The sequence below is a fragment of the Saccopteryx leptura genome, chromosome 4 (genome assembly GCF_036850995.1).
Source record: "Saccopteryx leptura isolate mSacLep1 chromosome 4, mSacLep1_pri_phased_curated, whole genome shotgun sequence".
Classification (NCBI taxonomy): domain Eukaryota; kingdom Metazoa; phylum Chordata; class Mammalia; order Chiroptera; family Emballonuridae; genus Saccopteryx; species Saccopteryx leptura.
In genome coordinates this window covers 182,344,775-182,416,863 of record NC_089506.1, presented here as the reverse complement: position 1 = coordinate 182,416,863, position 72,089 = coordinate 182,344,775, and the positions used below count along the sequence as shown (strand labels likewise).

The 72,089-nt window shown below is 41.9% G+C and overlaps 1 long non-coding RNA gene across 1 annotated transcript; it reads right to left on the bottom strand.

Annotated features, from left to right (window-relative positions):
- Nucleotides 1-39,349: 39,349 nt before the first annotated feature.
- On the bottom strand, nt 39,350-71,627 carry LOC136402461 (uncharacterized). Its single transcript, XR_010750975.1, has 4 exons — nt 71,436-71,627; nt 44,992-45,387; nt 43,875-43,950; nt 39,350-39,602 (listed from the first exon to the last, which is right to left on the bottom strand). It is a non-coding gene; the product is annotated as an uncharacterized lncRNA (long non-coding RNA).
- Nucleotides 71,628-72,089: the final 462 nt, after the last annotated feature.

The following is a 72,089-nucleotide window of genomic DNA, read 5'->3' as shown; positions in this document are numbered from 1 at the left end:
TCCCCTTCAATTTTAAATGATAGCCTTGCTGGATAAAGTAGTCTTTTTTTGTAGGCTCTTGTTCTGCATTACTTTGAATATTTCTTGCCATTCCCTTCTGGCCTCAAGTGTTTCTGTTGAGAAGTTGAATGTCATCCTTATGGGGGTTTCTTTGTAGGTGATAGTCTTTTTCTCTAGCAGCTTTTAATATTTTCTCTTTATCTCTGAGCTTTGGTGTTTTAATTATAATGTGTCTTGTAGATTTCTTTGGGTTTGTCTTTAATGGAATTCTATGTGCTTCTTGAACATGTGTGACTTTTTCCTGCATCAGTTTAGGGAAGTTTTCAGCTATGATTTTATTGAACAAAGTCTCTATCCCTTGTTCTTTCTCTTCTTCTTCAGGAACCCCTGTGATACAAATATTATTTCTCTTCATGTTGTCACAGAGCTCTCTCAGAGTTTCCTCATACTTTTTGAGTCTCTTCTTTTTTGCTGTTTTGCTTCCATGCCTTTGTTTATTTTGTCGTCTAAGTCGCTGATTTGATCCTTAGCTTCATCCCTCTTGCTTTTAATTCCTTTCATTGTGGCCTTCATTTCTGATATTGTATTTGTCATTTCTGACTGATTCTTTTTTATTATTTCAATGTCCTTTTTTGTACCTGCTATCTTTTTATTTAGATGTTTGTTATGTCCATCTGTTGTTGTTCTAAGACCTTTGAGCATCCTAACAATCATTATTTTAAACTCTGCATCTAGTAATTTGGTTATATCTGACTTGTTCAAGTTCTTTTCTGGGGTTTCTCTTGATTCATTTGGGTTGCATTTCTCTGCCTTCCCATTCTGCTTGTGTATAAGAAGTGTTTGGCCACTGGAGTCCAGTGGGTGTGGCCTCTGTGTTCCCTAGGTGTGGTCTGTCTGCAGGCCCGCCACCCCCTCTGCTGCTGCCTTGGGCGTTCGGGTATGGGTCTTGCCGGTGCTGGCCTGCTGTGGCATTTGCTGTGGTTTTCACCTCTCTTCCATGGGAGGGGCTGTGTTCACGTGCCTGGTCTACAAGCCTTGGCCAGCCTTGGCCTTCGCCCCACCCCCACAGGTGGGGCTGCACTCTGCACTAGGCTCACAAGCCTCTGCACTGCAGGCCAGGCTGTGCACTTATTCTCAGCCAAGGGTCTCCGCCTGTTCCCCGGCTTTCACCCTGCCCCTGCAGACAGAGCTGTGCTAGCACACCTGCTGCACACCCTGGCCCTGTGCGCTGGGCAGGGCCGTGTTCTGGCATTCAGCCGCTGGTCTCTGCAGTTCCCCGGCTTTCGCCTTTCTCCTGTGGGCGGGATTGCAGACTGGGCCGCTCTTGCTCACCACCTGCAGCTGGGTTAGACTGCTTTCTTGTGCCCCTTCTGCTCTTGCTGGGTGAGACTGAGCTCATGCCAGGCCTCAGTTGTGGCTGGCCCACCTTACACCCCCACTGACGGGACTGCCCTTCCACGTCCCACCACCATCTGCCCTCCAGCAGGCCCTCAGCTGTGTTGATGTTGGACACTGCAGCTCAGACCTTAGCACTCATTACTTTATTCCTGAAGTCTCCCTCCTTCTAAGTGACTCTGCTCTGAATGCTGTGGGAGAGCTTGTTTGGCTGGTGTTCTGCTTCCCTTTGCTGGTATTGCTGGTTCCAGGGAAAATATTCACTTCAGATTTGGAAGGTGACTCAGCCCAGGGCTTAGGGTGGCTGTCCCTCAAAGAGTTTCTCCCTGTGCCTCCTAGATTACACTCTCTTCCTGCTACTTGGGTCCTCTCAACTCTCCCAGACTCCCAGAGTCCCAGGTTAGTGGTTGTGAAAGAGGTTTTCTGCACAGTCCCTTTAAGAAGAATCCTGGGTCTGAGAAATCTGTCTCTCACAAACAGTATCCTGACTTGTTTCTCAGCTAAACACTGTCCATATGCTTCTTCTAGGCTCTGGTGCTGCAGGCTGGGGCTGTGTTCCTGGGGACCAGGACTCTCCCCTCTCCACTAAACTTACTTCCTGCCATGCAAGTCCCTACGGTCTGCCCTTCACTCCCGGGAGCTGGGCAGCCCTCTCCATGTTTTCGCTTTTTCTACCAGTCCCGGTGTGGCTTCTTCAGTGTTCCTTGGTTAAAGAGTCCTCTTGGTTTAGTCCAGAGGTGGTTTTTCCAGATGATGGTTCTTAAAATTAAGTTGTAATACACTTTGGTTCTGGGAGGTAGAAGTTGGTACATCTGCCTACTCCATCGCCATCTTGCTGCTCCCCAGAAATAGACTTTAATGTTATTTTTTTAAGTCATGTGTTATCATTTCATTTGCGTTTAATATTATTGACCCTTGATGATTGGGCACAAACTTCAAGAGTTATCCTAAGGGTGACTGTGCTAGATTTCCTGTACAAAAAATGCCTGTGCAGAGGAAAAAAATTTTTTTTCATGAAATTCCAGCTATGATATATATACTTCAGAGGGACTGTATATAAACTTAGAGAACTCTTTGAAAGAAGAGCTAAGTAAAGAAATTTAGCAAAATTTATCATGAGGATAAATTATACCCTGCCTAGTTCTGCAGAAACACTGGGCTAAAGAAAGTAATGTGAATACCAATGACCTAAATGGGTCTGTTAGAGTCAGGGAAAGTAAATAAAAATTAAATAGTAACTACTTATTAATGGTTTATGCTTTTATCATATGTTATTTTTTCCAACTTATGAAACTGCTTTAATTCAGCTTTACTTCTTCACTATTCATGCATGTGTGGAATCAATAAGTCTAGTTTAACCCAGTAAAACATACTTCTGACTCTCATTTACTACAGGCATAAAGATGTTTCTCACATGTACAAATTATATTGAGCCTATGAAAACATAGCTCCATAAGTTTTGATTATGACCTACTTTGGAAAGATCTTAACGACATTGGAAATAGAATGTGAAGTAAACTTTGTATAAAGAACAAGTTCAAAGGTGCATCAGAAGCTGTTCCCCCTGGATACTGGTGTGTTGAGAAGTCAGATTAATTAATTACTAATTACATAATATAGTTACTTGTTTATAAACTACCTGCTGCAGGCATGCTATGCTACTTGTCACTCACCTGTGGCAGTGTTGAGAATATTTCAGATTTGGCAGCTACCTCATTCTTCATATCCAATTCTGTGCATTTCTCTGAAGATACTCAGGCAGAGAGCAAAGGAAGTTTCTCCAGAATATTTCATAGCTCTATGAAGTAGGAAATCTGACTAGCCCTCCCTTTGTGATATGTAGATCTTTGGTGTTGGGCTCATGAACATTATAGGATAAATTTTCCATGCAGACAGAGAGGATGGACCCTAGGGAAATTTCAGGGTTCTGATGTCCTTCATATAGCATTCCTGTATGATGGCAAAGATTGAATGGGTTAATGATCTGCAACTAGTAACTAGCTATTTTAATTATTATTATTGGCAAGAGAGGCAATAATCAAATGACTCCTATGGGAATGAATTATAATGTTAGCAATAAGCCTTCAAGTGAATTATACTAATTAATTTCTGTAGGTCAGCATTATCTGTCACCTCTATCATAAAAGATAGGGAAGCCTCAATCCAGAGAAACAAAGTTGAATTTCAAAAGCTTTTTTGAGGGGGCATCCTGGGACTGTGATTTGTAACTTTGAATTCCAAATGAGATGTTAAATTTGGAGAATCAGGACAATACCCAAGGGGTTAATTCTCTTTCTTCTTTGTGGAGGTCATGCATTAGGCAGATGAGAAGCAGAGTACTTGGAGGACCCAGTGGAGATGCTCTTATTGGTGTTTTGGCAGTTCTTGTGCTACAAATAAACAAACTTCAGTCATAAAGACTCTCTACTGTGCAACCTTGAAGGAATAAAATTCACACACACCCAGTGATGCTTCAATGGCCTACTGCCAGTAGGGCCACCCTGAAAATTAAAATAAGGTTGATTTTTCTATAAGAGAAACAGCCCTGCCCCAGCAATCAGATGCACTCAGCTCTGTGAATAAGAACTAAAGTAAGTTTTTTTGTGATATATATATTTTTGCATGTACTGTCTTATGTTAGTGCAAATGAGTAAAAAAAGGAGATTGTATAGGAAAGAAAATGTGAGTTTATTCTTAAAGTGGTAAGAAGTCAACCATTCTGTCTTGCTAATCCAAGATGACCAGAGTAACAGATTTCTGCCATTTTAGAGGGCATATACGCTAACAAAATTTATTTGAACAAGGCGGAAAATTGCTAATGCTAGGAGACTTTTATGTTACATTAGTTTAAGAATTCAACTTCCAGTCATGTTGGCTCTATGACAGGTATACTTGTGACCACAAGAGCATAATGCATTTAAAATGTTGCAGACTTTCCAAACTGGAGGCGACAGTGTTTAAACTTTTTTTTTTTCACAGCTAGGGCATTTGTGAAACCATTTGCTATGAATAGCCTAAGTGTACATGTCAAAATCTTGTTCCTTGCTGCAAGGCATTCTAACTTTTGGAGTTTGGTAGCATTTTATAATTTCCTCAGTGACTATCAGCTTTATGTGGAGAATAATGCTTGATGTTACATCTTGCAATCAATCACAAGGTAATGGTATATAATTCATGGCTAAGTCAACTCTCCATTTTGATAATATGGCTCATTTGGACAGTTGGCTTGAATTTTTACATATAATATTCAGATGGAAATAGTTATTTCCTCTTATGTAAAACTTTCATCAACTCTACCTGGGACATTGATCAATTTTAGCACTTTTCCGTCTCTCTAGAACTACAATATTTTTGGACTGCTGTCAAAGCTGGCTCTGTTGCAATCCTAAGGGCTATATTCAAGGTCATGTGACTCTTTACTGCTTCAATAAAAAGCAACTTATAAATGCAAAATGCAATTCACTATTTATTCATCTCATGTATTCATGCAATGCTTATTGGCTTATTATGGTGTTTGGTTGATATGTATTCCACAGCAAAACTTCTGTTTCTGCAAAAGTGCACATTATATCATTTTTGCATCTGACACTGACTTTGTTCTAGGAAGTGTTCTAATAGCAAAGGAAAAAAGAATGCTACAACGAGGAGCTAACGAATCCTTGCAGATTTGCTTAGCTCCTTGTAAAGGCAGGGAGATTTTAGAGGACACAATGGCCTTGAATAGTGAAAAATCCCACAGTGAAAGGTGTTAAACCATATTTCACTGCTAGATCTTATCACTATACTTCCTGGTTAGCTTATTTTGCTGTCACTTTAAGTTCCTTATTAACTAGTAGAGATATGTGTCATGGTATACATGACACCCAAACAACCACACAAAAAAGCTCAACATGTTTATTCTGCTTTTTCCCATGAGAAATTGAGAATGATGATTTTAAAGTTATTTCCTTCTCTTTTCTTTGGAAGACTTTGTGTTCAAAGCTTTCAGCAGTGATGTTGCTAAATTCAAGAATTTTAGGATGGCATCTGGGAGAGTTGTACTCATGTATTCACGTAATTAAACTTCACAGATTTGAAGTTCTCATCCTAATCCAGGTTTTAGTATGATATTTGGGACAAACTAGACCTTGGTTTGAGTCAGGCTCCCCACTACTTCTGAGTTGTATGAAATTAACACGTCATTATTCTCTCCTAAACATTAGTTTCTTCGTCTATAAAATGCATATAAAAATGCTCACCTTGAAAGGCTGTTATCTGTTTGTGTGTATGTAACAGAGACTCAGTAAATGTTGGTTCCCTTCCCAGTTTCCTTTGACCTTAGAGGGGATAAAGTAACTTTTTGTTAATGTCCATTCTATTTCTGAAGTAGAGTTAGTTGTAATGATATCTGTTGAAATTATTAAGCAGTAGAAAAGTAATGATAGTATCTTTTCCAGAACTAATACCAGACCTCTCAGTGGTTAAATCAAAGAACACAGGGGCCTTGAAGTATGTTGGCTCCAAGAGACCCACTACAGGGGCTAATCCCTGATCCTTCTATTCACTAGCTGGGTCACTTCACCTTCTCCAAGCCATAATTTCCCTATCTGTAAAACAGAGGTTATAATAAGAGAAATCCTAGTAACAATATGCATAGACTTATGAAGATTAAACGAACTGATGTGGGTATCAAGTGCTTTGACTGCTTCTCCCAAAGTAGGAACAAACTTTCTGCAGTGTATCTAGAAGCTTACTTTTTGGTCAGGATCTTCTGTTGGATTAGAATCTTGAAGGTTACAAACTGAGACCCAGTGATTTAGCTGTATTGGTGAAGATGTGGCCAAGACCTAGTAACATTTATTATTGTTTTTTCACTAAGTTTATGCCACTTTATTTTGAAGACATCCTCCCAACTTTAGTACATGGTAAATACTATATCACATGTCTGAGTGGCTCTATGTAACAAATCTAAAAATTATACTTAGTATTCTATGAGTGAAGAAGGAAATTTGTTTTTTCCTCTTAATTACTTGAAGGTAAAATATAATTTTATTTACGTTAAAAAGTTGTTAGCCCTGTCCAGTGCTCAGTGGATAGAGCATTGGCCTGGCATATGGACGTCCCAGCTTCAATTCCCAGTCAGGGCACACAGCAGAAGTGATCATCTGCTTTCTCTCCCCCTCCCGCTTCTCTCCCTCTTTCCCTCCTGAAGCCAGTGGCTTGATTGGTTTGAGTGTGGCCCTGGGCACTTAGCATAGCTCTACTGGAGCACATCAGCCTTAGGCACTAAAAATAGCTCAATACTTACGCATCAGTCCCAGATAGGGTTGCCGGGTGGATCCTTTTCAGGGTGCATGTGAGAGTCTGCCTCACTATCTCCCCTAAAAAAAATTTATTGATTTTAGAAAGAGGAGGGGGAGAGAGAGAAAGAGAATTAGAGAATCATCGATTTGTTTTTCCACTTATTTTATGCAATCATTGGTTGATTCTTGTATGTGCCCTTACTGGAGATCAAACTCGCAAGTGTTGCATATCAGGATGATGCACTAACCAACTGAAATACAATATTAAATAAATCAATAGTTGCTATAATTTTGTTAGCACCTCTTGAAGATTTTGAAGGAAATCAATGTCCCACTGGGAAACTGGAGGGACACAGGGCCAGTGAATAAAAGAGCAGTGACCCGCGGGCTAATGATGGAAGGTAAACTTTGACGATATTGTAAGCATGTACAGTGTGTCCGTAAAGTCATGGTGCACTTTTGACTGGTCACAGGAAAGCAACAAAATATGATAGAAATGTGAAATCTGCACCAAATAAAAGGAAAACTCTCCCAGTTTCTTACCTATTCAGTGCAGTTCGATGTGGGCTCCATTTGTTGCCCTACACACATCCAAATGATAGTGAAGTTCTTGCCACACACAGGTAAGGACGTCTGGTGTAACAGAGTGAATAACGTCTGTGATTCTCTGTTTTAAGCGATTAATATCTTTGATACGTTCAATGTACACATGTTGCTTCACATAACCCCAAAAGTAAGACTGATGGCCTACCAGAACAGGGTTTCTCCACCAAACTGCCAGTTTCCTTCAACTGCTTATCCCACCGAGTAATGTTATTCCTATGTGGCGGTGCTTCATTATAAACGCACCGATAGTCATGTTGCACTTTGGTCACAGATTCGAATTTAGCGAGCCACAGAACACACTGAACTTTGTACTGTCCACATGTTGACTAGCATGGCTGTGGGCTGCTCCACTGTATACACGGTGTTATGTCATCATCTGCGCATGCACACATGCTGCCACATCATCCTACAGAAACTGGGAGGGTTTTTCTTTTATTTGGTGCAGATTTCACATTTCTATCGTCTTTTGTTGCTTTCCTGTGACCGGTCAAAAGTGCACCATGACTTTATGGACACACTGCATTATCTCCAAAGGTAAAGACTGCTTTGAGCTTAGAGGAGGGCTATCATAAGTTCATCTGCATAAGGGAGAGCAGTGACGTGCACTCAGATTGCGGAACAGAGAAACCCATGTTGTTCGTTGATCTTTAAACAATGGGCTGACAGAGTGCATATTTTTAACCATTTCCAGATGCGAGCAACAAAGTCACATGGGAGATTTATTTCTTGTACAACAGAAGTCAATTGGGCATGACATTAATGTATTGTTTCAAGAAAAGTCTAACTCAACTAAATCGAGATGCAGAAGGAAATTTAAAGAGAAGCAATTTCTGTTATCGGTTTTAATGAATACCATTAAGTGATAACCAAAAAGAGAGAAGAAAAAGAAAGAGTAGGGATTGCTCAGAAAACATCCTTCCCACTCTGCTCAATTATCATGACAACACAATCTTTAGCTGTGAAGTTAATTTCCTCTGTAATTACATTCTCTTTAGAGGTGCGATTGCTTAGGAACACCCTCCTGGCGAGGAAGTGGTTGATTCTAGCAGGGATGAGGAAGAAAGGGTCCCCAGCAGCATGCGGCAAGTATTTCTTTTCCCTGCTCACCCTTGGGCACTTACTCGTCCTCAGGGTGCCTCAGGAGTCCCTTCATCCCAGCGGCTGCCTCTCATCCTGAGTCTGGGCAGAGAATTCACATTAGCAAGGCTCGCTTCAGGGGTCAGATGTGAATGGCACTTGCCTTGAAGTCTTGGGGCTCTCTGAAGGCATTTAGTTTCCCTTCCTGGCCCCAGGACTGAATGAAGGTAGGTTCAACGGTCTCTAGCATTGATGTTACAGGTTTGTGGGTGAGAAGGCTGTGTACTTAATATAGAACTATTTTTCAGAACACTATTCATGCTGGACTCCTTGGGCTCCTTCCTATGCGATGGAATCTTTGCCGTCCTCATTTTGCTATGACACAAATGAATGCATTTTAACATTTCTATTACCCAAAGCCTAGTTTACAACCATTTCTCTCAGAGTCACTTGGGAGAGAAAACAAAAGCAGAACCAAAAAAGCCACAACCCAGACATGCTGTCTTTGGGTTGGTCATGAGGTCTTCACCCTAAGGACCGAGAACTAGGGCAAGGGACTAGGCCAATTTCTCAGTTTCAAACCACTGGGAAAAAATGAGGCCAAGGGATTCTGACAAACAAGTCTAAGGCATGTGTCCTAAGGTTTGCTCACACATTTCACGCCAAATCAGAGGATGTTCAGAAGGTTCCTGAGTCCAGCTCACAGAGGCTTTAATTCTATTACCTCCTCATCTAGGCATGTTATTTTTGCTCATTATCGAGATGGCATCATAATGGAGCATGCGGCAGCCAGAGTGATTAGCAAAGGGCCTCCTCCCATTCTTCAAAATGTCATCAACACACTGGTCAGGAAACAAACTCATTTTCTGTCTCTGCCATGATTTTCAGGGTTTCGGGCACTGATGATAGCTTGTCTGCTTGGTTTAAAAGAGCTCCTGATATAACAGAACCTGACACTGTTTACTTCAGCCTATTATGCCTGCTGCATTCACTGAATGCTTCACTGGAGAAGAAAAATCGAAAGAAGGCTATTCATTGTAACGCCAGCTGCTTTTTAAAAAAGGAAATCAATTTTTGCTTGAGCTCAGAATGTACTGCGCGGGTCCAGAGTCACCTACCCCTTTTGATGTCAACAACAAAAGGGATCTGCCTGAATTTTACACAACAATCACCCAACAGCTCAAAGAACACTAAAAATCCTAGATTAGTTTCATTTTAGTTTATCGTCAAATTGGTATCCACTCCTCCCAACAGTATCACAAAAATAGAAAGCCTTGGGTGACAGGGTCCTTGAATGCCATGCTCTGGGCGAACTCTGGGCTTTGCTGGTTTTGTTATAAATTACTTGGCAGGACCATTTTATGACAGAAATAATTAGTTATGTTTAGTATTTATAGCTAGTATCATGATGCCTTTCTGCACTGCTAATTAATTATTTTATGGCCAGCATGTTTCAAATGCAATTAGTTAGGTATGGCAATGATCATAATATTTTGCATATTCATGACAACATTCTGCCTATTTACAGCAAAACTTGGGTGTCAAAATCAGTTATTTTCCTTTTGTTATTAGGCAGCATAATTACAGGAAACAAGAACAATGATCTCTTGCATGTGAATAGCATTTTACAACCCAGCACCTCCATTCATGTTACCCACGCATGCACCCCTGTGGTTACTCACAGGGAAAAGGAAACTCCATATGGTGACAAGCTTTGGCTGGGTCTTTAGCCAGCTTGAAGGTCACCAGTGGAGGCTTTTGCTCTTTTTACATGTAGTTGGAGTCTCATGTGGTCCCCAGGGATAGACTGGTTGCATAAGAAGGAGATTTAGGAAAGAGAAAATTTGGGCTGGATAGAAAAACAGAGGAGTCAGTTTGCACAATGTTGTTTAGAATGAAGCCCTACACTTTTTTCTTTATTATTTTTATCATTTATTATTATTATTTTTTATCATTTTAATAGTAGGGATGGAAGTGTCTCTAAATAGAAGGATAACTTCCTTAAGTTTTTCTGCATTGGGGTGGGAGGGGGCACACAGAAACAAGATTAAGTTATGACTTAACCAGACTCCATATCTAGGGTGCGCACTACCTTATGTCGAAGTATTATTGAGTGCTTCTTAAATCCTGAGTCTAGAAATAGTACTGCCCTGTGAAGCTGGGAATGTTCTCAATTAGCTGGCGGACAAGATCAATGACATATGCTCTCTTCCAGACCTCGCCTCTTTCTCTTTGCTTTAAGCCTCCCTGACTAGCTGTAATCCTTCATTTCCTTTCCCCCATATGTGTTCTGCAAAGTGCCGAAAATACTAAATATCAAGAAAAATAGTGTCGCTGAAAACTGAGATTTAGCCATGAATTTCCTTTTATTATACGTTTGTAAGACATGACTCTGAGGGCTTGGAGAAACGGAGTGGGGTGGGGAAATGAAACATGTCCATACATCCAGTTTTTACTCCTTAAAGTCTAGATTACCAAGAAAAAAAAGACACACAATAAAACAGTCAATGTATTTAGATTTTTTAAAATGTGTGGTATATCGCCTAAGTAATAACTGCACACAAACGTGGACTCCTTGACCTCTTTAGGATTCAAATAAATGTTTCTTTCACCAAATTCTCTCCTGCTTTTCACTCAAGCCCATTTTCATGCATTAGGTTTGTTGCCGACATGAAGAGCAAACAGACTTTGAAGTTAATAATCATTATTTTCTCATTTCTTGGGATAAAGGCAAAAAAGAATCCCTTTAGCCTTCCCTGAGAAACCATTCTTTATTCCTTTAATCATCTTTGTCACTTCTCTGAACTGACTCCAGTTTCACCACATCTGCACATTATAAGCATGAGTTCTCAGTGTTCTTAAACAGACCCCCCAACTCCATTCTCAAAAACATCTGCCAGCACTTGCGGCCAAGTCTAGAATTAATCCTTCTGTTTTAACAGTTCTGGTATCGGTCACAGGCTAGTTGTTTTTGTTGCCTTTCAAAAACAAAACCAAAAAAAACCTACACACAAAAACAACTAACAGAGATCTTTTTAAGTCGAGAGGCCAACTTAAGGAATGACAACCTTCCTTTGTGACCTTGACGTTGGGCTGCTTTCCAGTTAGAGCCTTGAGAGTCCAGCCCGGCTAAGGCCCAGAGTCCAGGAATGGCAAGGCGGTTGAGAATGTTTGCCTGCCATGTGATTGGCGGAAGTGAACCCCAAGAGTTCTGTTCCATTCTAGGGTAGTCTGGGGGTCCTGAGACTCCTACCTTGAATTTAGCCCCACATGAAATATTTATTACTAAAACCTCAACTTTTATAATTTTGAGAGATTCTTCAATATCTACAAGACAAGCTGAAAGACAGAGACTATATAGAGAAGAATTATCATTAGATATAGGTGTTACATGTATGTATTCAGCAGATGCAATTAATCAACCCCCCCCCCTTTTTTTTTTCATTTTTCCAAAGCTGGAAATGGGGAGGCAGTCAGACAGACTCCCGCATGCGCCCGACGGGGATCCACCCGGCATGCCCACCAGGGGGCAACGCTCAGAGCCATCCCCAGCGCCTGGGCCATCTTTGCTCCAATGGAGCCTCGCTACTGGAGGGGAAGAGAGAGACAGAGAGGAAGGAGAGGGAGGGGCGGAGAAGCAAATGGGCACCTCTCCGGTGTGCCCTGGCCAGGAATCGAACCCGGGACTCCTGCACGCCAGGCCGAAGCTCTACCACTGAGCTAACTGGCCAGGGCCTCAATTAATCAACCCTTGATGAGTAATCATAGATTTACAGATTCTGCCCCAGTTCATACTTCTATTTCTAACTTAATATGCATAGGTCCCTACTAGGCTTTCCCACCGCCTCTTCCCCGCTTGCTCCACTCTGACTCCGTGGCTGCCCCTTTGTCTAGGAGCCTTGCGTACTCTCACTGGCACTGAGAAAAACGTAAAAGGCAACTGACCTGCAGCGGGTGGAATTATTGTATTTCCTTTTCCTGTACATATTGGTGCCAGCTCACCCTTGTCTACAGCTCCAACCGTCCTTGTAGATGTTCCCTTCCTGAGAGACACTCAAAATACAAACATATTGTCATCTTGATGAGCTATTCACATTTCTTTTGTTTGTTTATTTTTTTTTTTGTCATCAAAGAGTGGCATAGAAAGAAAAGGCTATGTGCTTTTAGTAATTGAGAGCCTAATCAATTCCACATTGTAATTGCCCTTGTCATCTGTTTACACACCTTTCATTGGTTTACAGTGGAGCTCTTAAAAGGCCGGCTTGCCCAGCCCCACAGGTTGGGCAACATCTGTCTTCCTTTCTGAGCACAGCATAAAGGTTAGGTTGAAAGAAAAACATCAATAACATTTTACAAACTGATTTTTTATTCCTTTCATTATAATTGTGAAATATTAGTGCCGGGCATCTCTTTCAGCTAAAGCAGAAAGCTTTCAAGTGCTTGATTTGTATTAAAGAAGTTGACATATTTAGATAATTTGAATGATTTTACTATATGTTTTATTAGTTTACATTAGGATAATATAGGCATGAAAAATTTGCAGACCAGTTATTGCCCTCAAAGCAACATAATTTTACATATCTGAAGCTAAGCTAAATTTTTTTAAAGGTTTCTTTATTTCAAATTCTAATTTTCACACCTCTTATATTTCTAGAAACTTCACAGGCAGCACTAATGTATTTCCATGAAGACCGACTTGTCGCAGCCTTCTATAGGGATTAGAGCTGACATCTGTGTAACAGTGCCTAAGAGGAAAAGAAAAATATTAATATAGTTTCTGCTATATGATGATCGACATTAGGATGTCATTAACAAACCACTTTCTGAAACAGAAACTGACATTGGGCATTCTGATCTTGGGCTTGACCCAGCAATATGATCTGGAACCGAGACAAGACTGCTGAGAACTATCAACGACCAATGCAAGAGGAAACCTTTTCTTACCCTTCTCTTTAAACTCTGTAGGTGAGTGATAGGAATGAAATCAGAGAAGGCGGTTTGTGGCTTTTCTGGTTTTCTTGCTTGACCTCCTGTTTTCATGTGGTACCCCTCCCCCCCCCCCAAATAGATATCACTTTTCTTGGGAAAAGATGGATAAAAACAGAAAACTCACCACATAATCTTATATTTGCTTATCAGAAGTGTGAATAAACTACATATAAAATGTAGCAAATTCGAGTGGATCAGAGAAGCTGAGGGTCCTATGTCCCTGGGTCCTCCCTGTTCTGACCAGACAGGGCCCCTGGGCACTGCTCTGCGCCTCTCTGCCCAACACTGCACATCTGTCCCCATGATAAGGGCAGGGACGAGCATTTTAACTCACAATTCGTCAGCTGATGTTCCCTGAACCCTTCAAAACTTTCTAAGCTCACAAATATCGTGTCACTTTAATAAATGCAATTGTTTTTAACTTTGCCTTTAAAATGTTAATTTAGCCATGCTCCAGTCCATGGATATGCACTAAGCATCTGTTACTTGCTCTGGTTACCACCAAGGAACACAAAGACACCAGTACCTGCCCTAGTCTTTCAAGGTGCTTGCAACCCAGCAGTGTTAGCCATATAACAACGTGATTATCCAATTTTCTCTAGATCAGTGTCCTGTTATTAAAAAGGTCGCCGTCTTTTCTCAGAAACTTGTTTAGTTGGTTTAGAGGAGAGCCATTTTTTTTTATTTCCTGTGTATATACCTTTTCCCTGTTTCTGCTTATATTGCTATTTCAATTTTGCAATCACCCTTTAAGGGCACAGAGGCTTAACAGAGGCACGATGAGCACCACCAAGGGAGATAAGGTGAAATAGTCGCTCCATTGCTGGTGCAAAGCTGAGTTACAAAAAGCCAGGATGAAAGGTGCAAGGTAAACAGCAGATACAAAGAAACTGAGGTCTCGGGATGTTCAGATCAACAGCATTTTTTTTTTTTTTTGTCCTCAAGGACTGGATGGAACTGAACATTCCAGGAGTGATTATTTGCAGGCCGTGCTAGGGATATTTGTGCAATTGCCAACACTGTGATTTTACTACAGGACGTAAACAGATGGCCCGTGGTTCAGAGAAGCCGCTGAATGCTTCAATGTGTCTGCTTCGGTCATGCGGGCGAGCGGACGTCTCTGATTCGTAGGGCAGGCCCGAGCGCCGCGATGGAGGCTCGCAGCTTAGGTTCCGCGTCTCCCGACAAAGCATCCTTTTGCTTGTGTTGCTCTGCTTAAAACAGATTTAGAATATAGGAGTCGGAAAGTGCCCTTTTTTGTTGTTTTCATTGTCCACATCACCTAAGAATGCATTTTCATAAAAGGATTGAGTAACTGTTCTTTTGTCTTCAGCCAATTGTTAGAAATAAATGTCCTGTGGGCCACAACAGCCCGACCAAACGCATGCCTCTTCTCTCTATGCACATGTAACGAAGTCATGAAATCCACGCAAGTCTATTGATACCCCTCACAGCATCTGACAGGATTCCCTCCAGTTTGGAGTAGTTTGGTCCAGAAGGGGTTTAATTGCAACAAACTGTATTTGTAAACTAGCGCTTTCCACCACATCTAACAATTTCATAAAGTAATTGTTAGCAGCAACAAACTCTGTATTTATTAATGTTAATTGTTTTCCAGCTGAAATTAATTTTCAAAGCATCCTTCTGAGTGCCATTTACATTCAAAAATAAATACAGCAGATGTGTTATTAGGCCGGCTTTGGGATACTCCAGGAGGCCTGGTGTGCCAACAAGCAAACCTCCAGAGTGATCAGCTTCACGGAACTAATGTTTTATCTAATCCACTGCTTGAATGAGACATGAACAGATTTCTGCTTTGCTATGATACCAGTAATTAGCAAAGCCTCCCTAGGTCTAGTTACATTTAGAATAGAGTAAATAACTTTGTCATGATTTTCCCATTTCTGAGATATTCCTGTGGCCTTTAAAATGGGATAAATGAATTAAACCAAGCTGTTGCATATAGTGACCACAATAAATGCTTCTCCAATAGGTGTTGGATTAAATATATATATATACACAAAAGCTCCCTATACCTAAGTCTTATACTAAATATCTGCTTGATGCTGTTTTTCAAAAGCCTCAAGAATAACCATCATGTATTTTTAACTACAGGGGACCAATGTGTAACTGATATAATTTTGTATCTTATTTTCTGGCTTCACTGAACAGAAGAGGATCTGTTAGAAGTTCTCCTGTCTTCACTTATCTTTCGTGTGTTTCCAAAAATAAAATAGACATCTTGTTAAAAGATGACAAAATGCCTGTTTATTGCAAAAGGCTTCGTTTTCACATAGAAAATGGATCTAGACATAGGTTCTCAAATTGCCAGCCCTCCTCAACGGAAGAAAGGTGACAGGGTGAATTAGTTCTCCTTCTTTTAGAAAAATGCTTTCCATATCTCATCCTCTGCCATGACTGGGCTCCACCTACCTGGGCAGACAGGTTATTCTCCATGACAGGGGAGACATCTGCAATACCTCCACACAACCAGAGTTGTCTACCTTCATAAAGTCCCAAACACGTTAAGATGTGGCTTTTCTAACTGCATCTGTTTTGATGCAAAATCTACAAATGCAAGAAAGAATTTCCCAGGACTGAATGTGCCAGAAAGCTCTTTGATCTTCTGTTTTGGAAGATGGGGTTTGAGTATTAAGAATCACTTTTTTTTTTTTTTTGTATTTTTGTATTTTTCTGAAGCTGGAAACGGGGAGAGACAGTCAGACAGACTCCCGCATGCGCCCGATGGGGATCCACCTGGCACGCCCACCAGGGGCGACGCTCTGCCCACCAGGGGGCGATGCTCTGCCCCTCCGGGGCGTCGCTCTGCTGCGACCAGAGCCACTCTAGCGCCTGGGGCAGAGGCCAAGGAGCCATCCCCAGCGCCCGGGCCATCTTTGCTCCAATGGAGCCTTGGCTGTGGGAGGGGAAGAGAGAGACAGAGAGGAGGGGGGGGGTGGAGAAGCAAACGGGCGCTTCTCCTATGTGCCCTGGCCGGGAATCGAACCCGGGTCCCCCACATGCCAGGCCGACGCTCTACCGCTGAGCCAACCAGCCAGGACCACTTCTTCTTCTTCTTCTTTTTTTTTTTTTTTTTAAATCTAGGCAAAGACCTTTTATAAGGCAAATAACGAGCATTAAGCTGAGGACTGATTTAGGATATGAGTTTACAGGCTTTGCATCCACTTTTCCTTCTGATGGGTAGTGGAACATTCTTTGCTTCAGAGATCTGTAAGTGTTGAGACTCTTCCCCAGCAAACATTCAAAGTTGCTTTTATTATTATTGTTCTGCCTAACTAATGATGTAGTGTTCATATGCCACTACTCTTGGACAAGTAAGTGTTTCTGGATACGGACGAATAATTGTTGAGTGTCTGTTGGCTCGGTAGTTGAATGTCACTCTGAGGCCTTACCTTCATGGGCTGCTTCACCTCGTGGGCAGTGGCACTCTGCTGGGGACCATAGAAAAACTGGGCAGGGGAAAGAGGCTGTTTTATGAGGCATTCCCAAGGACCTGGATTACTTACTGCCTTAATAGCATCTCTGAGGGGTTTAGCAAACAGACTATTTCAGACATAAGACTTATGTGATGGTTCCAGATCTGTAGACTTCCTAAAAAACAATTTTTGGATATGTGTGTCTTAACCTTCTTAGCTATAAAATGTGCCAATATCTGATGAGTTGTTGTAAAAGCACATATTATTATGTCTGACACATAGCTAGTATTAGATAAATGTTAGTTGAAAATGGATTACAAACCCTTCTGCACAAAACAGATTAAATGGAAAATTTTCTGTTGTAAAAGTTGCATGATATTCTTTTTACATCTCTGGCAGGTGTCTATAATGAACATCCTAAATATTGAATGTTACTATCTTTAGCCTTGAAAGGCAAGGAACAGGAAAATATGTAAAAGTCTAAATGAAGCTATGTGGTCATAGACCAAGAAGGCAGTTGAGGACACATATTTATTTTGTTCTGATTTCCTTTTGATTCAGAAAGGCAGAAGCAAGTGAGTGCATTTCTTTCTTTCCTTCTTTTTAAAAAGGAGTTTGCAGTAGCCAAAGGCATAGGCCTTTGTTTAATTTTTCAAATAATTAAAGACTGCCTAAGTTATTTATCTCTGCAGTGTCAGGGCTTCTCCAAGTGAGGTCTTCAGCTACCTGGGAGTTCCCAAGACCCTTTCAGGAGGCCTGTGAGCGCAAAGCTGTTTTTTTTTTTTTTTTTTTTTTTTTTTTGTATTTTTCTGAAGCTGGAAACGGGGAGAGACAGTCAGACAGACTCCTGCATGCGCCCGACCGGGATCCACCCGGCATGCCCACCAGGGGCGAAGCTCTGCCCACCAGGGGATGATGCTCTGCCCCTCCGGGGCGTTGCTCTGTTGAGACCAAAGCCACTCTAGCGCCTGGGGCAGAGGCCAAGGAGCCATCCCCAGCGCCCGGGCCATCCTTGCTCCAATGGAGCCTCGGCTGCGGGAGGGGAAGAGAGAGACAGAGAGGAAGGAGAGGGGGAGGGGTGGAGAAGCAGATGGGCGCCTCTCCTGTGTGCCCTGGCCGGAAATCGAACCCGGGACCTCTGCACACCAGGCCGACGCTCTACCACTGAACCAACCGGCCAGGGCCGCAAAGCTGTTTTTATAGTGAAACTAATACTTTGCCTTTTTCACTATATTGACATTTGTCCTGATGCTAGGAAAGCACTGGAAGATAAAAGTGCTATAGTACAAATCATGACAGCAGCACCCAGCTGTGCTGTTCTTCACTGCCAACTACTAATCGTTATTTATATAATAATAATAATAATAATAATCTATCTATCATCTATCCATCTATCATCTATCTATCTATCTATCTATCTATCTATCTATCTATCTATCTATCTATCTATCTATCAGGCCTGAGTTTCTCTTGAGAATGCTCTTGATGCAGCAGTACAATTATTACTTTTCTTTTAGTGTTCTGAGTCCCAGAAGTACACATAGAGCACTTTTGCTGGAGATGGAAGTACAGTGGTTGTCAGGAGGAAAAGCCCCGGCATACTGTTTGAGCTGTGAGCTGAACTGTCTGCTTTTTCCTGGAGCAGCGTTTTTACTTGAGAGGATGACTGGCAGACGAACTATAGTTTTTCCAACATGGGCTTTTGGCAGATGTTTTCTCGAAAATGAACAAAATGAGCGTGTTACTTCAGGAAAAACAACTGCCAGTGTTTGTTGCCAGTGATAAAATGTGAGCTTTCAAGAAAAATCATATTTTGAAAATGTGTATTTGCCACCATGGGCTTGACAATTCCCCGTACTTACAGGGGATTTTGATAAAATAAATGGTGATATATATATATATATATATATATATATATTTTTTTTTTTTTTTTTTTTTTTTTTTTTTTTGACAGAGACAGAGTCAGTGAGAGGGATAGATAGGGACAGAAAGACAGGAAGGGAGAGAGATGAGAAGCATCAATTTTTCGTTGTGGTACTTTAGTTGTTCATTGATTGCTTTCTCATATGTGCCTTAACCATGAGGCTACAGCTAACCAAGTAACCCCTTGCTCAAGCCAGCAACCTTGGGTCCAAGCTGGTGAGCTTTGCTCAAACCAGATGAACCCGCGCTCAAGCTGGTAACTTTGGGGTCTTGACCTGGGTCTTCCGCATCCCAGTCCGATGCTCTGTCCACTGCGCCACCGCCTGGTCAGGCTAAATGGTGGTATTAACAAATGCGATTACTTGATATTGAATAATGAAATATGTCAGCCTTTGGAAGATTTACATTACTTAAGAAACAAAAATTGCCCAGAGGATCAATGCATAATACAAAATTATGCATGAGTTAAGGATCCATTCAAAGTACAAGGTAGACCAATGGATATTAATGAAACAGTGTGAAAGTTCATTAATATAGTTTCAGATTCCTTATTGCAATTAATTTGTAAGCACTACCATTTGTTGAGTTTTGGTGTAGTATTAAAGAATTTTACAATTATCTGAAAAAGCCACCAAAATACTCCTCCCTCTTCTATCTACATAGCTGTGTGAGGCTCAGTCTTCTTCAAATACTTCAACCAAACAATCATATTGCAACAGACTGAAGCAGAAACAGATATGAGACTACATCTGTCTTCCATTAAACCAGACATGAAAGGGATTTGCAAAACTGTAAAGCAATGCCATTCTTCACACTGTTTTTGAAAATGTGTTCATTTTCACTTGAAGTATTTGTTGACTTTTAATAGATATATTACTGTTATTGTACATAATAAGTTATTTCGTTATCAATAGGGGTAAATATCGACAGGTATAACTCATGTAAGCAAAAGCTCTTGGTGTCTTCAATAATATTTTCAGTATATAGGATTCTGAGACTAAAAAGATTTAAAACTGCTATGCTACATAGTTTCCTACAAATAGTTGAAACAGTCAAAACAAATATTTGAGTTTGCTGGTATAATTTCCACTTCATGGTCTTAGCCCATGGTTGTCTGAGCCATCCTGGGCAAAGGCATTCATTCCTAGAATGCATGTGAATTGAGAAATGTCATACTCTTCTTTTTTCTTCTAAAATTTTATTTATTGATTTTAGTCAGACAGGAAGGAAGGAAGAGAGAGATAGAGAGAGAGAGAGAGAGAGAGAGAGAGAGAAACATCAATCTTTTCCTGTATATGCCCTGACCAAGGTCCAAACCTGCAACCTTGGCATATCAGGATGATGCTTTAACCCAGTGGTCCCCAACTTTTTTTGGGCCATGGACCGGTTTAATGTCAGAAAATATTTTCACGGACTGGCCTTTAGGGTGGGATGGATAAATGTGTCACGTGACCGAGACAAGCGTCAAGAGTGAGTCTTAGACGGATGTAACAGAGGGAATCTGGTCATTTTTTAAAAATAAAAGATCATTCAGACTTAAATATAAATAAAACGGAAATAATGTAAGTTATTCTTTCTCTGCGGACCAATACCAAATAGCCCACGGACCGGTACCGGTTGCGGCCCAGGGGTTAGGGACCACTGCTCTAACCAACTGAGCTATCCAGCCAGGGCAAGAAATGTTATAGTTTTATTTTGCCCCATATTCATCCTCAATTCCTTCTCATCTTTAAAGTTACAAAAAGCACATTATCATACCGGAGACACTAAGAAAGAAATATATTAAGCTCAGTTCACTCTTCTTTATCCAAATTTATTAGGTGAAGTTCTGGCATTCTGATTAATATTCCTTGAGAAATGGTGCACTGAGGAAATATGTTAAGTTTTCCCCAAGTATAATTTTTTAGTCACATATCTTATTGTGGTAATAATGTACAGTATTATCTTTATTATTGATTTGTATTACTTTTGTTATTCTTAAAATATTTCATTTTAATTTTGAATATTTAAAAAATTCATAGAAGTTTAGAAAGGAATGTAGCAAGCTCCATGAATTTCCCATTTAGATTTAACAGAGGTTAAGTTGTAACTTTTGTCTGATCTTACACCTCAAACTCTTCAAGGAGAGAAAAAAAAAGTGAAGGGAAAGGAAGTACAGATATATTTCTTTGGAATCCTCCCTACCTTTTTTTTATTCCATATTTGCTTCTGAGATTTAATCATGTTGAAACATGTAGATCTGGTGAATTTAGAAATTCTCAAGTTTCTTTTCCTGTTAGGTAAACATTTTCGATTCCTTACTGAACTATGAATGCGTATGACAGAAAAACAAGGCAAAAATATTTCTCAGAATGCTCCAAGATTTTTGATTGAAATTTTAGCAAAGCCATGGCAATCCTTGATATTCAGGTTCTCAGACACCATGTAGTTACATAAACTGGAGACTGGCTTTCTGGTTTAGTTTTGCACATATATTCTTTTTTTTTTTTTTTTTTTTTTTGTATTTTTCTGAAGCTGGAAACGGGGAGAGACAGTCAGACAGACTCCCGCATGCGCCCGACCGGGATCCACCCAGCACACCCACCAGGGGCGACGCTCTGCCCACCAGGGGGCAATGCTCTGCCCCTCCGGGGCGTCACTCTGCTGCGACCAGAGCCACTCTAGCGCCTGGGGCAGAGGCCAAGGAGCCATCCCCAGCGCCCGGGCCATCTTTGCTCCAATGGAGCCTTGGCTGTGGGAGGGGAAGACAGAGACAGAGAGAAAGGAAGGGGTGGGGGTGGAGAAGCAAATGGGCGCTTCTCCTATGTGCCCTGGCCGGGAATCAAACCTGTGTCCTCCGCACGCCAGGCCGACGCTCTACTGCTGAGCCAACCGGCCAGGGCCAGTTTTGCACATATATTCTAAAGAAGCAATTACTTACATAAATTTTTATTAGACTCAACTTAGTATTTTTATTACAGTCTTCAGCATGCATCATTATGTTTTATAGAGGAAAAGCACTTTGACTCTAATGAAATTCCAAATCATGCCTGTGTACCTGTTCCTGAGAGCAATAGGTAATATTTGGGTCATGCAGTTGGTTTAGATAACTGCTATAGACTGAATGTCTCTGTCATCTGCTAAAATTCACGTGTTGAAACCCTTACCCCCAATGGGACCGTGTTTGGAGACAGGGACAGTGAGGAGATGATAAAGGTTAAATGAGGACATAGCTGTGGGGCCCTCCTCTGAAAGGACTGGTGCCCTTATAACAAGAGGAAGAGAAATCAGAGCTCTCTCTCTCTCTGCCACATGAGAACTTAGCGAAAGGCAGCCCCTCTGCCAGCCAGGAAGAGAACTCGGACCAGGAACTGAGTCAGCTAACACTTTGTTCTTGGATTTCTAGTTTCCAGAACAGTGAGAAATAAATGTCGGTTGTTTAAGCACCCAGTCTGTGGTATTTTGTTTTGGCAGCCTAACCTGACTAATATAACGACCTACATATTTATTCTAACATTTGTAGGGGAAGTTAATTTTTTGGAGTGACAAGAACATGAGTCTTCCTGGATTTTTTTTTATTTTTATTGTGGAGATGCTGGGGATTGAACCCAGGACCTCATGCAGTTCCTGGATTTTTATATTTAGCATCTCAATCAATGAGGTGAAGAATTTTATGCCAGATTGATCTGCTATGATGGACTGGTTCTTCCTCAGAATGGAGTGGAGTTACTGGCCATGACCCAATTACCATTCACTATTCTTACACTAAGTGTTGATGAATAAGTTGATCACTGTACATGATTATCGTTACCATATTAAATGAGGAAATCAACATGCCAAGAGTCTCACAGTCAAACTTGAACTACAAATCCAGCACTCTTTTGATACACACTGACGTTCAGGTTCAAAATGTTATTGGTATGACTTGCGTTACCCTGAGGAGTGCTCTGATCTTGGGAAAGCTTTGTGCAAAGAAAGAGAACCAGAGGAGCTGAATGACATTTAATCAACCCGGAAACTTCTGAAAATTCCGAAGGTAATGTTCTGTGGAGTTACAAGCCACTTACGGGAACTAACTTCTAACAAGTGGCTTACCAAGACTGAGGAGGAAGCAAAGGTAACTTCTGACAGTGGGACGGTGGCTGGTGTAGTGTTTGTAGTTTAGAATCTATCATCAGTCAAGGTCCTTGCAGGAATGTCATTCTCAGGTTGGCTGTTTGATGGGGATTTCTAAGAGGTCCTGGACAGAATTTTGAAAAAGCAACTAAGAAAGGTGCAGCATCTCCACGAGACATTAGCATGCAGAACTATGACTGCCCCATGCCCAAGGGGCAAAGTGGAAGGAGCAGTTACAGGAACCCAGAGAGAGAACTGATGGAAGCTTTGACCTTCAGTGGAGAGTCACAGCATGTCCTGTGGCCCTCAGTCAACTCCCACCCTCCGTTCTCTGCAAGGTAGGGGAGGTGGGGCCAGTGGCTTAACCCAAACAGAAGCCCAAGCGCAAGGATCTGGACCAGTCCCTCTTAATTATGTTCTCTGCGTACCCCACATACCCCATGGTCTGGCCTGTACCAGCCTTCCTGCTGCCCCTGCACACCACTCACTATGCTCAGCCCCAGTGGCTTGGGAACATTGGCTATTCGTGCTGTTATAGATTGGGCTAAACTCTGACTATACCATGGGCGAGTATAACCAAGGAGCAGGGTGGGGGAGGGAGTCAGCTGATGGAAAATTACTGAGACAAAACATCAGGGGTCTGGGAATCCTGGCTAAACCGCCCTAGTAAGATGCTCACTGAAGACAGGCCAGAATGCTCAGACTCCAGCCGGGGGATGCCAGAGGATGAGGAACCAATCGGGACTTAGGGTGCAGGTTCTGGGAACGCTGACTTAGCCGGGTTCCTGCTGAAGTTGGATTTTACAGGGCTGTACACAGAGGGGCCTAGTAGGAGAACGCTCAGGAGCCCGATTAAGGTTTGAATCTTGGTTGGTGCTATACGCCGCCTGGCATTGTTTTCCCTCAGAAAATCATCACCTTTTTGGGGAGACCTCCTCTGTCCACCCCAGTTTGGCAGTTCAGCTCCCCATTTTTACCCCACGGGGCTCCACTCACTCCTTTCTTTTGTAACCCGTTGTATTTCCTTTACGTACCTCATGGGTTTTGGAGTTGCTACCATACTGACAAGCGGGGCCTGTCTGTTCTCTTCTCTGCTTTAGCTGCAGCTCCTGGCACAGTGCTTGACAGAGTTGAGACTCTCAAGATAGATCTGTTGAATCCACAAATGAGTGAACGAATGAGCGAGTGGGGGGTTTGGGGTGTGCAGTATGTAGAACAGCCTCAGAACCAAGGGGCTGGAACATAGCAAACAGATAAGGCAGCTGAGGTGCATGGAGTCCTATGACAGAGCATCAAGTCATGTTTTATGCTGTCTCTGCAGGATTTACTGGCCCCAGGTTGACCCTGGACAAAGTCATTGCTGAACCCAGCGTTCCCACAGTGTCGTCCTTGCTGCCTGTTAGGACATAAGCTGGAGTTTTTGGTAAGTGGCAACAAATACTTTTGTTTTCGGGGAGAATCTCAGAAACATCAGGGATAAAGTCGATTTTCTTTCTTTCTTTCTTCCTTTTTTTTTTTTTTTTTTTTGAGAAAGTTTATCAGATTAGATGATGCAGTTATATTTTTTGATACTAAACTATTATTTCTCCATGCTGTTCTTATATTATAGAGTTTATGATCTTGGATTTTGGACCTAGATTTTTAGTATTTTTATTAAATTAAACTTTTAAAAAATTTAGTCTACAGATCTGAAAGATCTGGTATGCCCTGTGCAGCTGACCATAAATTCGGTTTCTTTTCTGCCAAGCTAAGCTTTTCTCAACAATTCACATTTCTGTTTACCCAGGGAAATTCTTTGCCCTGACCCCCGCTTTACTTTGAGCTCTTTCAAGATTAAGTACATCTAAATTGTTTGTGATTCAGAAAAATCAGTTTTCCTTTTAGGAATAACTGAACCTTAAATTTGGAAATTCACGCCCCCTCTTTTTTGAGAGAGAAAGGGGGAGAGAGAGAGAGAGAGAGAGAGAGAGAGGCATGAACTTGTTCCACTTGTGCCATTGATTGCTTCTCATATGTGCCCTGACCAGGGCTTGAACTGGCGACCTTGGGGTGGAGCTGGCACCCACGGATTGAGCCCTTACTGGGCTGAAACCAGCAACCTCACGTTGAGCCAGCACCCTCAGGATCTAGCTGGCGACCTTGGCATTCCCAAGCGTTGCTCAATCCACTGCACCACTGGCCAGGGCTCTGCTCCATTTAAGATATTTAAGAAAACAAGAATGAGTACATTAATTAATTAAGACTTATTGAGGGGCTAAACTGTGCTAAGTACTATCTTATACACTGGCAAAATTATAAAGAACAAGAAAGACCTGGTTTAGTTCTTATGGAGCTTTTTGGGAGAGAACATATATTTTTTTAAAAAATACAGAAAAATTGAAAATAAATGGAAAGAATTGTAAGCTGTACAAAGTAGTGCGTTCACAGGGGCATTAATTTTGGGAGCATGTCTGAGGGAACTCTTTGAGGGGTGAGCCTTCTGGAGGGCGGACAGGAGGCAGTCATGAGGGGAGGGGCATTCCAGACAGGGAACAGGCCAGGCCCCCAGGTGAGGGAGGAAGGCTGGGTGCATGGGGTAGGGGGCAGTGGGAGGTGGCCGACAGGCCAGGAGCTGTGGGTGAGGGAAGTGAGCTTGTGGTGAGGAAGTTGGAGAGAAATACAGGACACTGCGGGGCATGGTGAGGACATTTGACTTTCATTTAACTGCAGTGGGGAGACTTTGGCAGTTTCTAAACTGGAGGGTGATATAATATCGTCCCTATTTTCAGGTACTTTTGTCCATCCATGACGAGTGGCTCAGAAGTAGAAAAAGTGGCTGAGGGTCAGTCACTTAGAGGCTGTAACTGTGGGCTACATGAGACCAAAATGGTGTTAGAGGACACGCAGAGAAGTAGGTGGCTTCATGATGTATTTTAATGCTGGGATTAACCAGACCTGCTGATGATTTTAGATGTAGGGAGTGTGGGGAATAGAATCATCAATAAAACTCTTAAGTTTCTGGGAAGAACACCCTGTAATGTTTGGGTAAGTTAGAATGCCTGGCCCTGATCCCATCTAAGATCTAAGATTCCTTTTTTTTTTTTTTTTTTTTTTTTGACAGAGACAGAGAGTCAGAGAGAGGGACAGATAGAGACAGACAGGAATGGAGAGAGATGAGAAGCATTAATTCTTCGTTGTGGCACCTTAGTTGTTCATTGATTGCTTTCTCATATGTATCTTGACCCGTGGGTTACAACAGAGCGAGGGACCCCTTGCTAAAGCCAGCAACATTGGGTTCAGTGAGCCTTGCTCAAACCAGATGAGCTCGCACTCAAGCTGGCCACCTCGGGGTTTTGAACCTGGGTCTTCTGCATCCCAGTCCGATGCTCTATCCACTGCACCATCACCTGGTCAGGCCCATCTGAGATTCTTACTAGCTGTTTGACTGTGGCAAAGTTAACCTCTCTGTGCCTTAATTTTCTCCTCTATAAAGAAGGAATAATAAAAATATCTACTCCATAGAAATGTTGTAGGCATTAGATGAGGTTATATAGTAGCTGACTTGCTCACTGGCACATAGTATGCATTGAATGCATGCTAACTATTGTTATTAGGGAAATAGGAAGACTGGGAAGGGGTTAGAGGAGTAAGGCATAGTTTTGAGGGAAACTATCAAGTGGCCTGTTACTGACATAGTTTAAACTATCTGTTGTGAATACAAGGGGAGCGTCAATCAGACAAGGGGAATCACAAGTATGCAGCTCAGAGGAGAGGTCTGGTTCTGAAGATATAAAAGTGCAAGTCATCAGTATAAAGATGAACTTGAAACCCAAGTAAATAAATATTAGCTAGGGGAGAGAGGAAAGATCCAGAGCTAATTTCTGAGCTCAGCCAGAGAAAGAAAAGAGGCTGAGATCTTGGCTGGGTGGCTCAGTGGATAAAGTGTCCTGGCACACTGAGGTCACAGCATCACCTCACCTCTCTGGTCAGGGAAGGTACAAGAGGCAATCAACGAGTATACAACTAAGTGGAACAATGAGTTACTGCTTCTCTCTCTCTCTCCCTCCCCCCACTCAATCTGAAATCAATAAAAAAGTCTGAGAAGCAGCTTCTGGTGTGGAAGGAAGGAAACCAACCTGGAGAGAATAAGGCAAAGGAAGGCAGGAATGAGGGAGTAAACACTGATCCTGGGAGTGCTGCTGGAGGTCTAGACAGGCATCCATTGGGGTTGGTGACACGCAGATCATCGGCCACCTTGACAAGGACAGTTTCAGTGGGATGGGGTTAGGAGGACAAGTGGTGTGTTGAGAGTCTTTTTAGGTTGAGGATCTGGAGACAGAACTGTAGACAACTCAAAAGGGTTTACTTGGAAGGGCTGTGGAGGGGCTGGGCAGACACATGGGGAGGAGGGGTTCTGTTTGTTTCATTTCCAAGGGAGCGACCAGAGTGGGCATTTTCCGCTGGAAAGTGGGCAGCTGATGACACGGTGGGGTGTGTGCGTAGAAAATGACTGGAGGAGGGGAAGCCTGGAGAAGTGATGGGTAGGAGCCCGGAGCAAACGTGAGAGGTCTTTGATGCCCAGGAAGGAAGAATAATAAAGTGGGATTGTGGGCTTGGGGAGGTAGGGTGGAGGTTTTGTGTTTAATTTCTATTTTCTTAATGAAGTATAAGATGAAGCTGTTAGCTGAGAGTGAGGGCAAAGGGCGTGGGAGGTATGAGGCCAGGGGAGGTATGGAATAGACTTCTCAGGGAGTGGGAAAGCGTCCACTGAAGGAATAGAACAGGCTTGCTGGCTGTACCCTGCTGAGGTCCGAGATCCTGAATTTAGAATATGACCGGTGTGTTTGCTTGCAAGGTTTTCTCCTGCAGTCTTCAGTTGCTGGAAGTCTCCTTAAACTGTCCAGTTTAAGGATATTCCTGTGAATTTAAAGCTCAGAGATTGCATTAGAGGTAAGAATCTGCTAGTCCAATGCTGATAGTTGCATTACATGGGAGTTGCTCTTATAAGGAAGAACTGACTGTTCTTTCTTTCATTATGTTAGACTGCTGGAACTGCTACTTGCAAAATGAAATAGACACCAAGTGGGGTTTGGAGCCTGTCTGTTTGTGACATACTCTGAGCAAGGAGGAGGCTGAGCCCACAGGTCTTTGTGCAGTAAGGTAGCATGCTGAGGAGACAGTGTACTTCCAGCAACTGTCATTGAAAATGTCCCCTGCTCCAAAGGAGGCCAATGTGATGCTATATATATTGAAGATGTCAGGGAGAAACGCCTCAAAATAGTTATTTCCATACTGGTTTTTTGGTTGTTTTTTTTTTTTTTTTTTGCATTTTTCTGAAGCTGGAAACAGGGAGAGACAGTCAGACAGACTCCCGCATGCGCCCGACCGGGATCCACCCGGCACGCCCACCAGGGGCGAGGCTCTGCCCACCAGGGGGCGATGCTCTGCCCCTCTGGGGGGGTCTCTCTGCCGCGACCAGAGCCACTCTAGCGCCTGGGGCAGAGGCCAAGGAGCCATCCCCAGCGCCCGGGCCATCTTTGCTCCAATGGAGCCTTGGCTGCGGGAGGGGAAGAGAGAGACAGAGAGGAAGGAGGGGTGGGGGTGGAGAAGCAAATGGGTGCTTCTCCTATGTGCCCTGGCCGGGAATCGAACCCGGGTCCCCCGCACGCCAGGCCGACGCTCTACCACTGAGCCAACCGGCCAGGGCCTCCATACTGGTTTTTTATAGAAAGGAAATCACACTTAGTTGTGGCAAACTGACTGACATTGCTTTTAAATTTTTTTTGACATTTTTCTAACCACTCTTAGATTAGTTTTATAAGAATGTGTGTGTGGAAGGATGTATAAGTATTTGCACATCTGTGTGGAAGTGTGGGTAGCTGGGTGGGGGTGAGGGGTAATCATTTTCATTTGGGGAAAACAAAAACACATGTTCCCAGCATAAGTTCTTTCCGCCTGTGCACAAAACCAGACAGATCCACTTCGTCCTGAGCCTGGGTGAATATTTCTAACCGTGTCATCTACTCGGGTTACCTGTTCAGGAAGCTCTTCTATACCAGGCCTGAGTAACCCTACTCTGAAAGTGTTCTCATACTCTCCACTACGGCAGGCAACGCAACCTCCTCAGAGCATGTGTGCTGTGAGGGGCCTTTATGTGATACAGCAGCTCTTATGAGAAGTAGCTTTGAAATGAGATCCATATGAATCTAAAATGGACTAGAGCAAGCCTGTTACCTTTAGGGAAAGGAAAGGGTTTCACAGAGAGGCTCTGTTGCTTATACATTAAATGTTAGCTAAAATAGATTCTGTTTGGAGACTTTCATGCTATGCATTGACAGAACTGGCAGCACCCTGGGGTGGGTTGTTCATTATTTAGGCTCTGAGGCCACAGCTAACGCCTCTACTGAAAGGGGAGTTGTACACGCAATGGGCTGCAAGAAATATTGGTGGAAATGCTTTTGCACCTGGGATCTGTTTTAGTCCATTGGACTGCTTTAAGAAAATATCACAGCCCTGGATGGCTGGCTGAGTGAATAGACTGTTGGCCCAGCATATGGACATCCTGGGTTCGATATCCAGTGAGGGTTCACGTGAGAAGCAATCATCTGTTTCCCTCTTCTTCCTTCTCCCCCTTCTCTCTCTCCACATCTCACAACCAGTGGCTTGACTGATTTGAGCATCTGCTTCAGACAGGGGTCGCTGGGTGGATCCTTGTCAAGGTGCATGTGAGAATCTATTTCACTTAAAAAAAAAGAAGAAGAAGAAAAAGAAGAAGAAGGAGAAGAAGAAGAAGGAGAAGAAAAGAAAACATCACAGACCTGGTGGCTTTTAAACAACAGAAGAAGTTTAATTCTCACAGTTTTGGATGCTGGAAGTTTGAGATCAGGATGCCATGATGATTAGGTGAGGGAGGACAACCCCCTCTTCATAGACTTCTCGTTGTATCCCTATGTGGCAGAAGGGGCTGGAGGATCTGTGAGGTCTCTTTTATACGGGTATTAATCCTATTCATCAGGGCTCTACCCTTAAGACCAATTCACCTCCTAAAGACCCCAAGTCCTAATGCCATCACCTTTGGGTGTTAGGATTTCAACATACAAATTTTGTGGGGACACAAACATTCAGACCACAGCAGCTTCTTAGTACCTGTGAGAAGTGAGGGCAGGACAGAGTCCAAATCCTCTCCATTTCTACCAGGAAAGCATGGTCTCCATCTTGGGTAACAGCCAGCTTGATCTCACACAGATTTAACTATTGTGAAAATCAATCAACATGTATTCAGAATCGGACTCACCCATTTAATAGGTGTGAGACCTTGAGCTCAAATTCACCTGGAAGCTTGTAGGGTTGTTGTAAAGCTTAAATGAGCCTCACAGACTGGGAAATCAAATTTGGGGATGCCATGTGAGTCTACCAGTGTTTCTCAGCAACATTATTTGTCCATGGTCAGTTCACTCTTCTGCTTTCCTTACCAGCTTCTCTTCCCAAATATCTAATCCTGGATGTAAAGCCAGTAGCCATGGCCACCATTACAGCCGCCTGGCCCATGCAGGTTCGCATTTGATTCAGACCAACAGTAATGAAACAACGAAGCTAAGAACTGGTAGGCCATTAGTTTTAATCTTAGCTTGCACCCAGTGGGCAAGAAATACCCGCAGTGGGAAAACACTTCCCTTTCCATTCAGGGTTCCCAAAGCCACTGACTTATCCAAAGTTTCCTAGAATCAAAGTTTCTAGCTCACCAGCCCTATTCACCTCTGTTTCCCATCTTCTTCTCTCTGCACAAACTGGCTTCTCCCTCAGCACTCCACCATCTTGGCTGCTTCTCCTGGTCTCACCCAAGTGGCCTTTCTCTGCTCTCCTACAGTATGGGCTTCTCCTAGAACATAATCACTCTTTTCCAGGAACAACCTGATCTCTCTTCCTTTTAAAACCTTTTGGTGCGAAAGCCCTTCCCCAACACATATTAACATAATCACGCCCATCCCAAGCAAGAAGGGCAACGAATATTATCACCTGGGCGACGGGCTTCCACATGGGCAGTGCTATCTTTAACAAAGTGAGCATAATATATCAATATTTTATCTGCCCAACTCCGGACATGTCTTTTATTTTTCAAAGAAAATATTGAGTATAAACTCCCCAAACTTCTTAACTTCCCACCCACAAAATGACCTTTGGCTCTCTGTCTTTGCCCCCTTCCTGCTTCTGGGCCACATCTTTATCCCATCACTTGCTCCTGTGTCCTTAACAGAACTTTCTCTGTCATTATTCCTTTGGCTCCTGTACCAGTTTTTCAGCTTCACTGTCTTCCTCCTCTCACCAGTTATCAAGCACAAGTCCCTTCTTCTGAAGAAAGAGACCCTCTCTTGAACACAAGTCTCTAAGTCTTGAGCCTGAGATACAGGAGCATCCTAGATTCTTCTCTCTCTCATACTCCCCCATCTAGCTAGTCAGTGAATTCTCGTTCTCTCTTCTTTCTCTCTATTCCTCCAGCCACTTCCTTACTTTGGGCCCTCATCATCTCTAATTAGAGCAATCATCTCTCTCTCTCTCTTTTTTTTTTTTTTTTGTATTTTTCTGAAGCTGGAAACGGGGAGAGACAGTCAGACAGACTCCCGCATGCGCCCCACTGGAATCCACCCGGCACGCCCACCAGGGGGCGACGCTCTGCCCACCAGGGGGCAATGCTTTGCCCCTCCGGGGTGTCGCTCCGTCGCGACCAGTGCCACTCTAGCACCTGGGGCAGAGGCCAAGGAGCCATCCCCAGCCCCCGGGCCATCTTTGCTCCAATGGAGCCTCGCTGTGGGAGGGGAAGAGAGAAACAGAGAGGAAGGAGAGGGGGAGGGGTGGAGAAGCAGATGGGCGCTTCTCCTGTGTGCCCTGGCTGGGAATTGAACCCGAGACTCCCGCACGCCAGGCCGACGCTCTACCACTGAGCCAACCGGCCAGGGCTAGAGCAATCATCTCTTAAGCAGCTTTCTTGCCTCTTCTCCTTGCTGCCCTTAAATCTATACTTCACAGGACAGACAAAAGAGTAGGGTCAGGCGGTTGCCTAAAGCAGCAGTTCTCAGCCTGCGCTCTGGAGGGATCAGCAGTATCCACCTCACCTGGACTTGTTAGAAATGCCAATTACCTAGCCCCACCCAGGCCTACTTTGTGAAAGGGCTGGGGGTGGTGCCCATCAATCTGTGCTGACAAGCCCTCCAGATGGTTCATGTGATCTAAAGTCTGAGCCCTGCTGCCCTCACCGATGGATGCTGGGAGGCAAAGCCTTGTCTACCACACAGTTCTTTTCTGCTGTGAGTGCCCCAAGGACCTTGTTTTTAAAAGGGTAGCATTCCAAGCTGCCTAGCCCAAAACAAGGCATATGGTTTCTTGAATGACTTCCTGAATGTTCTTCACACTTTGTTGTTCAGTGGTAGAATTCAGGTTAATTTCTCTGTAAACTTTTTTTTTTTAAGTAAGTGTAAGAGGTTCATTCACTCTTGCTTGGAAGTGACAGGTTATCACTGGAGTTCTGAGAACAAATGAATTCTTGTCTGGGAGCCACGTTGTCTCCTTAAAGCTTATGACAGCAGAAGTCCCTAGTACCATGACCCTTGTGCCCCAACCTTCTGTAGCTCTGTCTCTTGTCTCAGTTAATTCTGAACCTCACTCGATAGATGGCATGGGAGTGGGGTTTGAGGGTTAAGAAAGAATTTGGAAAGTGGAGAATGAGGGGAAGGATATTTCAGACTTAAGGAATGTTATAAACAAAGACACGAGGGATGGAATTACGAGACGTGTCATACCACCGACAAAAGTAGAACAGTGTGGGTTGAGGAGAAGCCAGACTGCAAAAGTGGTTTGTAAGAGCCCGCTAAAGAGTTTGGACTTTATTTAGGATACATGTAATGGGGAACAAGAGTCATTGTGTTAGAAGTGTTCTATCACATGCTTGTATCGCTATGTAATTTTTCTTCCCGGCCGAAGACATGGAAGGGCATACACTGTGTCTGAGCAGAGTCAGAGCTGAGGGGGTTAAGGGTGATAGAGTCACCCGACCTCTTGCCTGGGGAACTGGGGTAACAGCTGCATATACATGAACACACTAGGAAGCATTAAGAGATTGGCTTAGCCTGAGCTGCAAACGTCTGATTGTCCTTTCCTTGCTTTCTAAGTTGCCGGCACTGGCTATCTAGGTTTGGGACACTTTAGTGATGACATTTAGCTCAAGAACATAGGAGCTAAAAATAAAGACAGCCATGTGGTTGTGAAAAAGCATCTTAGATGAGGCTGGTTCCTTCTCGAAAACTATCTCCCCACTGCCTCTGCTCATCCACCTTGACATCTCTCACTGAGGGAATGATTTTGATCTTCCAGAGTGAGGATTGTGACTTATTAAAGAAAACAACTGTTAGGTTCTTGTTACATTACTGGTTTTGAACAGGTACCAAGACATTTCCCATCAGAAGGGGAGCATTAACCTTCCTAAGTATCTGAAAAGCTAACTGTCCCTGCAGGTGATCAGTGTGATCCTCAGTCATTAGTTTAGCCTCTGGCTGCTTTGATTTCCGGGTGATAATAAGGAACTCAGTGAAGAAGCCACTGCCGAACCGCCGGGCCCACAGAAAAGCTTCACAAGCCTGCCTCTGGTTAGAATGGATTTATTTGATCAGGTTAAAAGATTTGCTGCCCAGCCCTTGGCTTAAAAGTCTAAGACAAAGATTTAACAAGGAGGAGAGACATAGGGAGATGGTGTGAAATATTTAAAAATAAATTAATGTCAGTTGTTCTCATTGCTTAATTTTCCTTTGTTCTGTGTTGGGGGATTAAAGGAAGAAACAAGTCATCTTTTGACTTCTACTGCAAGACATCTCTGCCTCGACTGATAAAAAAAAAAGAAAGAAAAAAAGAGCTGGATGGGAGGAAGCCCCAGAAAAGCAGCTCAATCACTCTCCACAATTACTGTGTCTTATTGATAACTTGCAGCCCGATCCAGCAAATGCCATCTCTGGAACAAAGCCTGTCACAGATCAGACTGAATCCATTAAAAAGCTTTGATTAACATGTCCCTGGGGTGTGCTGTGGAAACTTTTTACGCCAAATGACAGCCTATTGCTGCGGCTTCGAAATTGTCCTCCTGAAATACTCTTGTGTTTTAATCTAGTGCACAGTTTAAATTAAAAAACGGCAATGACTTTGTGTGACCTAAATACGAGCCATTTCTATTTAGGATGGGATTTATCAAGTGCTTGCAGATTAAGTGTTCAGAGGAGCAACAGTTAACCTTACTGTGTGGTGGCTGATATTATATATATATATATATTTTATTTATATCTATTTTATATATATATGTATAGATTATATGCAGGTAGCATATATAATCTCTTGTTCTTTCTTCTATTCTCAAATGTGACCCAGAAAAAGGGTCATAGTTAATGTGCTTAATTTAGTGGATACAAAGCTTTATACTCATCCTTAGTGAGAAAACAAATTGTTTGTGTTTGAGGAGTGCAATAATCACTCTCCCTGGTGCTTTTTTTATTGGTCTCTGACACAGATGCTGTAATGAACTGCCGCCTTTTGAAGCAAAGATAAAGCTCAGCCTTCTAACTGTTCAGTCATTAGAGGCAGGGACCTGCCTGTTTCCATACGAATATCTCACTTTCATCCTGGGGGGAGATTCAATCTTGATCGACCCTGTCTGTACAGTGTGCGTGCGTGTGTGTTTGTTGTTACCATACACGCTCCCAAAATACAAGTGTTGAATGGTTACATTTCAAAACTGTCATGAACTACATTATACAATAAAAAACGATTCTCTTAGATGCCATGAAAAGACAGTGTGAAATCTACCTACAGAAGGAGGGGACCTACCCTATGGTTCTTTACAGTATTTTTAAATCCCTGGAATGGGTGAAAGACAAAACCACGCTTTTGTTAGCAAGATTTTTGGAATTTAAACTTGAAAAATAAAAGAGTATCGTGTATAGGATGTGGCCACCCTGGGGCTCCTGTACTGCCCACCTGAGTGTACACACACAGGCTTCCTCCGCAACCCCCAGCAGTGAGGTCTAACTCCCCTCTGAAGGCAAGCACCTGACCACTGACCGCGAGCCTGCCGCACCTCCGTCTGTCCTTACACAGCAGTGCTATGGAGCTACAGGGGGAACCTAGGGCGGAGAACGTTTTTGATTATTATTATTTTTTTTTTGTATTTTTCTGAAGCTGGAAATGGGGAGAGACAGTCAGACAGACTCCCGCATGCGCCTGACCGGGATCCACCTGGCAGGCCCACCAGGGGCGACGCTCTGCCCACCAGGGGGCGATGCTCTGCCCCTCCGGGGCGTCGCTCTGCCGCGACCAGAGCCACTCTAGTGCCTGGGGCAGAGGCCAAGGAGCCATCCCCAGCGCCTGGGCCATCTTTGCTCCAATGGAGCCTTGGCTGCGGGAGGGGAAGAGAGAGACAGAGAGGAAGGAGGGGTGGGGGTGGAGAAGCAAATGGGCGCTTCTCCTATGTGCCCTGGCCGGGAATCGAACCTGGGTCCCCCGCACGCCAGGCCGACGCTCTACCCGCTGAGCCAACCGGCCAGGGCCTTTGATTATTTTTAAACAAGGATTTTCTGATTGATTTGGGAAAGGCTAAAGTGTAACAACCTGCACAGTGAAATAGGGAGCTTCTGGTGGTTGAAACAGGCTGAATAATGTGCATCAAGTGTTAGTCGGGAGGACATGATTTATGAGGCAGACAAGGTCTGACATTTTTAAAAGTACGCCAATTAGCTAAATTATGGATCAAAACGTTTGATATTCTCTCCTTGGGAACTGAAGATTTTTTTCTGTATGTGTTTCTTCAAAACTCACCAAAATCTCACCAGAATATGAACTTCATGAAAGTATGTTTCTTGGTATTATGTTCATTGCTATATCCTTTGCTTCTAGACTAGTGTAAATACCGAGTCAGCACCCAAAAAATATTTGTTGAATGAATAAATTCCGAGTTTATAATACTTCTGCCTGCATTGACTTTTCAGAAAAGAGCAGCTTGTGACACCTGCTTCTGAAATGAGTCAAGTGCAGGTGTTCTCTAGGCTGATCTGCTCACAGGGTGCGAGGAATCCTGGTCTCTCACACTGTGCATCTAACCCTGGCAGCCCTGTTAACCTTGGACATCTGCTAGTAGATCTTCATTCCAGTAGCGGTGAATTTGGTCTTGACAAAAGTAGACCTTCAGCACTTGAGGGGCATCCAACAGTGACCTGACCTCCCACTGGGGAGCCCAGCACTTTATATAATATTTAGTCTAGGTTCTGTTTCACACCTCTATGAATAGCTAGTTCTTGGCAGCCTAGGATAAACTATATAGCATTGGCAGATCCAGGGTGACTGGATCTTTCGGTCAGGTTGGTTTCTAACCTGGTTAACTCTGACTGACCTCCTTTCCACTGAGCTGGAGTACCTTCCTTCTGCTCTTACAAAGAACAGCATCTGATATGAGTAAAACCTGAGACCGATTTCGAACCCCTCCCCCACCCCCAATAGAAGAGTGGAAAGGAAGATGTGGAACATTGACCCACGCATTGACTAGAGCAGGTGACCCCTTGCTCAAGCCTGCAACCTTGGGCTTCAAGCCAGTGACCTTTGGGTTCAAGCCAGCGACCATGGGTCATGTCTATGATCCCAAGGCTTGAGATGATGAGCCCACACTCAAGCCAGATGAGCCTGCACTCAAGACAGCAACCTCAGGGTTTCGAACTTGGGTCCTCTGCATCCTAGGCCGATGTTCTGTCCACTGCAACCCCCAATGCAGGTTTGATGTCAAAAAGAAATTCTCTTTATTACAACAAAGAATTTAATATTCACTTGCTTATTCTTTTCTGTAAAGTTGCATAAAATTCCAATTTCAAAAAAATAGATCAAACTAAGTGCTTCAAATATTAGTGAATCCTGAGTTAGCATTTATGTTACACTGACACATTTGAGACAGATAAAGAGTCACGCTTATGAGTTTAATTCCAACTGGGAGAAGGAAAAAGATGTTAGCTAATATGGTAGATAAAAATCTCTCTCTCAGACAGTTTGACTTATTTTCCTATTTAATATGAAACACAAGGGAATGATGCCCTGTGCAAATGCATTTCCTGGTGCTCTGTGGGCTGGAGTGCACAGGCTCACCATTGGGGGAAGTAATGCTTATAATTTAAATATTACTGCCAACTTGGTATTGAGATGTGAACAAACATGCAATCTTTTAATCTCTTCTTCTAAGTACTAGATCTATCCAACTTGGAAAATTAAATTTAAAAGTTTATGTGTCCATAAATACCCATTCCCTGTGGGTCTTCTATCCATCTTCTCTCCACATCACTGTTCAATAGTAGAGTAAAAGATGATTCTCATGTCTTGACTTAATTTTTCTTCTGAATACTTACAGCATCTTTGGTCATGAAAATTCTCTCCTAACCTATATGACGTACTTGGTCTTTAAACATATTGTTAATATACACAAAACATTTTTATTTTCTAAATATGGTATTAAGACAACATTATTCTATATATTTCAGGGAATCATAATTATTATTGTGCATCATACTGCATTGACATTTAGTAGAAGGCACATCCTGGGGTTACTCTGTTCCTGGTCAGTTTGATAGACCACTTGGTCTGGAAGGATGGGTGGGTTATTGAGAGAAGCTTGGGCATTTGGGTCCTGGTTCTGCTGCTGACCATCAGTGTGATCTTATGTAAGTTACCTAATTTTTCAGAATCTAATTTCTCTCAACTATGAAATGGGGATAATACCTGCTTTCTGAGGATTAAAAATATATAACATGCATGTGAAAGATCTGGGATAATAAAGCCTACTATTATTTATAAGTAATATTAGGACAGCCTTATGCAGTGGTTCTCAAAGTGTGGTCCCCGGACTGGCTTGCATCAGTGACACATGTTACAAAGGCAGACTCTTGGGGCCCAACCCAAACTTACTGAATCAGCAACACTGGGGGTAAAGCTCAGCAAAGTATAATTTAACAAGCCCTGCAGGTGATTCTGAAACTTGCTGAAGTTTGAGAACTACTGTGTGGAGACCTCATCTCAAAAATAAGTTAAAAATTATACCCACTTCATAGGATAGTTGTAAAGAGCTTATACTCATGTTTGGCACTGGATGTATATGTAACAAATGTCATTATAATTATAATTGAGAAACAGAGTTTATAAGTTGAAAAGAATATCTGAGTCAAATGTTCTTAGGTAAGCAAAATTATATGTACTATAGTAGCTATTAGGAGTGTGGGTTTGGACTGAGACAACTATGTTCAAATCTCATCTCTGCCTCATCAAAGCCATCTGTTGTGGGAAAATCTCCTTACCTCTCTAGGTCTCCATATGTTTTTTGTAGAATGGGAATGGTAGTAGTATGCTTAGTAGGGTGTCCTGGATGAAAATGTTAGTTGTTAAGAATTGTTCTTCAAATAGAAATCATCTAATAGAACGCCAAATGCTCACCCAGTGATTTGTATGGCTTAAAAGTGTCATGGTTAATTATCTTATTGATTCTTGCTTATTTTTGAAGCTTCAGTATATTTCCATAACGCTTTTTAAGGTTCAAAAGCATAAAATATTCCATGACTTTTCTTAAAAAAAAAAAAAATTCAGCTGAGCAAATGTAAATATCTAACTAACTGGCTTTATTCAACAGTTTGTGAATTGGACAGCATCCCATCTAGCAAACAGAGAGCAGCTACCAGCTTTACAAAATGGAAAAGTTTTATAGGCAGCAGGGCAAGGAGGTTATTCTAGCAAAGAATGAATTGTTTCAGGCAAGGTCACCTTCAGGCAAGGGGCCAGTGGGGGATATTAGGCAGATTGCCTAGCTAGTGTGAATCACAAAGTTCCAGATGAATTGGTTAAGATTACCTTCCTATAAGGTTGAAACTGCAGTGAGATTAGGTGTTAGATCTTAGTTTGGGGCCTGTTGTCTTTTGTTGTTGTTGTTAATACTTTCAATGAGATTAATCTGGGTATTTAATACTTCCTTTTTTTTAATTCAGTGAGAGGAGTGGAGGTAGAGACAGACTCCTGCATGCTTCCCAGCTGGGATCCACCAGGCAAGCCCACTAAGGGGCAATGCTCTGCCCATCTTGGGTGTTGCTCCACTGCTCCACAGCTGCAACCGAGCTCTTCTCAGAGCCTGAGGCAGAGGCCACGGAGCCATCCGCAGCACCCGGGGCCAACTCGCTCCAATAGAGCCATGGATGTAGGAGAGAAAGAAACTAAGAGGGGGAAGAGTGGAGAAGCCAGTGGGCACTTCCCCTGTGTGCCCTGACCAGGAATCAAACCTGGGACATCCACACGCTGGGCTGATGCTCTACCACTGAGCCAACCAGCCAGGGCCTGGGTATTTAATTTAATGTTCCATTTAAAAAGCATTATTTCTGTCTCTGACAGTTCCTTAGAAATAGGTATAACCAGCAGCTACCGTCCTATATGCAGTCACTCTGTTATTGGCAATGTTGGCCTTTGGTTCAGCAATCTCAGTTCTTGAGTTTGGCAAAGAAAGGATTCAGAGCCAAGAACTCTAATGCAAAGGGAAGTTTATTTACTAAGCAAAGTGAAAGTACACTTGAAAGGAAGAATCAAGTGGGCCGCTTAGATAAATGCCTTGACTCTTTAGAAAAAAAAGAAAGGCAGAAGAAGTGAGCCAGCTGGGCTGTGTGGACTCAGGAAACAAGTTACAGAGGCGAAAGAAGGGTCCTGGAAGACGGGTTCAAGGCGTTAGCCTGGGATGAGCTGCTTCCCTGGTTGAATGTCTCCCAGGAACCTTTTGAGCCTAGGAGAAAGAAAAGATACATATCTTAGAAAATAAGGGAGTGAGGTGGGGAAGGGTGTGGGCATGCTCCAGAGAGAGAGTGTGTACACTAGGTTCTTTATCTTGAGTTTTTAACTGTTTTCCAAAGGTGGGAATTTTAGGAGAGGTCTAAGGAGTGGATCTCAATAGAATATTCATCAGCTTTCCAGGTATTTTTTTTAGCATTGTGGTCTGTCCTAATTGGGCAGTACCAGGAAAGGGGGTCATTGGTCATTGCCTCTGGTCCTGATGTCAGCCATTATATCACTTTGTCTGGTTTTGTTGCTATTTTTGGGCCCATACTGAAACACAATTGAGGCCTAGATGTTAACTCTAGATCAAAATTCCGTCTCTGTGGTCAACAGACCTGAGTCTTTGTTCCTAAGATTGTTTGATGCTGATCAGAACCTCGTTGTCCTGAGGGCATACTGCTTAAGAGAATAACTGAGCAAAGGAGAAGGAGGCAGGTGAGTAAAGGTGCTGGATAAGGCCAGTTTGAATCAGCCATCTGTCTCAGTTTTCCCATTCAACTTGCCAAGGAATTTTCCTAACTTATAACTATGCCCATCTCTTGATGAAGGACAACTCAGGATAACACTAATATGGGTAGATACAGTACAATACTATACTCAGTTTCATACTCTCAGATGAGGCTTTGTTCTTGAAGACCAAGATCCTTTAGATACACTGGAATACCATTTACAAAAGGCTCTGAATAGAGAATGTGCATGCTTAACAAACCTGCTTTTGCTAGTCTCTATTACCTTCTTTCAGCAGGTGTAAAGCTTTATGCCTCCTATTCCTTTCCAATGTAGATGCCTGGCTCTAAACCTTCTTTGTTTTCACCCAGATGCCAGCTTCTAGTTAACTCCCCCCCACCCCCACCCCCCAGCTATCAACCATCTGGAGGAAAACTGGTTGGGTCTAGGGTCATTTCTGTACCTTTTAAAACTGCCATGTAGGTAAAAGGATTTGTCAAACCCATGAGTGACCCTTCTCGGATTTCAGAGGGACTTTAGATTGGCAAAGGGCTCCTTCTGGCAGCAGCTGATTCAAGCAGAAGTAGCAATAGAAGCAAAGAGGAGCATGCTCAAGCTACAAAATGGGTTGAGAAATATAGATCTGTCCAATTATAATTCAAACAAAACAAGGGAGAAACTGTAGTCAGTTGAGACACTCTTGGCCAAGCATCTGGGCTTTGCATGCATGCATGCATAATTAAGCTTCAGGCAGCTGCAAGCTTCTACAGTGCAATGGGGCAGGCAGGATATCATAATACACAGTAGGCTGCATATCAATGGAACTCTTTTTAAATTCACATGAAGCCTAAGATAAAAAGACATCAGCAAAAATTAAATAGTATTCAAAACGTCAGTGAACAGTGATACAGGCCACCGGAAAACAATGGAAACTGACCTGGTTTCCCCCCATTGTTCTGGTTCCTCCCTCCAAATAGATGAGAGCAACAGTGCTGACTTTGTTTTAAAATATACACTCATTAGATCAAAGGGATCAACGCACATTTAAGCAACTTTCAAGGCTGAAGCCACAGGAAGCACGAAACGGTCTGCTTTATTTTAGAAGACAACAGAGAAAATCACACACATGCATCGGGGTGTTGTGATATGCAGATGGTTAGCTGGCAGGAGAATTAAATATTCATGAGAGATAAAAATCTCTCCCATTATATTTTTAATGTATATGAGACTTTGGGCTCAGTGCCCTCTGTGTTCACATACTAGCAGACCCTGCTCTCTGGATGCACAGCGCTGAGCACAAGGCTGGCCCAGGTCACACTGTGGGACGGCACCCTTGTCCGGGCAGTCAGGCCCTCATAGCTGCCTCATGGTAGTTAGTTACATCACCGAGAGAACCAGTTTGGACACACAGTCTATGGCCAAAGACCCTCAGTGGGGTTTTGTTTGCTAATTGTCCCAAAACTTCTGGACTGCCAGGGCCACAGCTAATCTTTCAGGCCCCAACAGGTAGGAGGAGGCAGTGGTGGGATTCAAATAATTTACCAACCAGTTCTCAGCCCTAATGACTGTTTTAAGTATATAAAAAAATGATATAGCAAAAGGTAGTTTATTATTTCATGCACTTCATACTTAAATAAGTACAATTAGAAAGTACACAAAACTAGATTATGTTATAAAAATTTTTTTTAAATATTAGTGAAAAAAAAATTAACTGATACCTGACCAAAAACAATAAAACTGTAAAGATATTTCCATATCGCTTCTTGATTGGTGTCCTCACTTGCAATTTTTTCCACCTGCAGATGGAGTGAACAGCTTAGAATACACTATTGCGCAGAGGAAGGTTAAAAAAGAGTAAGGAATATAAATTTGTGATTTCAACATTGAGCAACTGCCCAGGCACCCACCTTAGAGAGAATCCTGATCACAAATGCCATTTTAACAACCGGTTTGCTGAACTCAACAACAAATTAGGTATCAGTTCTGCTGAACCCGTATGAACTGGCTGACTCCCACCCCTGGAAGGCGGTCGGAGGTACCTGGGCACACAGCACAGTTGCATTGGCGTCCCTTACTAACCCACGGGCACTGTTAGACTCTTCCCATTATTATTATTATTTTTTTTGACAGGTGAATCAAAGGGGTTTCACAGCACCTTTCAATCTGATTAGCCACACAGGGATCACCCCATAAGGGTTGAGATGCTATGGGACCAGGAGGCGTTGTGGATTGAGCTGGATTTGCCGTCTTGGAAACTCCACACTCTCCTCCCAGTCTTCTCCCAGCAGCACACTGTCGGCTTCACCCTGTCTCCACCCATACACCAGCTCACACAGAAAACACCATTCACAGAGGCACTTTTGTGTAGGAAGAAAGGTGGAAGAGATGAACTTGCCTTTTGCAGGCTGCTGAAATAAAGAATTTATTAATCATAGATCAGTGAATTGAAAGAAAACCACACCTGAGCACAGGAGGGTGTTAAGAAGGTGGGGGAAAGAAATATCCCTCTGGATTTCAGTTTGATTTTGAATTTCATTCATTTTAATCCATTTAGGAAACAGACTCTGCATAGCCCAATGATTGGAGTGTCCGCTCACTACGTCATTAGGTGGCCTTTGCTTCTCCCCATACTTTTGGATAATATTTTCTATAGAAGATGATTAATTAGAGAACGGCTAAGAGAGAATAATCCCAGCGTTCTGTTGGCAGTCAGGTAATTGTACTTGCACCGTGAGGTAGTTAATTGTTCAGTTCTGGTGGATATACACTGGCCCTCGTTTGTTTGTTTGTTTGTTTTTGTCACTGCTACTCTCTTCAAGATAAATCCCATCTTATCTTCAACTTAGATTTAAAAATATTTGTTTCCTAGGTATATAGCATCCATATTTTAAATACATGCATAAGAGTGTTTACATTTCTGGACTCCCAGATATGTAAATAGATATATAAATAGATATGACACTCAGGCATCGGAACTACCGTAACTCCCTCTTTTCCCCCCTCTGGGAACTGTGCTTGTGGTTAAGAAGTAATGTTTCCATGATGTTAATGTTTCCTTTTTTTGTCTTTTTAAATATCCTCCAAAACTCCAGTTTAAACAAGACCTCAAATTCTTTCTCCAGCGAGTTGGACAGCATGATAATCTAGATGTTAGGGGTTAAAGAGAGGACTGAAAAATCAGTCCCTCACCTCCCACGTCACAAGGCCCCGTGCTGAACCGGCATCCTCAGTGGGTGGCACGTTGGGCACAGCTCTGGTCTTGTTGCCCAGAGGCCAGGCGGTGAGCAGGACTGGATGGAGGGCCTTTCCACGTAAGAGAGGCTCCTATCTGGATGGAGGTATCTCCCACACACAGCACACCCTCCTTTAATCAATCAGGCCACAGTCATTCTGAAGAAGACTCTTTACTTACTCTTCTATCCAAGAAAACGGTACCTTTGCTTAACCAGTAGCTAGGAAAGCCCTGGTCCCTGGGGAGGGGAAGAAACCTGCATTGCACTATAATGACACTGTCTACTTTACAAGTGTGGAAATAGCGCCATTAATTTTAGCACCCCTTAAAAGAACACCTCTCATCCTGTTCCTGCTGCCCTCCCTCCGTGCCCTCCACACCTTTCTGACAGCACAGCAGTGTGATTTTCTGATCTTCCTTAGAAGGATGTCTCAAAAGATAAGTGCTAGCAATCAATGCACTTCATCTTAATTACCAAATACAGTTTATTTTATTGTAAGCCATTTATCTCCCCATGGACTAGTCCTAGTGCTAAGGACTTACCTATGTTCGAAAATGGTGCAGAAACATTTGTTGGGCAATTGAAACATCCTCAAGCTGACTATTTTATTCATGATATCTGCAATTATAAGAAAAATTGCCTCAAAATATAGTATGCTATATCGAGTCTGCTTATTTTAAACTGTCCCAGTATCTACTGCACACATTCTTTCTTTTGTCATGATTTTCTGTGATCCATAGATATGGCACTGGCTGTGGAGGGTTGGGATTCTCCACAGACAATTATTGCAAATATATTTTCAATGTAAATATGTTTTTTTTAATTACAAAGCAATATATCGTCATTGTAAAGCAATAAAAAAATACACGTATATGAAACATATATAGATGTGTATACTGATATAGATGCCAGAGGGTCAGACCTCCCTGAGCACAGGTGAGCCCCTGGGGACTTGGAGAGGGGTACTAGGGACATTGCAGGAGGCTGGAGGTCTGAGCAGATATCTGACAGTCTTTTCACCCAAGAGGAAACCCTAGGGCCATCCTTGGGTGTTTTGTTTGTTTTTCCACTTCCATCTTCCACATTGCAAATTCTCCTTATTTTATATCCTAAAAAGTTATAGACGTCAGCCTGGCGTGCAGAGGTCCCGGGTTCGATTCCCGGCCAGGGCACACAGGAGAAGCGCCCATCTGCTTCTCCACCCCTCCCCCTCTCCTTCCTCTCTGTCTCTCTCTTCCCCTCCCGCAGCCGAGGCTCCATTGGAGCAAAGATGGCCCCGGGCGCTGGGGATGGCTCCTTGGCCTCTGCCCCAGGCGCTAGAGTGGCTCTGGTCGCAACAGAGCGATGCCTCGGAGGGGCAGAGCATCGCCCCCTGGTGGGCAGAGCTTCGCCCCTGGTGGGCATGCCGGGTGGATCCCGGTCGGGCGCATGCGGGAGTCTGTCTGACTGTCTCTCCACATTTCCAGCTTCAGAAAAATACAAAAAAAAAAAAAAAGTTATAGAAGCTGTGACCTCCTATCCAGTGTCTGTTAACCAGCTTCTGGTTTGGGAACTGTCAGATCCACCATTATAAGCCAGATGACTTTTAGTGCAACTCTTCCATTCTCTATAAAATTCCTCAATAGCGTCCTATGTATGCAGGATAAAAGGCAAACACACCTTACGTTTGGGCTCCACCCGCCCTCGCCACCGCATCTCCTGTCGATACCACCCTACAGCACAGCTGCCCGGAGGATACCAGGAGGATAGTTTTAGCCTCTTGGCTTTAGTAGGGGCTGTCCTTTCGGCCGGCATGCCCTCCTCCACCACCGCTGCCCGTGCTCCTGCTCATGCACCGATGCTCAGCTTAGGGATCACCTCGTCCTGGGAGCCTCTTCTGGTCCCTCACTTCTCCAGCGAAACACAGGTACCCCTGCTCTGCTTCCCCAGGATACTCAATGCCTCTGCCATTGGTTAATAGATGGAATTCCACCCAGAGCTTGGTTTAGTGCCATGGTCCTGGTGGGAATGTTGCCTGGAGCGGCAATGCTTTGAGCATTCCTGGGCATTCGTCACCTGCAGGAGGAAAGGGCAGCAGCTGAAAGAAAAGTAAGGAAAGCATGTCGGGTGTTGCGATTGGATGTGTGAAAGAGGCCCCAGGGCTTTGCTGAAGGAAAGTGGTCCAGGAGGAAGTTGGACCTGTGGAAGGTACATGGGCCTATTCTGCAGAGGTGTTGCGATATCCTTCCCTTTCCCGCCTTCAGTTGAAGAAAAGAGACAGAATGAAAAACAAGACATTACCATTAGCTCAATTTTTGGCTGGAATAGTTGTTTTCTTGGTTGAACTAGAGGTTATATTAATCTGATTTTTAAAAATATTATGGAAAGTGTTTATGTGTGTTTTATATGACTCTATACCACTAGAGTGTTGTGGGGTATTTTGTTTTGTTTTTGTCCACACTTGACTCTAGGGCGGTGACCATTGGAGACTACTAAAAATCAGTTTTCAACGGCTAAACCTCTTGGCTTTCTTTAGCTTCTTGTAAAATGAATTTTGAGAAATGTATGTGTTATAAATCTAGTTTTTATCTGAAATATTACATGTAAATATAGCCACAAAGATTAGATCCCTTTTCTAACTTAAGTGAAAATACATATTAAATTACAGTCTATCCAGAGAGACATAGACTGTAAGAGAGGAAAAGAGCCTAGACATCATTTAATCTAATTGCCTGATTTTACAAACAAACATGTTAAAGCAGTGGTTCTCAACCTGTGGGTCGCGACCCCGGCGGGATCGCCTAAAGCCATCGGAAAATACATAATGCATATCAGGTATTTATATTCCGAATCATAACTGTAGCAAAATTACAGTTATGAAGTAGCCACCAAAATTATTTTTTGGTTTGGGGTCACCGCAATATGAGGAACTGTATTGCAGGGTCACAGCATTAGAAAGGTTGAGAACCACTGTGTTAAAGTAAGAGCACAAACTCAGGAGCTGGCACAAAATTGCTGTGTGACCTTGCTCAGATCACTTAACTTCTCTATGTCAGTTTTCTCTTTGGTGAAATGGGGATAAAGGGGAGTATCTACTTCTTAGGGTTTTGTAAAAGATTAAATAGATTAATAATAAGTGCTTAATAATGTTTGCTATTATTGTTGTTGTTTTGAACATTTCATGGCAAATTAACCAAGGCTAAAATTCAACTCCTATTTGAGGTTCTTTCCACAATTCTCTTTTATTCCAAATTTCTCTCAATTTTCCTGCATTTACTACAAGATTCCATAGACATGGTTCAAAAGCATTTTTCCTTGTGCTAATCTCATGATTTCTGCATCAGTACTATGTATGCAGTGCCATACACACTTTTCTGTCTCTCTATGTTTATTTGGCTGTCACAGCTATTACCTCTTTAACTCAATTTATGCTAACGCTTCCCCTGGTCAGCAAACTGCGGCTCACAAGCCACATGTGGCTCTTTGGCCCCTTGAGTGTGGCTCTTCCACAAAATACCATGTGTGGATGCTACCTTGATCAGGAATGTACCTACCTATATAGTTTAAGTTTAAAAAGTACAGCTCTCAGAAGAAATTTCAATCGTTGTACAAATTTCAATATTTGGCTCTGTTGCCTAATGAGTTTGCTGACCACTGCTAGGCTAACGCTATAGAGATTGTACCCTTTCAGAGTACAATCAACTATCTTCCTGGAGAACCATATTCAAAAAGGGTAATGTTAAATTTGTAACTCTTAACGATTATGTACAGGAAGACAGGTGAGAACCAGCTCTCATCACAGGCGCACAGGCTGTGGGCAGATTCCCACGGAGGCTAGACCAAGGCCCTCTGTACTGCTCTGCACTTTCTAGAAAGCCCCTCCTGAGACCCCAACCCTCCTTGACATTCACCCATTGGACAGACACTGCCAGGACCAGCGTGTTCCAACCCAGTTTGACTTCAGCTCTGGTTGAGATCAGGCCAAATACGGTCCAGGATACAGGGCCAGCTCAGGAACCAGAATAAATGATGCCAAATTTAGATATTGATCACCAACTACTGATTATTGTCATTCTTATCACCTAAAACGTAATGAGCCTGCTTGCTGGGGTGTCTGGAAGAATCTGATTTACACTTGTTGTCCTGGTACAATAATAAATAGAATTTTCATTCACTCTGAAAAGTACCATCTAACTCAGTATCTAAGACCACACTCATCCTCCCTGATCATGTATCCTCTAGGGTTTATGTATTTTATGCCTTTACTAGTGGGCATTTTCTGTTCCATGACTCTCCCCCATTTATGTAATAGCTTCTATGTTTCCCCCTTGTTTCTTACCCCTGTCCTCTGACATTCACTCCATAGTGAAAAAGCTCTCCTATACATAAACCTCTGGAGAATGTATCTCAGCTTCCCAGGCCAAAATCCTCCCTGACACACATGCTGTAGAGTGCTTGGGCTGAGTGCTGCTCAACTCCATGTTAGAAACCAGTTCTCCCCACTGATGACTTAGTCTTGTTCTCAGTGGATCTCAACAGTCTGGCCATCCAATGGTAGGAGGCGGTGGAAGCTTGTTCATTTTTATGGCTTATTGGCTTCTGTTAGTGTCACGGAATCTGTGTAATAAACAACTTGGCCTTGCCCAAAGAGAGATCTAGCCTTTGCCCTCCATTTCTGGGAGGTAATCTATATTATAGCTGACAGGAGTGTTTGGCTTAGGGCAGGAGCTGATCACAATGGATGTTAGAGTGAGGCCAGCCTCACCCAGCAGACACAAGGTGGGTGCTGGCCATACCAGTAAGGTCAACCATGTGATTTAGGGTTGGGGCTTTGGGTCATGTGGCATTAGTTGGCCATTTGTTGGAGACTGAGGTCACCATGTGGGCAATCAATCAATCAAACCTGCATAATGGAGCCCCGATAAAAACACTGACACCAAAGCTTGAGTGAGCTGATTTTTCTTGGTTGGCAATAGTCTGTGCTTATTGCTACACGTTGATGTCAGGAGGGTAATGCATTATGATTTCACAGAGAGCAGACACAGAAGCTTCAGTTCTGAGAGCTCCCCGTAATCTCCTCTATGTGCTTCTTCCCTTGGCTGCTTTTCACCTGTATCTCTTCCCCATAATAAATGTAACCACGAGTGTAACAGCCCTCAGTGGTTCTGTGAGCCCTTCTAGTGAGTTATTGAACATAAGGGTAATTTAGGAATTGCCAAACCTTGCATTTGATGTCAGAAGTGAAGGCTACATTGGGTGGAAACTGCTCTCTAGCTTTTGCAGTTTGGCTGACACCAAGTAGGTTCTGCTTTATTATCTTTGCATTTCCGTGGGAGAGAGGGCGAGTTCCCGCCCCTTTTCTCTCAGTAGTTTTCTAGCTCCTATCCTAGACAGAGTTGTCAGAGAAAGGATGCTAACACCTTCACTATCAATGTAATGCTCATTCCTTGGCCAACAGGGTCTGAGTCTTATATCTCAAGTTCAAGCATTCAAGTTGAGGATTCTTACCTGGTACCCCAAGGCCTGTGAGATATGATCCCGTTGGCTCCTGGAGCCTGTCTCCTACGCTTTCCTGCTCCAACTTGCTGGACACTAGTGTTTAGGGAAACCAGCTCATGTTCCTTTCCACCTCCAGGTCCTACAGCTATTGCTTCCTCTTCCTGGTCCACCTTCCCCTCTATCTCATCCAGCCTGGATGACCCAAAGTGCTTTACTGGTAGATGCCATCACCGTCTCCCAGGCCGAATCAGCCACAGAGAGCATGCTTTGTAAAGGGTTTAGTCACCGCATGCAGGTTAACCAAACGATGCTTGCGAAAGGTACTAAGAGCAACACAGGCTTTAATTTTCCTAGTTGCGCTGCCAATAAGATGGTCTTATAAAGCTTGAGTTTGTTGTAGTCACTCTCAGTGACTGACCGATGACACACTGGGGGGGATGGGCAAACATCAGGAGTCCGGAGGAATTGGGGTCTCAGATCCTACCTTCACTTATCCACACAGAATAGATCTTATCAACAATGATCTCATCCACTCACTCATCTCTCTTTTCTTATATATCACTCTGAATTCTAATGCTTTAAATCAGCTTAAATTTTTAGGTTCTTTACTTAAGGCATTAGTGGGTATGGTAGACAGAATAACAGTTTCCCAAAGATGTCCGTGTCCTAATTCCTGAAACCTGTGACTATGTCAGGTTCATGAAGAGAAATTAAGGCTGCTAATTAGCTGACCTGAAGATAGGGAGATTACCCTGGTGAGCCTATGTAATCACAAGGGTTCCAAGAAGTGGAAGAGGAAGCAGAAGAGGTCCAAGTCAGAGAGACCTGTGACTAAGGAAGGGGAAGCAGAGATATGCAATATTGTGTCATTTTAGCAAATAGGTTTGTGGTGAGTTGTTCAGCAATAGAAAACTAATACAGTGATGACTACAGAAATGTCTGTGGCAAATTCCTCTATTTAGGCCCAGTGTTGAACCCAGGCTCTGAGGCTGTCTGGGTTCAAATCTTGGCTCTTGGAATGTTGATTTGAGCCTCTTGTAGAGTTATTATAAAAACTGAGTTAATAGCCCTGGTCGGTTGGCTCAGTGGTAGAGCATCGGCCTGGCGAGCAGGAGTCCTGGGTTCGATTCCCGGCCAGGGCACACAGGTGAAGCGCCCATCTGCTTCTCCACCCTTCCCCCTCTCCTTCCTCTCTGTCTCTCTCTTCCCCTTCCGCAGCCAAGGTTCCATTGGAGCAAAGTTGGCCCGGGTGCTGAGGATGGCTCTGTGGCCTCTGCCTCAGGCGCTAGAATGGCTCTGGTTGCAACAGAGCAACGCCCCAGATGAGCAGAGCATCGCCCCCTGGTGGGCACACCGGGTGGATCCCGGTAGGGCGCATGCGGGATTCTGTCTGACTGCCTCCCCGTTTCCAGCTTCAGAAAAATACAAAAAAACCCCAAACAACAACAAAAAAAACTGAGTTAATAATTTTATATTCCACTCTAGCCAGGACCAGTTCTAGTTTGTAATACCTATATATTACTGTATATACATATTATATATAATATTATATATAAATATATTATACATATGTATATACTATACATATTTAGTAAACATTTGCTTCATGTAATATATAAAAAAATTTAAAACCCAGTAGCCCAACTTGAAAATCGGAGTACAAACCTAGCTTTTCAGAAAAGCCTCGGATTTGGTACAAGACCACTGTTTTTGAGATCTGGAAATATTTTCAAGCTAAGCACATAGCTTTGAGATTACACAAGGGAAGCTATGCATTTAAATCAGAGGGAGCTTGGCACTTCACATAATTAGTTGATTGCCAATGAGTTAGAGAGGTTTTGATTTTTCCTTCTTGAGTTGCTGAGAAGGTGGGGTTTAAAATACAAGGTTAGGTAATGGTATTCTTGAGCCATTTTATAAAAGTATGGCCAAGAAAAGAGTTTGTATAGAAACATATTGCAAGGCAGGGGTGCAGGTCAGATGGGGGTTGTTTAGGAAAGTCAACTGTCAAAAAAAACGCAAAGGCAGGTTTTATGTGATGTCTAATTTGGAGCTTTTCAATAGTGCTATCTATGGATGCAAAGAATATTTGCACTTGCATATAGAATGGTTTTATACTTTATTTGCAAGTCCAGTCAGCAGTTTCCAATGCAAATCAAAGTATTTGTACTTGCAAAAGTCACTCACCTACAGTCTGTGGATGACCTAGTAGAAGGCTAGAGTTTGAATGTATATCTGTATTTGAATGACCATGTCCCACCACTTCCCTGCTCTTCCTACCCAGCAGCCTTTGTTCCTAATTCTGTTAAAATCCTTGTTCCTATGCCCAGCTGAAACATTTCTATTTGATTTGTCTGTTCTAGCCTTTCCTATCTTTCCTGGCTTCAGTGCTATCCTGGATGAAGTGGGGGATCTAGAGACTTCGTCACTTCCACACCTCACACAGGCCCCGGCTTCCCATTCTCACTGCCCTCCCTAGTCCATGTCTAGAGGATGACCACAGCCTCCTGGTGCTGCTGCCTTCAGCCTCTCCCTTTTCTAGTTTGTTCTCTATATATTCAGTTTTTGTCCTGAAGTGCAGTTATTTATTTATTTATTTATTTTTTGTATTTTTCTTAAGCTGGAAACGGGGAGAGACAGACAGACTCTCGCATGCGCCTGACCAGGATCCACCCGGCACGCCCACCAGGGGGCGACGCACTGCCCACCAGGGGGCGATGCTCTGCCCCTCCCGGGCGTCGCTCTGCCGCGACCAGAGCCACTCTAGCGCCTGGGGCAGAGGCCAAGGAGCCATCCCCAGCGCCCGGGCCATCTTTGCTCCAATGGAGCCTCACTGTGGGAGGGGAAGAGAGAGACAGAGAGGAAGGAGAGGGGGAGGGGTGGAGAAGCAGATGGGCGCTTCTCCTGTGTGCCCTGGCCGGGAATTGAACCCGGGACTTCCGGCCAGGGCCCTGAAGTGCAGTTTTGATATGTGGTCACTACAGTTTGCACACCACTTCCAACTCTCTTGCTGGCTCCTCAGTTGAATATCAGTCCCTTCTCCTAGCATCCAAAGCCTGTTGTTCTTTCTTAGTCCATTCTGAAGTTTCATTGACCATAGACCCTGGGGCTGCCCCAGTTTCTGCTGCTTCCTCCTTTTGAAATAGCCTATTCACCTCCTCTTTTGCCTATTTGAGGTCCTACCTATATTTAACCAAATTTTGAATCATATCTCTTGGTTGTCCCTGGTCACCTGTATAAAGGGTATGATAAAAGTTGGTTTACAGTTGTTTGTATGGAAAATAATACAATAATTAATAAATAATACAAGAATAAACTCTGTTTTGCATATGAACAACTGTAAACCTACTTTTGTCCCACCCTGTACATATTCATTATATGTTTATAAAAGAAGTGTTATTTTGCAGACATGCTTACTTGCATTTTTCCCTAGTCTAATTTCTTTGACGGTAGGGACTGGGAATGCTCCAGGTCTGTTAATATCTTCCATACTTGGTACATTACCTTGAACATAGTGGTTTCTAGATATATTGTATAAATTAAGTTTAATCCTTTGTGAAGCTACAACTTTCTTTTTTAAATGCAGACAGAAAAATACATAAAGTATAGAGTATATATTTTAGTTTTGTAACATAAATGAATAAATATGGCATGTCTTGTGGTCTGCTTTTTGGAGTAGAAGAAACTTACAGCAGAATGGGTTCCCCCAACACACACACACACACACACACACACACACACACACACACACACAATTATTGGGGTCTGAAATGTAATGCTAGACTTTACTACTGGAGAGGCTCCAAGATGAAAGGATCCATCAAGCAGTTTAAGATTACCCTATGCGCCTGACCTGTGGTGGCGCAGTGGATAAAAGCGTCAACCTGGAAACGCTGAGGTTGTCGGTTCAAAACCCTGGGCTTGCCTGGTCAAGGCACATATGGGAGTTGAAGCTTCCTCCTCCTCCCCTACCTCCTTTCTCTATAATAAATAAGATTACCCTATGCAATAGTTATCTACGCTATGTAACAAATTCACCCAAAGTGTAGTGATTTAAAACAGCAATCTGAGAATGGCTAAGCTGGGTGGTTCTGGCTCAGGGTGTCTGATGAGATTGCAGTCATTGAACAAAAACTGAGGCTGGAGGGTCTGATCAAGGAGACTCACATGGCAAATAAATGCTACTGGTGGGCAAGGGTCCTTAGTTCCTCACTCATGTGGTCTTCTCCACTGGACACCTTGATTGTTTACTGACACTGTGGTTGGCTTTCTCCCTGAGTGAATGATGAGAAAGAAGAAAGGAAGTGGTAATGTGTTTTATAATTTGGCCTGGGAAGATGTACAGTGTCATTTCCACAATATTCTACTGGTTACACAGTAGACCAGGGGTCCCCAAACTACGGCCCGCGGGCCACATGCGGCCCCCTGAGGCCATTTATCAGGCCCCCGCTGCACTTCCGGAAGGGGCACCTCTTTCATTGGTGGTCAATGAAAGGAGCACATTGACCATCTCATTAGCCAAAAGCAGGCCCATAGTTCCCATTGAAATACTGGTCAGTTTCTTGATTTAAATTTACTTGTTTTTTATTTTAAATATTGTATTTGTTCCCGTTTTGTTTTTTTACTTTAAAATAAGATATGTGCAGTGTGCATAGGGATTTGTTCATAGTTTTTTTTTATAGTCCGGCCCTCCAACGGTCTGAGGGACAGTGAACTGGCCCCCTGTGTAAAAAGTTTGGGGACCCCTGCAGTAGACCCTATTCAATGCAGAAGTGGACTATTGGACTGCACAGAGCATGGATATCAGGAAGTGAGAATCATTGGGTCCATTCTGGAGGCTGGCTACCATACCCCAGTAATTATTATCCAGTCATGTCTTGGATACCCCAACGGAAAGACAAGTGTATTGTCTTCTCTTGCATTTCATGGCATTTGGTAAGGTCTAAGGGGTTAGTCCTCAGCTATAAAGCTCCAAGTTTGCCCTTTCTTCCCATTGCAAACATGCATCACTAGTGGGAGCCTTGATTCCCAGCCTCTCAATCACCTTTGCAAGAATGTAGCAGCCTCACAGTAAGTCTATAGCCATCAGTTTTTGGACAAGAATTTGACGGAACATTGTGAAATAAGTCCTGATGCTGCCAGCATGCCCCTAGTACTTTTGACTTGTTTTGTAGGCCTGTAATTAAGGGCTGATTTCTTCTGAATGGAAGGTATTTCTCTCTCCTTTTGGAAACCGATTCTTTTCATAAGGATCTGGAATGGCTTCAGTTATTTACTCCGCACTCTCAGCTGCGAGATGATTATTAGATACATTCCATTTCAGTGACAAACACATTTGAAAGGATTCATGCTTCCAATCATAAAAAGATAAAGCTTTTTTTTCCCTCCCTTAACATCTGGAGCCTGATGAATAATTACTATAATTAAACAAGAGGCCATTGTATATTTGGGTATTTTTTTAAAGCTTCAAATGCCTCTCTGTGTGGAAGATTCATGTTGCACACTCTTTGTTCTAAAGCATTCTACTGTGCAGTGCTCACAATCTACTGAGGAGCCTTAGTGGCTGGCATTAACACTAGGTCATTACAGCCTGATCTTCATCACTCCCTTATTCTGCTTCTCCAAAAACTCTTAATCAGTAAGCCTACCGCTCCCCTCAGGATTTCACACCCTGTCCCCCATGCCTTATAGCACTGGAGGAGAAGGACCTGGACCGGCCCTTTGCAGAGGGTGTTAGTGCCTCGTTCTCCTCCTCCCCAGAACCATTGCTGATTCACTGACATCATCTTCATAAATAATGCCATGCCATTGGTTCTTAAGATTATTAGGGATATATTTTAGGTGAACCAGTGTGAAATATGCAGTTAAAACAACCTCTGGTTAGATTTGCAGTGGAAAAGTGGCATCATCTATTTTTAGGTGTCTGTTTCCTCACTAAATTATGCCAGTCTTGTCACCAACCTGTCACCATCCTGTTATCTGATTACACCCTAGGTTTACTTCTTTTGATATGAGAACATGTTTACTCTAGCAGAATCCTGGCACTTTGCTAGGCAGGATGACCTTGGCACTGGGTCTACTATCCAAGAACTTAAATCTACATATAGACTTAATACCCAGCTTTAAATATATATATTTTTTCAGTCATAGCCTGAAATTATAGATGAATGAGCATACACACACACACACACACACACACACACACACACACACACATACATATATATATATTTTGCTTTTATTCATTTTAGAGAGGGGGGAGAGAGAGAAGGAGGAGAGGAGTAGGAAGCATCAACTCCCATATGTGCCTTGACCAGGCAAGCCCGGGATACTCAGCTTTGTGATTAGAAGCCATGGAAATAAAATCTAATTACCTAGAGTTCAAAGAGACTTTGGAAAGGCCTGAAATCTTCATTTCTCTTTGAGTTTACAATTTGTTAAACTTCATAGATGTTAATTATTTTTTGGCAGGCAAAAAATTACAAAGCATTCTGGATGCTCTTAGAAATTGTTTTATATTTCATAGTATTTCTTAAATGTTTGCATGGTAGGTGCTCAATAAAAATCTTGCCAATTGATTGCAATAAATTCTGAATAGTTTGTTGTTTGGCATATCATATCATGATCCCAGAGGCAAAAATAACTAGACAGTATAAAGTAAAGCTGGACCAAACTGATATAAAATATTGGGAGATTGATAAATATAGAAAGTCCTTTACTAGTATTTAAATAAATACTCACTATTCTATAGAATATAGTATTTAGCTTGCTGTAAGAAAATGAATGACATAAACATTTATTTGATGTACAAACATTGTGCCTATGGCATCTTTAAGAATTTAGGGCACAGTCATAGCCTGAAATTAGAGATGAATGAGCATCTTCACCTCTTTTCGTTCACTGTGAAGAGGTTTTGGTAAAAGTCATAAAACAGACATTCAGCATTATAGACTGAATGAAATGTGCTTTAGTACTTTGTGATTTCTTTTTATAAAGTAATTCAAGTGAGATTAATCAATGCATACACTCAGTCTAATCAGAAGAAATCTGCTGGGGTAATAAATATTTAGGCAGTGATCGCAAAGAAGAAGTATGTATTTCTAAGGCAGAAAGGAAATGTCTTTTTATATTAAATGATATTTAAATTGAACACACCTGCATATTAGATGCACGCAGAGTTAGAGCTATGGCTCTTATATCATTTTGGAGAAAAATCAAAGTGAAAATTATCCTTTGTAAAGAGTGACCGGTGTCAAGTGGCAGAATCCCAGGTGAATGAATTCATTTGTCCCCACACAGTATCAGGTGACCAGCCCTCATAAAAACTACTATTAACCTAAAAAAATCAGGGTCAGTAAAAGCCTACTTCTAATTCAAAAATCTCAACCAGCTGGACCATTAAACCCAATGAGCTCATGTGATAGATTAAAGACCAAATATAAAGATGTTATAAAATTTGTGGTTTTAAGATGTTGATCATATCAGAGCAACCCTTTTTTAAAGATGATTTTATTATGGAACCTCATGTATTTTCCTTAAAACCAATAGCTAATCTAAAATAACCCATTTTTGTTTCATAGATTGTAGCTTCATCTTGCTTGATTTAATTTGGTAAAAGCTGACTGAAATGACGCAATTCTGGTAGAGCCTGCATTGACAGCAAAGATGACGTGGGCCACTCTTGTAGCCAAACTCCAAATTACAGTAAAGAATCCTCATTCCACCTGCCGCTGGGATAGTAATAATGTTGAGGAAAATTTAGGCTTGAGCCCTCATCCTATATCTTACTCTATATTACAACAGTCCTCATCTATTTCCTTTGATAAGATTCTGGCCCAAAACAACCAAGGGTTTACAACAAAAAAACCCAAAATCCCCAAAACAACCAACTTAACCACATCCTTACAGTGAAACAGGACTTAACAAAGTACCTTCTTTCATAATTGGTAATTTTACGTAGAATAGGAACAAAGCTTGCAACTTTTACCCAAAAATGGGTCAACTCATTCATGTCCAACAATATAGCTTACAAGAACAATTTACAGCTTACAAGAATGAGCTGTCATGTTTTCTCATTCAACCTTCAACATATTTCTATTTTCTGTCATTGCTTCCAATTCACAAATACGGAAATAATCAGAAACAGCTGATTTGAAATTTCCTGCATTTTCTACTGCTTAAGGTTAACTCCACAATCATCACACGCAAATAGTGAGAGGCCAATGCTCTGATAGAGTCATAGAATTGCAAAAAGACAACATGCTATTCTCACTGGTGATGGTTTCTCAGACTAAAATCTCCTTAAGCAATTTCTTTATCTGAAACTGATGGCTATTTTTTTGAGTAGGAGGTAATGAAAAAAAATTCTGAAAATGTATTCTCAAAGCCAATTGTATGCACTTTCTTTTTTTCCTAGTGGGGAAAGTATACAAGGGCTGGGACAAGGCCCTCCAAACCCAGGGACTTCATGACCATCATTCATGCCCAGGGAAGCTGAGATCAACCATGCTATGAGACAGACACTGAGAACTAACGAGATGAAGAGGCAGAGAAGGAAACAGCTGAATTAAAAGCATTTTCTGGTTTGCTAACAACCAGTTCACACATTAACAAATTATTAACTACACTTTTTATCTATAGAGAATGGGATGATCACCTAACATCACATTATACTGAGTACCATAAAAGCAAAGCTCGCTGAAGGACCTAGTCATCTCCACAAATGGACAGGCAGATGAACAGCTTTGCTGTTATTATAGTGATTTTGTAACCAGACCTAAATGGTGACTGTTATGGTCTAAATGTTTGTGTCCATGCGAAATTCATTTGAAATTCTAATGCCTTGCCCTGGCCAGATAGCTTGGTTGGTAGAAGCATTGTCCTGAAGCACAGAGGTTGCCAGTTTGATTCTCTGGTCAAGGCACATGCAAGAGCAGCTTGATGTTCCTGTTTCTCTCGTTCCCTGCCTCTTTCTAAAAAAATAAAAATAAAAGAATAAAAAAATTCTAATGCCTTATATGATAGTATTAGAAGGTGCAGTCTTTGGGAAATCTTAGGTCATGAAGGAGAAGCTCTCATGAACAAAATTAGTTCCCTTCTCAAAGAGGCTCCAGAGAAATCCCTAGGTCCTTCCAACATGTGGGGACCTAGGACATCAAAGAGAAAGCACTGTTTATGACCCATGAGGAGGTCCCTCACCAAGTACAACAGTGCTGGTACCTTGATCTTGGACATCCCAGCTTCCAGAACAAAAAATATAAATAAATTAATTTTGTTCATTAGCCATCCAGTCTGTGGTATTCTGTAATAATTTAGTTGTCTTAAAATTAAAATCTTTAAAGACTTGTACATTGATTTTGAAGAGTCTGAACTCTGTATAGGAGAAAGGTTGGGGGAGGCCATGGGGGTCTCTCAGTGCCTCCTTCCGTGTCTCAAGCTAGTCCGCTCTGCCAGACTTGAAAAATGCACTCAAACTGCACTTACAGCCACCTGGCCCACTCTTCTGGGAAGTCAGGCTCAAATCATGCCTCTTGGCGTCTCAGCCCCAGCTCAAGTGTTTTGTCCTAACACATTATTTCTCTTTCCGTAAGAAGCAATGTGGTAAATACAAGTTTCTCCATCTTGTGACAGTTTCACACTCTCTTAGTATCTCTTAGAGAACGGTGCCCTAGGCAACAGCCTGCCTGGTCTGCCCTTTATTCAGTTCTGTTTCTGACATGTTTTATAGAAAAAGGAATCTTGTACATCAGGTATTTTCTGTTCCCAGTACAGATATGATTCGAATAATAATGATTCAAATATGTATTTGTAAGGGTAGAGAAGAAAAATAATCAAAAGGTTTTTTACTACCTTAGTTCTTCAATTAAGATATAAATGGTCTTTGACTTTCTCTCTCTTCTTTTTAAAAATTCTTTATCTTCAGTTAAAAATCTCTCCCAACTAAGAAAGTCCAGTTTTACCACCTATTCTACCCACATGCCCACATAATAAAACACACAAATAGGAGAAATGGGGAGAATTGCTATTTTGGGGAAAGAGGACATAATTTACTTTTATTTCAAAATGCACTATTAAGAGATAAGAAAACCTCAGCGTCACCTCCTAGATGTATGATTTCCAGCTGCATATTAACCTTGATAACAATGTAATCTTATTAACAACAACAAAAAAGATTTAGGTATTTTTAATGAAGGCATTTTGACTACATTTGTTTTATTTACAAGGCACTGATATCAATTTGATTTAGTATCATTTAAAATTGTTTGACAGAAATCCTTCCAAGCTTGGTGGTGGATAGTAATATTCAAATGGTTAATTTTGGTGGCCAAAATATTTTTTATTCATTTCAGCTATGATAACATTCAACTTTGCCTGACCAGGTGATGGCACAGTGGCTGGAGTGTTGGCCTAAGACACAGAGGACTCAGGTTTGAAACCCCGAGGTCGCTGGATTGAAGGTGGGATCATAGACATGACCTCATGGTCACTGGCTTGAGCAAGGGGGTCACTTGCTCTGCTGGAGCCCCCTGGTCAAGGCATATATGAGAAAGCAATCAATTAACAACTAAGCAACTATGAGATGATGCTTCTCATCTCTCTTCCTTCCTATCTGTCCCTGTCTGTCCCTCTCTCTCTCACTAAAGAGAAAAAAAAAGTCAAGACATTCAACTTTATTTTTAGATTAAAATGTTTGGGAAAAGTATTAATATTAGTTAAATCTAAGTTGTGTCTATATAAAATTTTAAGTTATTCTCTGTAGTTTTAAGTATGTTAGACAGCTTTCATAATAAATTAAATAATATTGAAAAAAGTAGAATAAGTTTCATTTGAAATTAAAATTTCTTTAGACATATAATCAGAAAAAAATCTCAGATAAGAAAACATTACATTTTACTTTAAATACAAATAATTTCCAGATGTGTTTTAATAATTGTATGTAATTCCTTTCATACTTTTTCTGAAGCTGATAAAATGCTTCCTAAGTTGTTGTATTTATTTAGCCATATAATAAGACATTGTAGCTCGTAACTCCACTTTTTTAGAGAGGCACAGATATGAAAACTTTGCTGAGCTTTCTCTCACTTTCTGGACATCGGGGTCAGCAATGCTCAGTTTCCCTGTGAATCTCTCACTGCTGGGTTCTTGGCCCTGGGCTCTAAGCAGGCCAAGGACACTGCGATGCTGAGCGGAGATGACCGGGGAAGGACAGGATCTGACGTGGTTTGACCAGTTAAGAAACTACTGCAATAGGGGACTGAAAAGATGGCAGCAGAGTAGGCAGACACACAGACGCCCAGCTCTCACCACCAAACTGGAATACAAATCAATTTAGGAAAAATCAGCATGAAAAACCAACTCTGAACTACAAGAACAGCTCTGAAAAACCAAGGAACAAAGAAGAAGCCACAAAAAACCTGGTAGGGAGTGCCTGAATCTCCCCTGCTTACAGGAACGGAGGGGGGGTGGTGGTGAGGCTGAGATCCCAGAGGGGCTCTCACTCCAGGAAAAAGAGCAGAAAATACTGCTCACAGCCACTTGCCTGGCAACCAGAGAGCGAGGTGTGTTGAAAAGACCAGCTTATCTCCCAAGTGGAAAGGACAGGGAGAGGGACAGACTGTGAGGGGCTAGGAATGCAGGAGATGAACTAAAAAAGCTAACTCATCCGAGCTGGAGGTGGCCATAGCTGGGGGAGGGACTGAACCTTTCACAAAACAGAGCTGAATTGCTTCCGGATCAGAGATCTCCGGACATCTATCTAGTTCTAATCAGCACAACAAGACACAGCTGAAAACAAAAAGTGGGGAGGAGGGGCAGTAACTCAGGTCTCCATGGAGATCTGAGATACACCTCCCCCTACTGAAGCTGAGAAAACACCCTGCCCCCAGAGAGATTAATTGGCTAAAGAGGCCTTCAGAGTCTCAGGTTACACCCACCACATTCCTGGATACAGTTTCAAGGAAGCCCCCTGCTGAGATCAGTAAAAAGACTATCACCTGTTAAGAAAACAAACAAATCAAGACTTTAAAGCTGCCCAAATCCGAAAGTGGATTACAGATAACAGCTGATACCAACCCAAGAAGACCTAGAAATAATTGAAAACTGGAGGCAGACAACACCAAGCCTAGACTCAACCAACTCTACAAATAAAAAACCCAAAAACAGACAATGAGAAGACAAAGAAGTGCAATCCAAATGAAACCACAAGAGACACCTTCAAAAGATGAACTGAGTGATATGGAAATAATCAAACTTCCAGATGCGGAGTTCAAAATAATGATTGTAAGGATGCTTAGGGATCTTAGAACAACAATGGATGGTCATTATGAACACCTAAATAAAGAAATAGCAAGTATAAAAAAGAATCAGTCGGAGATGACAAATACAATATCAGAAATAAAGACCACAATGGAAGGAATTAAAAACATGATAGATAGAGCTGAGAATTGAATCAGCGAGTTGGAGGACAACTGGAATGAAGGCATGAAAGCAGAGAAGAAAAGAGAAAAGAGACTCAAAAAGTCAGAGGAAACCCTTAGCTCTGTGACAACATGAAGAGAAATAACATCCGCATCATAGGGGTTCCTGAAGAAGAAGAAAAAGAACAAGGGATAGAGACTTTGTTCAATCATATCATAGCTGAAAACATCCCTAAATTAATGCAAGAGAAACTCTCACAAGTCCAAGAAGCACAGAGGACTCCATTAAAGAGAAACCCAAAGAAACCAACACCAAGACACATCATAATTAAAATACCAAAGCTAAGTGATAAAGAGAAAATATTAAAAGCTGCAAGAGAAAAAAAGTTATCACCTACAAAGGAGCCCCCATAAGGATGACATCCGACTTCTCAACAGAAACACTTGAGGCCAGAAGGGAATGGCAAGAAATATTCAAAGTAATGCAGAACAAGAACCTACAACCAAGACTATCGTTTAAAATGAAGGAGAAATAAAAAGCTTCCCAGACAAAAAACAACTCAAGGAATTCATTACAACCAAACCAATGCTGCATGAAATGTTAAGGGGCCTGTTGTAAACAGATCAAAGTGGGAAAAGAAGATAGCAAAAAAGGAATACACCTTTAAAGAAGAAAATGGCAATAAACAACTTCATATCAATAATAACCTTAAACATAAATGGATTAAATGATCCAATCAAAAGACATAGGGTAGCTGCGTGGATAAGAAACAGGACCCATACTTTTGCTGTCTACAAGAGACACACCTTAGAACAAAAGATACTCATAGATTGAAGGTAAAAGGATGGAAAAAAACATTTCATGCAAATGGAAATGAAAAAAAAGCTGGGGTAGCAATACTTATATCAGACAAATTGGACTTTAAAACAAAGGATATAGTAAGAGATAAAGAAGGCCACTACATAATGATAAAGGGAGTAGGAAGATATAACTATCAATATTATAAATATCTATGCACCTAATATAGGAGCACCCAAATATATAAACTAGATTTTGATGGATTTAAAGGGTGAGATCAACAGCAATACTATAATAGTAGGGGATTTCAATACCCCACTAACATCACTAGATAGATCCTCAAGAAAGAAAATTAACAAAGAAACAGCAGACTTACAGGACACACTAGATCAACTCGATTTAATAGATATCTTCAGAACCTTTCACTCTAAAGCAGCAGAATATACATTCTTTTCAAGTGCTCATGGTACATTCTCTAGTATAGACCACATGTTAGGGCACAAAAGTGCTCTCAACAAATTTAAGAAGACTGAAATCGTATCAAGCACTTTCTCCGATCACAACAGCATGAAACTAGAAATGAATCACAACAGAAAAGCTCAAAAATTCTCAAATACATGGAAACTAAATAGCAGGTTGTTAAATAGTGAATGGATTAAGAATGAGATCAAAGAAGAAATAAAAAAATTCCTAGAAATGAATGACAATGAGCAAACAACAACTCAAAATTTATAGGACACAGCAAAAGCAGTACCGAGAGGGAAGTTCATAGCACTACAGGCACACTTTCAGAAGCTAGAAAAAGCTCAAATAAACAACTTAACCCTGCATCTAAAAGAATTAGAAAAAGAACAGCAAGTAAAGCCCAAATGTAGTAGAAGGAAGGAAATAATAAAGGTCAGAGCAGAAATAAATGACATAGAGGCTAAAGAAACAATACAGAGGATCAATGAAACTAGGAGCTGGTTCTTTGAAAAGGTAAACAAGATTGATGAACCTTTAACTAGAATCACCAAGAAAAAGAGAGAGAGGACTCAAATAAATAAAATTAGAAATGAGAGAGGAGAAATAACAACTGACACAACAGAAATACAAAATATTGTAAGAAAATACTATGAAGAACTGTATGCCAAAAAACTAGACAACCTAGATGAAATGGACAAATTCCTTGAAACATACAATCTTCCAAAAATCAATCTGGAAGAATCAGAAAACCTAAACAGACTGATTACAACAAATGAGATCAAAACAGTTATCAAAAAACTCCCAACAAAGAAAAGTCCGGGGCCTGATGGCTTCACAATGGAATTCTACCAAATATTCAAAGAAGAACTAACTCCTATCCTTCTCAAACTATTTCAAAAAATTCAAGAAGAAGGAAGACTTCCAAGCTCCTTTTATGAGGCGAGCATAATTCTGATTCCAAAACCAGGCAAAGACAACACAAAGAAAGAAAATTATAGGCCAATATCTCTGATGAATATAGATGCTAAAATCCTCAACAAAATATTAGCAAACCATATCCAACAGTATATGGAAAAAATCATACACCATGATCAAGTGGGATTTATTCTGGGGAGGCAAGGCTGGTACAATATTTGTAAATCAATCAATGTGATTCATCACATAAACAAAAAGAAGGAGAAAAACCATATGATAATTTCAATAGATGCAGAAAAAGCATTTGATAAAATCCAGCACCCATTCATGATCAAAACTCTCAGCAAAGTGGGAATACAGGGAACATACCTCAACATGATAAAAGTCATCTATGAGAAACCCAGAGCCAATATCATACTCAATGGGCAAAAATTAAAAGCAATCCCCTTAAGATCAGGAACAAGGCAGGGGTGCCCCCTTTCACCACTCTTATTTAACATAGTCCTGGAAGTCCTAGCCACAGCAATCAGACAAGAAGAAGAAATAAAAGGCATTCAAGTTGGAAAAGAAGAAGTAAAGCTATCATTATTTACAGATGATATGATATTGTATATAGAAAACCCTAAAGTCTCAGTCAAAAAGCTACTGGACCTGATAAATGAATTCAGCAAAGTGGCAGAATATAAAATCAATACTCAGAAATCAGAGGCATTTTTATACACCAACAATGAACAGTCAGAAAGAGAAATTAAGGAAACAATCCCCTTCACATTTACAACCAAAAAAATAAAGTACCTAGGAGTAAACTTAACCAAGGAGACTAAAGATTTGTACTTGGAAAATTACAAAGCATTGATAAAAAAAATCAAGGAAGATACAAACAAGTGGAAGCATATACCGTGCTCATGGTTAGGAAGAATAAACATCATTAAAATGTCTATTTTACCCAAAGCAATCTATAAATTCAATGCAATACCAATTAAAATACCAATGACATACTTCAAAGATATAGACCACATATTCCAAAAATTTATACGGAACCAAAAGAGAACACGAATAGCCTCAGCAATCTTAAAAAAGAAGAATAAAGTGGGAAGTATTACACTGAGCCAGAATGCACAGATTCATCTCCTTCAAAATCCAGGGTCTGGTGGCAGGGTAGGAGGTAGAACAGGGGGGAAGGAGAGAGAAATATGGTGAATCTTCATGCTCTGGGAACTTTCATTCCTGTAACAAGTTAATTTTTTTAAAAATCTCTGTTATGTACATTTTTAAGGTAGCAAAATGAAATCTTATAGCCCAAGTGCCATGGTAGCCAGCATAAATATTACATAAATATACACCCCATGATGAATAAAAATTAAAATATTTCATCTCACTGATGTGTTTAGTTAAAAATCTAGAACAAAAATAAACTTGGGAATGGGAATTATTAAAAAGGATTGTTTTAAAATGGCTTAGTGTTTGAAAAGCGGTTAAATTATAGTAGCTGCCTGAAATAGGTTTTTTTTTCTTTTTACCTTTTAGCTCTTTAGTGAAAAGCAGCTCATGTGACACAAGTGCCCATGTTAAACAGTTCGACACATGTACGGCACAGTCACAGAGCTGCATGCCATGGGTCCCACCATGGTGAGAGACATGAATGCAGGGCAGCGTCTACACTTCAGGTCATTACTGCAATTATCCTTGTTCTCATCAGGCCCTATCTAGAAAGGACTAATGTTTTAATGTTTATAATGGTTAACCCTGATTTTATTGTGGGCTCTGGGCCATGAGTTATTAGATTAGGGTTTCACCAGAAAATACTCTCTTGTTCCACTAACCTCATGAGACCCAGTGGAGGCGTCAGGGGTCCTGGCTCTAGACACCTGTGGTGTGAGGAGGGTCTGTTACTGACAAGGCCAGGTTATCTGGTCAAAGTGCTTTTACAACACACACACAGAGCAAATCAAGCAAGGCCCCACCTCCTCTGGGGCCCACAGAAGGTCCTGCTGAAATCCATTAATCCCTTCCACAGAAGGGCAAGTGGAAACAATGCAGAACTGAGGTGTGGATAGAAGAAATGTGATAAGCAGCTCTATTCTGTTTACATCTCCAGTGGCTTAGAACACAGAGTTTTTGTGAGGCTCAGACAAATAAATTGAGAAACCACAATAGTTTTAGAGGTTGATTGTGAATACATGGGTTTCTCTTTAGTCACGTTAGACGGGGCACATTGTTTAATTTCAAAACAAAATTCTCCTTACACCCTGCGTCCTTGATGGCAATCTGCTAAAGGCTCTCTTACGCTAGAGTTCATGTACAGTTTCAAAAAGGAAATGACCTAATCTGGGATTCTAAGTAAATTCTAAACACACCTAAGCAACCCACTGAGATTTAAATACACGTCTTATGCTCACGTCGCTAAAATTAATTATAAAGGAAAGAAATGTACCCAGGGCCCAGCCCTGAGCCAAATCAGGAAGTTTGCTTTTGGCATCTTTCATGTTTCGTGGTGGGTGCTTTTCCCTTCCTTCTTGACAATGCCGTCAATACCCTCCTCTCTCCTGGCTCCTTGCCTTCCGAATAAACACGCACACACTCCGGCTAACCCCTTAGCATCTGTTCAGTTCCTATTCTCCATTTGCTGCTTCTGACTGTGCTCAGTCCTGAGAATAATTCACCTCTGCATAGATGACGACGCACAGAGAGACTGCTCTTAGGTGTGAAAATCAGTACTCAGGATAGAGGAGTGTCCAGTGGAATGGGCAGGTCATCGGTGCATCGTCACCTTGTCACTCCCATTGCCACTGCAGACATTGCTTTTGTTGACTGAGGTCACTGGACTTTCTGTCTTGTCTTTGTTTATCTCATATATTCCAAAGTCTTAAGAAAACGGAGCAGAGTTCAAAACAAGCAATTAAAAATCTAAATAACCAAAAACATTAAAAATAGTCGCCGGCTAATCCAAGTGTGGGTCAAAGAGCAGCAGCATCAACATCACCGGGCAGTGATCGGAAATGCAGAGTTTCAGGCTGAGCCTATACCCCCTGGGTCAGGACATGAGATTCCCAGGGGATTCGTATATGTTTGAGCTGCTGAGAAGTACTGCTCTGGCCTTCAATACTTACCCATTATGGACTTGAATTATGGACTCTTTCTTGATAATGGAAAATACCATGGTGACATGAAGACTGCTTGTCACACTTAACCTTGAAAGAATGCCTCGGGAAAGGAATATTAATATTGAGTGTTCATGTTGAAGACAGTTCTGATGGGGAAGGGGTTATGCTGTTACCAGTGTTATGGTAACAAATATGAAGGAAAGAAGGTAGTATAGGAATGTAAGACAGATTTGTTTTAAGTCAAAAGGATTTTCAGATTTTGGAGAAGGGACCCTGGGAGTGTCAGAGGGTATCAGCAAAGTGAAGGAAAAAGAAAATCAGAATTATTTAGAAATCCAGCTATGGACTACATATCTTCTTCGAGGTGTTAGAGAAGTTCAAGTTTCTAATGTGAGTTATTTCAAAAACATCTTTTGATTTGCGGACTGTTTTTTGCTGGAAGTAGCCAGCCTGGATCTGACTGTATAAGTAGTAGCTTCACTCTCACATGCTTTTACAATGTGATTTTGATATTTCTCCAACAAAAATTAAAGTCTATGTTGCTTCCTTTTGGCATTAGGCAGACTTTTTTTTTTTTTTTTTTTTTTTTTTTACAGAGACAGAGAAAGTCAGAGAGAGGGATAGGGATAGACAGACAGGAACGGAGAGAGATGAGAAGCATCATTAGTTTTTCATTGTGACACCTTAGCTGTTCACTGACTACTCTCTCATATGTGCCTTGACTGCGGGTCTTCAGCAGATCGCATAACCCCTTGCTTGAGCCAGCGACCCTGGGTCCAAGCTGGTGAGTTTGTTTGTTTTTTGTTTTTTGGGTTTTTTTTTTTTGTTCAAGCCAGATGAGCCCGCGCTCAAGCTGGCGACCTCGGGGGGGTCTCGAACCTGGGTCCTTTCGCATCCCAGTCCGACACTCTATCCACTGTGCCACTGCCTGGTCAGGCTAGGCAGGCTTTTAATGACTGTTTCAACCAATGGAATATGGTAGAAGTGATTCTATATGGATTTGGAGGCTAGATCATACAAGGTGATTTAAATTCTGTCTTGTTTGCTGGTAGACTTGCTTAAGCTTTCGGCCTCTAAGTAAGGGTTCCTATTGTGAGGACTTACAAGTCAGTCTAGAGAGAAAATACATGGAATACACGGAGAAGCCATGAAACTGGGGAAAGACAGAGGCAGAGACAGATAGACAGAGAGGCTGACTGACTTTGGATCTGGATAATTCAGCCATCCATTGTTTCATTTTCACCACATGAGAGACCTTGGCTCAGAAACCACTCAGTTGAATTCATGACCCACAGAAAAAGAGAAAAGATAAAATAATTATACTTCTTTGAAGTTACTAAGTTAGTGGCTACAAATAGTATTCTATTGGTTCCTGCCAATAACATTTTGTGTTTTCATTCCAATTTTCTGTGGCAATGTCTACATCTGAGATATAATTACTGTTTGGCAGTGGAGAAGATGTTGCATAAGTGATAAGGAAGACCTTGACTGATGGCAAGACTTAGAAGGATGGAGGGTGATGGAAGTGAGATGTTAGAATACCATAAAATAAGGTATTTCAAACAGCTTGATCACAGTGGTGGAAGAGAAAATGGAAATTACTGGTACAAGGACTATTTTTGTTGGTCCAGATAGAAAGGAAGGAGAATTTGGTTACAGAAAAATGTTGGGGCCAGAATATAGGGGTTATTAAATGGCAAACTGAGTTTTGACTGTCATCTATGGACAAGGAGAACTGATTGACACTTAATTTTGCATTTGTGGAGGGTGGGAAGAGAGAGAATGGTGGTGCTTACCTAACTGCTGTGTAGTACAGTGCCGATTGTACATAACATGAAATGTATCTGACAACATTCATCGTGAATCTCATCTGAATACAATATCTGAATCTGTTCTTTCATGCTTGGTCTTCATAATTTGTTTCTCATGTGGCAAAGGTGCATGTTCCCATGTTATAGAAACACAGAGAATATTGCTCACAGCTGTATTTGGACCACTCTTACACTCCAGAAATTTCACTTTTTTTCCCCCTATTTTTATAACCATTTTTGTCACTTTCACTTCTTTCCTTCTTCCTCTTTTTGATTCAACTGCAGCCGTATCCAATAAAACACAGTGACAGATAGATGGATCTTACAGAAAATCTGCTGATTGCTCCCGTTGTAAACCTCAAACGTAAACAATAGAAGGGCATTTGTTTCTCTGTCATGTTTTTTGTTTTGATTTTTTTTTTTAAGTACATAAAGATAAAGAATCAAATCAATGTTAGGAAAAAGGAAAAGAAAAAGAATATGTTATAGTTGTCTGCTGGTTGGCTTTTTGGTAGCTATTCTCCCTTAAAATGGGCTTTTACATTTTTCCTGTCTGTTTCACAGCAGAGAAAAGAATTTCCATTCCAAGTTTCAAGTTCCTTGGTGAGGACACCATACAGAAAGAAGCCAAATACCTAGTTATTGAAATTGTTGGAGGTTTTTTTTTCTTTTGTTACTATTATTCCTGTGATTCCATAGAGTACAGTAGTTAGAATATGGCATCAAAATAACATCTCAAAAATTATTGCATGTGAACTTTAGTAAAGAATATGGTTTAATAAAAATCTAAATGTAAAATATTTTGTTATTTTGAAAAAAGCCAGAATATTAACAAAATGTAGTTCACCATTCCACCTCCCTTTTTATATTTCTCACTGCCCACCCACCCTCAACAATAATTGAGATTGGTACTGAAAAGACTTTTAGGACTCAATGAATTGTTTCTCAGTATAGTTTTGGGTGTACAAATATACACTTCGCCTTGGTAAAGATCAGTTAGCTCTACTCGGATGCCAGTGTTTCTTCTTCTTCTGAATATAATCTTTGTGTTTATACTTTTCACAGCTGGAAAATGCATTCCTTGGTCAGTAATGTAAGGCACTGAAATGATGTGTTTGTGGTCAATAGCAGGTGAGTGACTCTGGTCCCTGGAGGAGTCAGATGGACAGGGATCCAAATAGCAGTACAGATGGATAATATAGGCACCATGTGGTCCCTTGGGGTTTGGACTGCTGGAAAACATTTTCAGTCCCAAGTAATAAAAATGACAGACAGTCCCTCGGCCTACATGGAATTGTATGCTGTCATCTGTGGTCAGGAAAATCTCCCTCTGAAATCACTGGGGGGTTTAGGCTGAGAACAGACCTTAGAATATGCCTCTTTAAGGAAAGACAATGGAATTAATGTTTAGCAGAGCAATTCAGGATTCATTTAAATGACACGTATTAGGAAATTATGTACCTTTTTACAATTTTTCTTTTAAGTGCATCATCACATTACTAGGTATCATGGCAGCCACCAATTTGTCAGTAAGGATGGATTGAACTGGCTCACTCATAGAATTCCACAGGGAAATGTGCTTTTTTTTTTTTATTCCCAAAATGTCTCTTAAGAACTTCATTCTATCATCGAGTTCTGGTTACTTAATATCATCATGAACTGCCTAATAGGAATTTAAAAATAATACCCTTTACTTCATTTTGAGCAGTTTTGCATAGTGTTAATGTCGGAATGAACATGGTAGCTGAAATTCAAATGTTATTCCCATGGAAGAAAGAAAACACTAAAACACAGGAAGGGTTGTTGGAGAAATCCAGAGCCAGCCCCAGGCTCCTGATCTGTGATCTAAACACGGGCAAAGGCCTTCCTCCTCCGGTCTTGCCCCGCCGCACAGGCGTGGCAGCAACCTTCATACAGGGGTGGCGCCAGCCGTATAGATAATCTTATGTAACATTATTGGTTATCAGCCTCAAATTATAGTTATTCAAGTTAAATGTCTCTTTATCTTCCTCAAAGTATAGTTAGGTTAAAATTTTCTTTTTAAGTTTTCATTGTTTTCTTTGAATAGGTCTTATTATTTCACATGATATATAATATATATTTAAATATTGTCCAACACATTCATACCTTACAATGAGTTTAAAAAAAATAAACATATTTTTGAGGCAGTGGGATTGATAAAGAATAGGTAAGATCCCAGCTGGGACTATTTATTTGATGCCTCGGGTTCAGTGCTAAGTATTAGTGAAATACAAAGAGAAAAATGAAATTGATGTAGACAATCATTGAGAAATGTTGTTGAGACGGAGCTGGCTGTCCTGTTGTTGAACTTTTATCATTATTAGTATTGCTTTATCCCTTTTTGAGAATTTTTTTTCTATTTCTCCCCTTGGTATATTTTCATTTTTTTTTATGAGTGTTTGGTCAATTTTCCATTAGAATGTGGTTGGATGATGGGCTCAGATAAGCGTTTCCTCTTCTCGCCACTCTGTCACATCTCAGATGGCACATATTTTAATAAAGTGACGAACTAGAATACCTGAACCAAGACAGATGGTACACATGACAGTTCTCATTTTGCTGTCCGTTCTCTGTGTTGCGTGGCTGCTTTCTTCCCAACCTGCAGACGGTAGCACAGGATTCTGACAATCAGTTCAACTAATGTTCCACTCAGCTTTTTCTCTTTCCTTTTTGTCAAGCTCATGCTGGTCCTGCAAAGTCTTTTGTATAAGTGCCACAATCCACTAATCTTCCCAGAACATTTTGTTGACGATACAGGTACCATCTTGTCTGCATCAAATGACTATTATAGATTTGCATACACAAGAGACAGTGAGTCAATGAACATAAATTGTTAGCGGACGTGCAGTCAAATAGGTTGCAGCCACAGATACTGACCTCAACTGAAACTGTGAGGTCTGGGGAGTCAAATTCAAAACAGATCTCCCAGAATCTCTCCCACTGGCTGCCTGATGGCAATTTGTCCGGTTTTCTTTGGAAAACAAATGACTCCCAGATAAATGTCTTGACGTTATTTCCTAATGCGCCTCTGATCCCAGTGGCTTACATTCCCGTCAGAACCCAAGTGTAAAAACAAAGTGAGTAAAACAGATACCTCTGCTCCTCAGTTCTTGCTGTGAGAAGTCAAGTGAGATGGGTCTGGACACTAGATACGACTGTACTCGGTGCCACCAGCTGCCTCTTTCCCGGCCAGCACACCGTAATTAAAGAAGAGAGACATCAACGTGGAACCAGATCCGAGGCGCCGTCCAGTTGAAAAGGTCACCGCCGCAAATGAGCAATTAGTGCTCCCTGCTGTCGCGGCGGCTTTGGCGGCAGAAAGAGCTGCAGAAACACAATGGCCGGATAAACCAGCTTTGTAATCTGCTTGTCACAGTCCAGTCGTCGGGGGCCTGCCCTGCATTGGCAGAAGAATGCTGTCCAGATTGGGGAAAAATCGGATTTTTAAAAATGTGCCAGTCCACAGAACAGAGCAAAGGGATATTTCATGTGTGGGTGTCCAGGATGTGGTGGACCAGGCCTGGGGGCTGTGGTTTTGAAGCCTCATTATAAACCTTTAATATCGGGAGCTGTTTTCTCTGGCAGCCTCCGATTCTCTGGCAAGCCTCCGAGACAGCTCTGTTGCCTGCTAACGCAAGGAGTTGACAAACTGGGCATGAATGCCAGGGTTAGATGGACTGGGCTATTATCACATTCTCTTAGGAGTCAGGGATGGTTCTTAAGATTGTTTCACTTAAAATCCCAAACC